This window comes from Amblyomma americanum, chromosome 5 (genome assembly GCF_052857255.1).
Source record: "Amblyomma americanum isolate KBUSLIRL-KWMA chromosome 5, ASM5285725v1, whole genome shotgun sequence".
NCBI classification, from domain to species: Eukaryota; Metazoa; Arthropoda; class Arachnida; order Ixodida; family Ixodidae; genus Amblyomma; species Amblyomma americanum.
The window spans coordinates 158,784,574-158,856,662 of record NC_135501.1 but is presented as its reverse complement, the minus strand read 5'-3'; the positions used below and the strand labels follow the sequence as shown (position 1 = coordinate 158,856,662).

At 48.9% G+C, this 72,089-nt stretch overlaps 1 protein-coding gene across 1 annotated transcript; it reads left to right on the top strand.

Moving 5' to 3' along the window:
* Nucleotides 1–27,061: 27,061 nt before the first annotated feature.
* LOC144132849 (uncharacterized) lies at nt 27,062–50,279 on the top strand. The gene is made up of 5 exons (XM_077665551.1): nt 27,062–27,319; nt 45,031–45,138; nt 45,239–45,256; nt 47,422–47,523; nt 49,792–50,279. Exons 1-5 carry the CDS (start codon nt 27,244–27,246, stop codon nt 50,028–50,030), a joined length of 543 nt encoding a protein of 180 aa, XP_077521677.1. The 5' UTR covers nt 27,062–27,243; the 3' UTR covers nt 50,031–50,279.
* Nucleotides 50,280–72,089: the final 21,810 nt, after the last annotated feature.

Below are 72,089 nucleotides of genomic sequence, written 5' to 3'. Positions count from 1 at the left end.
GCCTTGTTGCTACAGGCCAAAGAGATGCCGATGGAAAGCAATTTACTTGTGCGCTCAAGTATATTTTTATTTATCGTTCCGCGCTGAAAATCACTTAGCCGAATAAATTTGAAAACGTATTTCCGCCAGCATTCTCATCCGGCGCCATCTGTGTTAGATATGAAAATATGGGCCAGGCACACGTGCACACTAAGCCTTCAGGCGTACACGTTTATCACTAAGCATTCACCAGCGGTGGTGGTTATAGGTGCGCCTAATAGTTTGGGGTGTAAAAATAAAATGACTTGCTTACGTTGTAACATTTCGTAGCGTTTAGACGTGCAGCTGACTGACTGAAAACAGCAGCCATCACTTCAACTTCTCCTCGGCGCGGCGCATAGAACGGTCCCCAATTTGGAGGATTCACATAGCTGACTGCTACCCGCCGGAGTGCAGACTGCTGATCGCAAACTACAAGAATCTTGCTGGCTGGCTGCGCACCTCGCACTCATGGTCCGCCAGCCGCTGATGACAAGTACGTGGCTTTTTATGGGTGTTCCTAAGAAGTTGAAAGCAAAAGTGACCCGAAGTTTACCCATTTGGTAATGTGGATTCCCGAGATAGCTAAGACGATGCAAAACTTTGAGGCTATGGTATAAGGATGTGAGATGTTGATGTGAGATGTCTGTTGCGTTACGTATAAGGATAAGATTTAATGAATGCACTTCGGTGAGAGTGCTGGAGTGACCGGCTGCAGTAATTAGTCGCGCGGTGTGGGCGTGAGTGTAGGATGAGACGGGGGGAAGTTCGTAGAGGTGCAGGGTATACGGTCGTCCTGCACGGTCACTCATCCATGCATATAAGGTTTGCGGCGTGCGGGGAGAGTGGGGACGACGACACGATGTCGACACGAAATCGCGGCCGAATTCGGCAAAGAGGGGGATGTCGTCTCTTTCATTCTGACGCTGTTCTGCAGCAGCCCTCAAACCCCGTTAGAAGTTTCCAGGGATCTGTCGGGGCGTAATCTAGTCATTTCCTTCATCTCGTTTCCCTTTATGAGCAAATTAACAATGACCTGGCACCTGCTACATCTACACGGCGTCATTCAGCTCTCTAGATACAACATACACCTCTCACTGTTTTGTACAAAGCCTCCCGAGTTTTAGTTCACGATGCTGTCATGCTGTCCCGACAGCGCTGTGCTGAACTGCCCGAGGCAGCTAAGGACAAAGTGCTATCGTTTAATGGGAATGGTCCCCTTCATTCCACAAGGTAGTGGTTTTCAAGATCTCCTGTGTAGAACTTCGACGAGAAGGACTTTATTGAGCACACTCTCATAGTCAGAATTAGATTTCATCTAGTCTATTGTGCGCTATTGTGCGTTGTTGTGGGTTCCAGGGACGACTTGCTGGTAGTAATACCACTGCAGGAGGAGCCGGTACTGTGTGGAACTCTTTCTCGGTACTCGTTCTGAGAAGACCGCCTTGGACACCTCTTGTCGGTCTCTTTGACCACGCACATGAATCGGTGGCTCGTTGGAGTTGGTGATCTTCCCACAGGGCTATGCGCTTTGGCTTGGTGCAATCCTTTGAGAAGAAAGTATAAATATCACAAATACACACGAAGGTCTTAAAAACCATGAGGCAACCAGCGGTAGCATCTATTCAGAGAGCAAGTATTCGCGCTGCCTGGAGAGCTGTGCGCAATAGCATTCTGGCTATTATCCTTGAGGTAAATAATCTTTTCGGCAATGATTACGCTGTGAAGAAGTGCTGTGCATAAACTTTAGTCAAAATAATGACTCATTAGCTTCGAGCTAAGCTCTGTCAACATCGAAGACGAAGGGCGAATTTTTGTTCAGCTGCAAGTTTTTTCGCACACTGTACAGCGTTAATTTGTAGCCATATAACTACACTTGGAGGGTTAATAAAATTGGAGGTGACACTTAAGCTCCGACCTAAGGGTAGGACGCTATAGCTTTAATGGGTTAATATCCATATATGCGGTATTGGTCATTCTGTACTTTACATTCATAGATCCCCGGGAGTCCTCACACCACTCCTGGAACAGTGGTGCAGCGGCTAGGCGATCCGCCGCTGCTTTGCGATGGCAGGTGCTGCCATCTGTGCGGCTTGTGTGACCGAGGTTGCTCTTCCCGAGCAGACTCTCGCGACCAGTCATTACACTGACTGTCACCTGCTGCGGTGGTCTGTTTCCTCACAATCCGGTGGGCAGGTTGTGATGACGCTACAAGGTCACGTGATATAGGTGGCCCTCCTAGGTTGCTTCTCCGTGGATTGTTCCTTCACAACGTCTCCGACGATGCCGATGCCGGATTTTCGCGAGGACGAGAGCCTTAACTCTATCGCGGTAATCAGAAGTCACTTGTATGCAGCAAATTTTTTCTACTTTTAGCGATTTCCTTAACCATAGTATTAGAACACAACAAATGTTCTAGTGCAGCTTTGCATGACACATATTGTGACGTTCCTTGTGTGTGCTACGAGGGTCCGCGTTCGACGGCGCGGCGTAGATGGAGCCCCCAGTGGCGGCGAAAGCACAACCGGACCCCCTTTCATGTTTCTACTGTATATGGCTGCAAGCAACTTGAGTGAGATGGCTTTTGGGCCTGCCGCCGTGGACCGCACGGAGACGACCCAGATGACAGCGGCATCATCAATTACCGAGCCATACTCGTTGAGAGTGACGACCAGAACGAAGGGGTTTAAGCCCAACCGCACCCCCTTTCCATAGTGTCGGCACGAGACGAACGCCGCCGCCGCCGCCACCGCGGGGAGACGGGCGTTATCTTCCCCAATTGCCGTGGCCGTTCCAGGGGGGCCTCGTTTCGGCGGGCCTGGCCCCGTGGCAAGACGGCGGGCATCATCAATCAACCCTCCCGAGCACATCCCGGGACAAGGGACCACTTTCCCGGCCTTTTAGTGACCTCGCGTTCCGGCCTTGAGGGGCGAGTGTCATTTGATGGAGAACGGAGGCCGGTGACCCGCGGGAACAGTCAGCGGGCCAGAGCGCGCCTTACCACAGCCGACGCTATGCGCTACCTCGACGACAACCTTCTTTCCCTCGGACTCAACACGTGAGGGGGGCGAGACCATAAGTGCGGTGGTGTGTTTGTGAGCCCAAGTGAAAGCCCTAGCCCCCCCCCCCCACTCCGGCGTGGGCGTCCTCACCCTAGGGAGTGTGGGGATAAGAGGATATAAAAATCGACAAGGAGTACCGAAGAAGCACGCTCAGGACGACATCGTTCGCCAAGGCGGCCTTCAGCGCCGAAGCCAGACGGCGTGCAGCTTCTGCCAGCAACCGTGCGAGCTCAACTCCGGAGCCCCTCCATCGTCCCCATGAAGTCGTCGGCACGTAAGCTCGGACGCCCCAGCCTCTGATGTATAATCTTAATCATGCGTTATTGAATATATCTGTTTGTTTAAACTGAGCCATACGGTGTCTCTTTGCCTGTCCGTCCCGTGTGGACCTGCGCATTATGGGCGGTCATCACACTGGTGTCAGAAGTGGGGTCTCAAAAGCAAATGTCCTCTGAATGCTGCGACATTCATGATTTCAAAATTGTAACCTAAAGGGAATCACGGGACTGATTGTGGGACTTTTACCTCCATTTGAGAGGCTTCAGGCACCGGAGGGCTTGAGCGAAAAAAAAATGTCTGTATCTGAGGGAGCTCCCACTCCACAGCCGTCGCTCGGAGGAAGCATGCTGGCATTAGGAAGCGTCATTCCGACGTTTACGGGAGATAAGACAGGGGTTCCAATCTAAGATTTCTTTTCCATGCTAGAAGAGATTGGGAAAATGGGGGGATGGTCCGATGCTCAAATGCTGGGAATGGCGAGGTGTAAGATGGCAGGAGCTGCTCATGATTTTGCATGGCGAGACGAAAAAGTTAAATCCACAAAATCATTTGCGGAATTTAAGAAGCTCGCGTTTGAGCATTTAGACACTGAACCACGTCACGTGCGGGTACAGAGGTTCCGTGACGCCGGACAGATGGTAGGGGAGGAAGTGCGAACATTTGCGTCGCGGCTTCAGCGCCTAGCACGCGATACGTTAAGCAGGGAGGAGGAAGGAGACCAGCTAAAGAAGAAATACGCTGAGGATTTACTTAAAGAGGAAATGACCGCTTTGTTCGTGGCTGGTCTGCAAGACCCCGTGCGCCGGTTCGTGCTCTCGCGCAAGCCGAGCAATTTCGACCAAGCCGTGGCGGCCGCATTGGATGAGGAACGGAATGAGGCGTTAACGACAGCCGCAGCGAGAGTACGCGTCATAGAGAGAGCGGTGCTCAACCCTGAGGTTGCTCTCTTGACAGAGCGGTTAGATCGCTTAGAACAGCTGCTATCTCAGCAGGTGGAACGCCAGGTTGAAGCGCGCGCTCAACAGCGCCCATTCGCTGGAAACCGGAGACCGCCACAAAGCTACAGGCGCGGTATGCGAGATTTTGAAGAAATCGTATGCTTCGCTTGCCAGGGTCGCGGACACATCGCCAGGTTCTGCCAAAACGTGCGCCGTGGGGAGCCACAAAAAGAAGCAGGCGAGACACGCCCTAAGCAAGCCTACAGCGGGGCTCCACATACCGAGACAAAAAACTAGATAGTCCTCCCCATCCTGAGGAGCATGGGGAGGGAGCAGTGGATGATGAGGTGGTGGTGGTTTGTGTGGCCGACGAGGCATGCCCTGTTGTGCGTTGCAAGTTAAATGGTTGCTGCATGGAATTGTTGATAGATACGGGGTCAAAGGTGACATTGCTTAAGGAGAGCAGTTTTAACACGCTTCGAAGGAAGGGGGACCGAGAGGTGTTGGAAGCGTCTGGTGGTATGGCAACCAAATTTGTAGGCATAACGGGGGATCCTCTTGGCATAAGTGGACTCTACCGGTTACACTTCTCTCTCAGCGGAATTGCATTGGAGCACCCCTGCTACGTATGCCCGGACACGGTGTCTCTGCAAAACGGAGTGTCAGGTATATTAGGGCAGGATTTTTTTTAGAAAAGGGAAGGTAGTAGTCTCATTCTCTGAGGAAGAGGTTAATGCGGGCGGCTCAAAAGTTCCGTTTTTGAACAGGAGAGGGGCTGAGATTCGCATTACCGATATTGACACCCGTCAAACAGTGGGATCATTGGAGAAGGTATATTCGCGGGTTGCCGTCAGGCTGGTCGATGAGGCGGTCGTCCTTCCTTGGTCGGAGCACATTTTGTATGCGTTTGTGCCTTCAGATGTAGAGAGCGGCGCCGTGGGAGTGCTTGAGCCGGTCGACTCTCTCAGCAATGGCCTGAAGGCAGCCGCGTGCCTCGTGACAGTTAATGACGCCCACAGAGTGCCCCTACGGGTGGTTAACTGTAGCCAGCAGCCACTGAGCCTTCCCAAGAACAAAACATTGGCTTTCTTCACCTCTGCGATAGAGAAACGTGAGCCCACCGATACGGTACTCGCAGCTGTAGAGCATGCTAGTCCTTCGGATGCTCCAAAGGTGTCGTTCGATCTTTCTCACGTAAAATCCAGGGAGAGGGAGGCTCTGGCTGGTTTGCTGAACGACTACTCGGAGGTATTCGCCGCGTCCAACCTGGATTTGGGCTGCTGTGGCGTTATAAAGCACAGGGTAGAAACCGGCACTTCATCGCCCGTTTACCAGCGTGCGTACAGGATTCCTTACTCCCAACGTGAGGAGATGGAGCGGCAGGTGCAGGACCTGATTGATCGCGGCATTGTCGAACACTCAAAGTCACCCTGGGGAGCACCAGCACTATTGGTGGAAAAGCCAGATGGCTCGTATCGATTGGTAGTGGACTACCGCAAACTAAATGCCGTAACTCGCATCGATCCATACCCCATCCCCAATATACAGGAGACGCTTTCTCAGCTGGGCTCTGCCAGGTACTTCACGGTAGTGGACATGGTGGCGGGATTCTGGCAGATAGCAATGGATCCGGCAGATGCCGAGAAAACGGCATTCAACACGCCCTCAGGGCACTATGAATGGAAAAGAATGCCGATGGGTCTGGCCAACAGCCCTGCTGTCTGGCAGAGAACCGCTGATGTTATCCTGGCAGGTCTTCTGGGGAGGCTGTGCTTCGTGTATATGGATGACATAATCATATACAGTGACAGTTTTGAGAACCATTTGCGCGATATTGAGCAGGTTTTGGTGCGACTAAGAGGAGCGGGTCTCAAGCTGAAGCCCTCTAAGTGCCAATTCCTCAAAAACGAGGTCAAATACCTCGGGCACGTTGTTTCAGCTGACGGCGTGCGACCGGACCCTGAGAAACTAAGGTGTGTCTCGGATTTTCCATCCCCGACTAGCGTCCGCCAGGTCCGGCAGTTTCTCGGCCTGATCGGTTACAACAGAAGGCACATAGAGGAGTTCGCCAAGCTCGCTAAGCCGCTCACCGCCTTAACAGCCAAAAATGTCGCCTTTCGCTGGGACGAAAACGCGGAGGATGCTTTTGGGGCCCTGAAAAGGAAGCTAATGAGTGCACCGCTGTTGCGCCACCCAGATTTTAATTTGCCCTTCGTTATGGCCACAGATGCGTCAAAGTTCGCAGTTGGTGCCGTGCTATCTCAGGTTATCGAGGGCAAAGAACATCCCGTTGCTTTTGCTAGCCGACAGCTGAGCCCCACAGAGCAAAAGTACGGAGCTACGGAAAGGGAGTGCCTCGCCGTTGTCTGGGCAGTAAAGCACTTCAGATGCTACCTTTACGGCCGAAAATTCTAGCTAGTCACAGACTGCCATCCTCTGAAATGGGTGATTAGTGTCAGGGACCCTAGCTCGCGACTCGCTAGATGGAATCTACACCTGCAGGAATACTGCTTTGAAGTTGAGCACAAGTCAGGAAAGACACATCTGAATGCTGATGCACTCAGCCGCACAGCTGCCGTGGCAGCTATAGATGAGTTTGTCCCCGTAGTCGACCCCGCCGAATTACGCACAGAGCAGTGCAAAGATCCTGACCTGAAGCGAATAATCGAAAGCTTAGAGGGCGCACCGTCTCACCCCGAACAGCTAGGTTATTTCATTGGCAAAGACGGCACCCTGTGTCGGCGCACGAGGCCAACCAGGAAAGGGAGACCAGAGAAAACCGCTTGGGAGAGAGTCGTCATACCTCGGTCGTGGACAGAAAGGGTTCTTCGCGCGTTTCACGATGCGCCATGCGCCGGTCATTTTGGCGTAGCGAAGACACGCAGGCGTGTGGAGCGTTTGTACTTTTGGAGTGGCATGCGACAGGATGTTAGAGACTACTGTGCGAAGTGTCATTCCTTTCTCGAAAGAAAAACACCCAAGGGACGAAGACCAGCTCCAATTCAGCCGTTCCCTGAGGTTTCGGCTCCCTTCGAGCGGACAGGTATGGACATAATGGGCCCATTGCCCACGACCACTTCCGGAAACAAGTACATTTTAGTATTTGTCGATCACCTTTCAAAATACGCGGAAGCGGTAGCACTCCCAGATCAGAAGGCAGACACGGTTGCAAGAGCATTTGTCGAACAGATCGTGCTCCGACATGGACCCCGGAGGCAACTCTTGACAGATCGGGGAACGAACTTCGTGTCGCAGCTAATGAGGAGAGTTCGCGAGCTGCTTAAGATCGCTAAGAAGCAGACAACACCGTACCATCCGGCTTGCAACGGCGCGGTGGAGCGACTGAACCAAACCGTGGCCGGGTTCCTGTCGCATTTTGTTTCGCGCGACCAGCGGGACTGGGACTTGTGGCTCCCGTATGCAATGTTTGCCTACAATTCCGCAGCACACGAGAGCACGGGCGAATCGCCATTCTTTCTTCTCTACGGCCGAGACCCGGACCAGCCTAGTGAAGTGCCAGAGGGCCCCCGTCGGGTCCCATACGCTTCACTGGACGACTATAAGGTTGAGCTAGAATCGCGCTTGCAAGTGGCGAGGGACATCGCAAAGGAGGCCTTAAAGAAAGCGGCGAAGCGCAGGAAGGAGGTGCACGATCGCAGTGCTAGAGACGCGCCGTTTGATGTGGGGGACAGCGTGTACATTGAAAACTGCCAAAGGCAGATTGGGCTAGCTCGTAAGTTCCAGACGAAGTGGAGAGGACCGTGCGAGGTTGTCGAGAAGCTTTCCCGGTAAACTTCAGAGTCCGAGACGTGAACCGGCGCTTGATAAGGATACACGCAAATCGCCTCAAGTCGGCACCGGTTCAGTATTCACGAAATGAGGAAAGGGAAAGCGCGGATTTTGATGGGGACAGAAGTGAAGCCGAGCGCGCAGACAGTTCGCAAGAAACGCCCTCTCCTGCATTTGTTCGGCAGGCGCCAGAGGTGACGGCCGGAATGCCACCGAATTTACTTCATGCATTGCTAGAAGAAGAAGAAGCGCGCGAGGTTGCCGCGCAGATAACGCCAGGAGAGGCTCCTGCCACGAGCCCTCGCGAGTCCCAAAGCAGACAAAGGGTCACAGACTTACTTAGTATGACTCATGAAGGCCGATATCCGCTGCGAAATCGGAAAGCTAAGTCGGACTAATGGCGTAAACAGAGCGGAGTTGTGAACTGGTCAGAATTGTGTAATGCCGCAGCTCATAACATTGCTATATGCGTATGTGTTAAGTTATCGGAGTTGGTAGTTAAACCTTTCTGTCATTAACTAACACCTTCACAGGAGAGCATGCGGAGCGCATGCAGAACCTGCCCTACTTCCTTTCGTTATCTATATTTTAGTCTGTGCTGCGATCGTGCTAGAAGTGGGAGCTCCTTTGTAACTGTGGTAAATTTATTTCGTCCAGTTTGGAATAGAAAGTAGAGGCTTGGGTGCTGAGTTTCATGTTTATCTGTAAAAGAAGATCAGTGCTGCCCCTGGAGACGCCAGTTATGACAGCGGAGGCATATGGTGTTGTGCAGTGGTGTTGAGTGCAGCGAAAAGTGTTTTGTCGGACGCACTGTGCGAGGCGATTCAGAAAGACAAGGGGAGCTGCATGGACTCAAATGTTCGGAGAACATTCTTCTGGAGGGTGAGCGAGTGTGACGTTCCTTGTGTGTGCTACGAGGGTCCGCGTTCGACGGCGCGGCGTAGACGGAGCCCACAGTGGCGGCGAAAGCACAACCGGACCCCCTTTCATGTTTCTACTGTATATGGCTGCAAGCAACTTGAGTGAGATTGCTTTTGGGCCTGCCGCCGTGGACCGCACGGAGACGACGCAGATGACAGCGGCACCATCAATTACCGAGCCATACTCGTTGAGAGTGACGACCAGAACGAAGGGGTTTAAGCCCAACCGGACCCCCTTTCCATAGTGTCGGCACGAGACGAACGCCGCCGCCGCCGCCGCCGCGGGGAGGCGGGCGTTATCTTCCCCAATTGCCGTGGCCGTTCCAGGGTGGCCTCGTTTCGGCGGGCCTGGCCCCGTGGCAAGACGGCGGGCATCATCAAACAACCCTCCCGAGCACATCCCAGGACAAGGGACCACTTTCCCGGCCTTTTAGTGACCTCGCGTTCCGGCCTTGAGGGGCGAGTGTCATTTGATGGAGAACGGAGGCCGGTGACCCACGGGAACAGTCAGCGGGCCAGAGCGCGCCTTACCACAGCCGACGCTATGCGCTACCTCGACGACAACCTTCTTTCCCTCGGACTCAACACGTGAGGGGGGCGAGACCATAAGTGCGGTGGTGTGTTTGTGCGCCCAAGTGAAAGCCCTAGCCCCCCCCCCCACTCCGGCGTGGGCGTCCTCACCCTAGGGAGTGTGGGGATAAGAGGATATAAAAATCGACAAGGAGTACCGAAGAAGCACGCTCAGGACGACATCGTTCGCCAAGAGGGCCTTCAGCGCCGAAGCCCGACGGCGTGCAGCTTCTGCCAGCAACCGTGCGAGCTCAACTCCGGAGCCCCTCCATCGTCCCCATGAAGTCGTCGGCACGTAAGCTCGGACGCCCCAGCCTCTGATGTATAATCTTAATCATGTGTAATTATTGATTATATCTGTTTGTTTAAACTGAGCCATACGGTGTCTCTTTGCCTCTCCGTCCCGTGTGGACCTGCGCATTATGGGCGGTCATCACAATATTTTTAATTTTTAATTGTAAATGTTGAGTTTAACGTCTATAAGCGGCACCTCTGCTACGAGGGACACCGCGGTGAAGGGCTCCGAATTAAATTACACAAGTTGGGGTCCCTTAACGTGCGTTTACCTCACACAGCACATGATCGTTTTCACTTTGCGTCCATCGAACTACAACCGCAATGGCTGGGATCGAACCGACGGCCTTGAGATTAGCAGTCGAAATACAAAGCCGCTAATACACTGCGGCATGTGTTTTCAATACATTTTCTTTGTAGCAGTCTTCTCACATTCGAGTTTTCAGTGGATATACACACATTCAGTTCTGTCTCTGACTGCTGTTATTAGCCTGAGATCGATCGCAAATGTTTCACGCTGTTTTTATAATCGTAGCTCCTACGATGATTTCAGTGATAAACACAAATGGTACTGCTGTAATGCCACGCAGCGTCACCCGAGATGGAAAGCACGACATATGTGAAACACGTGCTCAATTCACTCAGTGTGAACGCATTGCTACGCATACTTGACTTTGCGCATAGATAGGCATTGCTCAGAACCTTCTCTATTCGGTTTTCGCAAGACGCTTTCGAAATTATTAAACATGTTCCGAACTACAGTAGGAGGCAACTAAAAAAAAAAGAGCAGTTGTTAACACTGGCCCACGGTCCGCAGAGTCTTGTATTACTCGCTAGATAATCACGACAGTAAAATAAATCAGCTTTTTATGTTTGACTTTATAAATGAGCCAATATCGAAATTTTAGAGCTTAGAAATTTTTTTTCTTTTGATGGCTTCTTGTTTAGATAACATGAATAGTTATAACAACGCACTACGTTTTTATCGTGCAGGAATTCTGGTAGACGGCCCTGAATGTGGGTGGAGCTTCACTGCAGACTTAAGATGTATAAGTTGTTTGAAGCTCAGTGGCGGTGCAAACAAAGCAATCTCAAAATTTTCGATGAACTATAAAAATGCGCAACTTTTTGTGTTTCGAAACTAAATAATAAGTAATTTAAAAGAATTTTCATTACTTCTAAAAAGTAATTGTAATGTAATGTCACTACTTCCAGAGAGCTGTAATTCTTAATGTAATATCATTTCTTTTGCGAGGTTTCTGAGAAGTAATTAGTAATGTAATTTAATTACTCGTTCAACAGTAATCTTGCCGTGTATGCTCTTGATATCACCTGTCTGCAGTTCTTCTGTTTTCACCATAACCACTCGAGTTGGGCTGGCAAAATCGTAAATCGTGAATCCTCAGTGCATTAATCAGTAAATATTATTCTGCCGAAACACTGCGGAAGAACTGCTAGCGCTCATTATCGAGCTTACCACACATCTGTAGTCACCGGTGAATATTTTGCGAACACTATAGTAGCTTAGACTTGACACTGTTATAGTTATTCATTCTAGTCACGTCCTGGAGTTTCGGATTCGGTGGCTCCTATACTAACTTGATGGCCGCGAGAACTGTTCCATCCAGTTCTATTGTAGCTAGAGTCCCATAAAACCTTGCACATTGCACATTGTCATGGCTGCGGGGTTATTTTTTGCTTATTCGAGAACGTATAGTGTCTGACCAATGTGCTCATCGTGTTTATCTCCTGTCTCTACAAGAAATGAATAATGAAGCATCAAAGTGGCCCACGTTAACATTTATGGAACAATCTCCTTGGCACGTGCCAGCCGTCCCATAAAATTATGAGAATTGTTGAAGTAGAGCGCTTTGCGACGCACGAAAAAAAATTACATATCCTAGCCACGGTAGTACACCTGGGGGCTAAGGTCGACGCGAGTGTCTTTAAGAACTGCAATTATTCTTTTTTTGAGTCATCAGTTTGAGCAATCACGAATGAAAACTGGTGGAATTAGCGGAATATTAAAACCGTCTTAATGACGATATCAACGCAACTAATTCGCAAAAATGAAATATTTTTGATAAATCGTAGTCGCAAGACGTCATGTCAGTATCACAATCTCAACAATACAGTCTCACCCGCCGCGGTGGCTCAGGAGCTAGGGCGCTCGACTACTGATCCGGAGTACCCGGGTTCGAACCCAACCGCAGCGGCTGCGTTTTTATGGAGGAAAAACGCTAAGGCGACCGTGTGCTGTGCGATGTCAGTCCACGTTAAAAATGGCCAGGTGGTCGAAATTATTCCGGAGCCCTCCACTACGGCACCTCTTTCTTCCTTTCTTCGTTCACTCCCTCCTTTATTCCTTCCCCTACGGCGCGCTTCAGGTGTCCAACGATATATGAGACAGATACTGCGCTATTTCCTTTCCCCCAAAACCTATTATTATTATTATTATTATTATTATTATTATTATTATTATTATTATTATTATTATTATTATTATTATTATTATTATTATTATTATTATTATTGCGAAGCAATACTACTTTAGGTCGCACTTCAGCCCGTTCCGTGGCGAGGCGGTGGTAGTCACCATTGACCTTTAGCGTGACCTCGCTGCGTGACGTCACGCCACGTGACCTAGAGTGACGTCACACCAGCTGTGTAAAAACGGGGCCCCATCTCACGCCGTCGCGAGGCGAGGCAGTAGCCACCAACGGCGGTCTAACTCCCGCTCCTCTCACCAGGGGCGCTACGGTCAGAGTGACGTCACACCAGCTGTATAAAACAGCTCCGCTCCTCTCGCCAAGGCAGTCATACAACCAGATGTTACGATGGTGCCTACGAACAAGGCAGCTCGGCAGAATGCAAAGAGGAAGCATCAGCGAGCTACGGAGACGGAAGAAGAACGAGAAGCTTCGCAATCACCAGGCTTAACCAAGCTAAGCCACAGCCGTTTATTATTATTATTATTATTATTATTATTATTATTATTATTATTATCATTATTATTATTATTATTATTATTATTATTATTATTATTATTATTATTATTATTATTATTATTATTATTATTATTATTATGCTGTCTCATGTCGGAGTTATGGACAATGCACACCTTGCTCACATTTTGTCTTTGACGAGGGCGTGCCAACCGCAGTGAGGGCGAATCCTGTTGTGAGAGGAATTTTGAGGATGTAATCGAAAACAGTAGTCATAAATGTAATAGAAAACCGGTGTGACGTCACTGCGCTGCGCGGTGCTTGCACCAGAGCACAAAGCGCCAGCGGATAGCGTTTTATTAGATTTAGGAATGCCGTGTCATAGTTTTCGGGTTGTTCTATCTAGATCTTCTAGTAGGAACACGTGATTCAGCATAGTGCCAGAGGTGAATCATTGTTACTCCTGGTCACTTCCGAAAATGCCCTTAATGCTCTTAACCCATAATCGTACATTAGGTCCGCCAAAAACAGGGAGGAGAAACTCAATGGACTATTGTGAGATTTACTAGCCTTTTTTATTTCACATGTTTTTGCCGGTCAAGCCTTTAGCAGCCTCTTGCTGAGCGGCTTTGTGGCTTCAAGTGCCGTTTGCTTTTACTTCGATGACGTTCACGGCTGCTGTGAGCTCTAGCGAGAGCTCTACGGCCGCCGCTGATGTGTCCGCGGCTTTGGTGAACTCTTGGCGCAGTCATGCTTGCATGCCCGAGACAGCTGATGGTTCCCTGCATGCTAATCTCGATTCTCGTCTTCGCCCGTGCACTGTTGCGTGGAAAGATGTGTATTCCACACGGAATGCCAAACGTAGCTTTTCGCCAGTGGCACCGGAGGAGCACATAACTCATCACTCACATATCTACGAAGGAGAATTCGCTCGCACCAATGCGTCACCTGCGTCGGCAATTGGTTACCGCTGCGTTGTATTTTGGTTGCCGTTGTTGCAGCTCTATGGATCCGCAGAACGGCACGGGACCACCAGATTCCGCCCCCCCCCCCCTTTAGTACATATGCAGTCGACATGCTTGCCAGTGGGAGTGATAGCTCTTCTGGCTCAGTCCATAATCCGCTGTGCTGGGAGTCTTCAACCTTCTGCCCTACTAGGCAGTGGCGCTTTCGAGCCCTACTGCGGGTCCTAGTGACCACACGCTTATCGGACTACTGCTGCAGGCACTATTTCTGCACCATGTGGCTCTCTTTCCAGGAAGACCTCTTTTGGACGCCTTTGGTCGTCTTCTGTATTGATGTACACGAATTTCAGGCTCATTGAAGTCTGGTTGGAGGCGGCCATCTTTGCACAGATCTTTGCGTTTTTGCTTCGAGGAGTCCTTTTTGAAATAAAAAGAAATATAAGGGTCAGAAATACCCAAGAGGACTTTATAAACCTAGAAGTTACCTAGCAGTGCTAGCATGCAGTCTAATTTACAAATATTCGAGCTGCAGGATGCGCTGCTTGCCATAGCTTAAATAAGAATTTCGCGCTTGTCGTTGACGAAACGGGTCTTATTTTGGTGGCTATAATAACCAACTTCAATACGAAATGGTTACTCTCTATCATCCACAAAAGCGCAGACTAATGGATGTAAAGTAAAGCTGTGCAGCTTGCTCAGAAAATTGGCGATTGAAAGAAAAATCGAGGACGAGATTATCGTCAACTGCGAAGTTTATATGCGAGCTGTACACCTTTCCTTCGGAGCCTATCAGCTGCGCTTGGGTGGGCCCTAGTGATATATTACTCTATTATTGCCAGTTTAGTCAACATTGAAGAATTTTTAAGATCAAATCGGAGTAATCAGCATCGTCTTCAAAATACTTCATTTGTTTCTTACTATCTCAGTCTGGTACACGTTTTTTTAATATTTTTCTTTGGTTAACGCTTCTGGTATTTGTGCTATATAGTTTACAACGATTTTGGCGATCAGCGCGCCACCAAGGAGGATTTAAACGGCAACCAAAATTGGCACTGTGGTAGTATCATGTGATGCTACCCACATTGAAAGGCACGACATATGAAGATAATCATGCATGGTTGACTTAACGTGAACGCATTGCTACGCAAACCGTACATTGCGAATAGATAGCCATTGCTTAGCCCCTTTTTCGTGCTGATCTAGATAGGCGTTTTAGAAACTATGATGTATGACCTGGACGTGGAGAAAAAGTAATGTTCAAAATACTTTTTTATCGTTGGACACGCAATTGGCCACCGCATAACACGCAACAGTCTAGAGTGGTGTGTGAGACTTGGTTGTCCAAACCAGCATCGACAACGATGGGGACTGTTGTATTCGCTGCCTCATGTCTTTCCGAGACATTTCGGACTTTCTCTTTTCAGAGGAATAAGGCGATATGCGGCTAAGAGTGGTGTAATTTAAAAAATTAAATCTTCGCTTAAACTTCACAGTTTAAGCACCACCAGTAGGTACCGGTGTCACGTGCTGTACAAAGTGGTTATCTCTCTTTATATCTGCTCGCACACTGATCCCAATGCAGGCTTGTGAACCAGTGACCTCACTCGCTCTTTTCATCCAATGTAAGAATTCGTTTCATATGAATGCGACGGGCGTGATACGGACTCACATTTAGAGCAAACAGCAAGACATGGCCAATGGATGTTAATATACGTACGGAAACTACATATCGCTTATGTAGCTTCAGTATGATAGTGGATGGCGGTGGTAAATAATTAAAGTAACTGGGTGTTGCTTACCTTTTCTTATTCTCAAACCGGCCCCAAAGGACTTCAATCACGAGGACAACTCCAGCAACTCCTAGGATGCTCACAAAGCACGAAAAGAAAAGGCGAAATTCTTCAATCTGCTCCGCTCGTCGACTCATTGTCTGGCTAAAATCGTGCGTGCCATTGCGCAGCTTGCTGAAAGTGTCCTCCACGTCAAATGTAAGCAAGGACGATTCGAATGCCCTGCGCAGAAAGTTTGCGTAGGCTTTCGCAAAAGGGTAGTTCTTTCGAACGGGCGTTATGCCGAATAGAGGCCTCAATTTGTCCACCGACTCCACGACACCTGGCGCCTCGATGTTGACGAGCCATTCCTTAATACGGTCGATAAAGCAGATGTGTCCGTCTTTCTGGGCGCATTGGACACACTCCGCGACTGATTTCCTGTCCGACTCAAGTGCTTTTCTTTGCTTCCAGTATAAAGCGCTTAACTTTGCGTCAAGCGTCGAACCTGTGACGTTTAGCTTAAGACCGTCCTCTGTGACAGAGTTTGAAGCCAAACACAAAAAGATACTCTGCCGGTCGAGGGCTTCGTGAAGCTCATCGAGCGTGTCGATACTTTCTGGAGGGGATTGGATGCTGAGTCGTGATGTCAGCTCGCTCCTAATGTAGTTCGAGAGTGGTAGAATGGAGAGAAGCCAGAATCCACAAACCAGGTTTCTGCTGAGTAGCCAGCGCCTTGTGAGAGGTGTGGGCGAAGATGTGGCGAAGAACGAGGCAAGGAGAAACAATGACGAGTCCAGCGTACTGGAGATTGACGAGAACCGGAATTCCAAAAAATCTGCGAATCCAAGCACAAGCAGAGAGCAGGCAAAGACGATGAGCACTAGGGAGAACGCGCGTTTGGATTCTACCACTATGTTGAAGAGGGACACCGTTTGCCCTCGACCACGGGGCGAATAAAACGTTTCGTGCGTATAGAAGACTACAGGTGGAATGCTGAATCTCGTCAGGACGGAGGCCGTCGCGGCGCCGACTTGCAACACGATATCGGCGTCCCCTGTGGAGATATCCCTGACGATGCTTTCTAGATCACGGTACAAGGACACGGAGAAAGTAGCGTTATAAAACTGCAACAGACTCTGAATGGCTCGAGTTGCCTGATGCCTGCAGGGACGCGCTGATTTGTGAAAACTTGGGACTAAACAGACCGCACGAATCAGGCTACTTTTGAAGGATGCCTGAATCTCTTTCGTTGTTTTTAGCCTATGATACTGCGTCGTGCACTCATGTGAGTAAAAGGACGATGGAATCATGGTCCTGGAGGGTCGGAAAGGGTTAGGCGTCACGTCGTTGTTATTGTTGTCTGGCGGATCTATGCATTGGAATCTGCTGCTAGCAGAGGGCCACATTGAACGATTCATGCCCTTGCTATGGTGTCCACCGTCGCCGATCAGTATCCAGTCGACGAAGAAAAAGGAGCTTTCTTTCTTCAATATATCTTCGAGGCACGTCGGATTGTGGCTTCCAATTGCTGTTATTACCACGCTTGTCTTGATGCTGTCGAAGATGTTCTTTTCGATCATGTCATGGAATTTCCGATTTGGCAGCGCCCAGCGACTCGATGGCCATGGAAGCTGATGCGTCGAGTTATTTTCAGATGAGTCCCGGAAGTCGTTGCACGTCGCTATTGCCAAGTGATTATTTTTTCCTATGCGAGAACGCACCGTTTGATTGACGCGTTCACTGTAATATTCAGCTGCGTGTGGAACAAATTTGTATTGGAGTAACAGGGTTGCTAACACTAGCATTCGCGCAGCCGTCATTATGGTAAATGCGGACGGTCTCAGGAAGCGGACTAGTTCACTCAGATCGTTTTACGCTCACTATGCAGCAGTTACACTGTAATAGCGGTGGCGTTCCTGCGGCAGATAAGTGTGGGTTCGTAGGGAGGATTTTTTAACACTTGAATTGTTCGTTTTCTGTCATAGTACTGGTCGAACGTGGAAAGGAAGAGGTCGTGCAGAACGTTGACTGCCAGTGTCCGGACATATAAATGCGCTGAAAATAGCCTATTCCCGTAAGTAGGTTAAGACAAACCTCGAACAAGTGGAACACAGTAATGCGTTTGTAGACGTTCCACCCTCGTCAATGTTTTAAATTCCCTGCAAACCCTGGTTGCCGCCTTTGCATTTTGTGCACTTTAGAAGAATCGTACCGCACACGGAGAGTAGTGGCAGCCTTGACTCTCTCCAGTCTCTGAATAACCACTTGATGTCACGGGCTTCGACCGAGGCGTACGACGGAGCACTTGGGGTCGTCCTCCGACTGCACGCGCGGCTAGTCTAGCGTGCTGTTGCTTGCTGGTCCATGTGTCAAAGATAAACCTTCGCCCTAGCAACGGCATTTGCATCATCATAATGGCTCGAACCTGCCTATGTCCGCACGACAAAGTAGACTTTAGAAACGACTCTATTTTGAGTTCTTGCCTTTGACTGAGGCACTGGCAGTGGACCTTTGAAATCATTAGAGCAATTAGCCAGTGTCGGCAAGTGCAAAGTGGCAGTGGCTCGTGTTCTACACAAAAGGTGAGTGGAGGCGGTGTCGTTAGGCTTTTTTATTGAATGTTTTCCGTCTCCTTGGTGATGTGCTAGCCACCGTGTCAGCAGGGTGAACATACCTCTATAGTCAAGTGGGCAGTAAGAGCTCGAACAGTGATCGATTATAATGGCGCATAAAGAGTGTAATTGTTCCGGCGGGCGCCACTTTGTGCTAGGTACGTAGCGCGACGTGCCAACTGGAGGGAACCGATCGAATGGCGCCTTTTACTAATGAACTGTGGAACAACCGTATTCAGAATGTTTTATATCGGCCGCGCTACTGCTGCTTCCGTGAGATCGAAATCGCAGCTTATGTGCAGCTCCGATGAGTTGTTTACGTTGACGACGTATAAGCCTGGAAGCGAGGAGGTCGCATGAGGATGGTTCATTATTTACTAACAGAAACTAGGAACACACACAAACGCGCACAGCAAAACCTCGTTTAACTGACACCACGCGGTAGTCATTTCCACTCTTCCGCGACCACGAAGTGTCAGAAATAAATTTAGGAATGGGTCTGGAACCTTGTATTTGTATATGTATATGTTACGTAGGAAACCAAATATCTTTGGAGATAGTGCATCGTATTTCGGAAATACCGCACCTTACAATGTCGGTTTGATGGTGCTCAGTTTTCGCCGGCAGCAAGCGCTTTCGTTTTGAGCGGCATCGGCCATGAGACTGATGGCCATGCCTAACACTCATTAGTCCATACTGTGTTTCATTTCGTGGAAGCACGCTTAGCAACACCATGATGGCGCGGCGGAGCAAGGAGGGGGGGGGGGGAGGGGGCGTTCGCACAACCTTCTCTCTAATCCTTTTCTTCTACTTATCTCTCTCGTCTCCGTGCTTGCAAAGAGTGCAATGTCCTTCTTTGTTTAGCCTTCATTCGCTGATCACATCATCATCAGCCTAACTACGCCCACTGCAGTACAAAGGCCTCTCTCACATCTCTCCAGATAACCCTCTTAAGCATGCACTTAACATCGCATTGCTTGAGGCGTTCCTGAACACTTTTCTTCGCAGACTTTATTTCACGTTGCGATTCACAATGCGCTGATTGCTTGCGTTTGGTTATTGTAGAAAGCGTTGTCATGATTCTGGCGCCCTTCACGCCTTTGGCAAAAGCGGTACCCAATTCTCGGTTGACGGCGTTCTTTGATGTAACCTACAAAAAGCGGTAGCGTCGCCGGCACTCGGCGGCACGGTTAAACTGTTTGCCCACGACAAGGCCATTGCACAGTCTCGCAACCGGCTCTTGACCTTCATGGGTCGAGGGGCCCTTACGCGAATAAGATATCTTCGAGGTCACTTACGTCTGGTCTTTCTTCCTTCTCCAGCAGCATTGAACTCGCGAGCTCTCGAACCTATATGGTGGCATGGCCGGCACTTTCCGCTGATGTCCTCCAAGGCGAACGACTCTTTATGTTTTGTTGTTTCCTCGATATCTCTAGCGCCGATGGATGCAGTTAGCCAAGCGGACTAGCTCCGGGGCTGGCCTGGAATTGTAATCGCGTGGTCAGCTACGTAGCCTTAACTAGTGAGCAAACCAATACATTTTACAATGGTAAGAACCTAAGCGCTAACAAAATATGTCGTTTTCCTAGCTTACCAGCAGGACGAGAAATATTTTCTTGCGTGCTAAGCTAAGCTGTAGCTGGTTTAAATAAAGAGGTGGTGCATGTTCATAATAAATGCTGCAGAGCTGATAAGTACTTCTGACGCGAAAATACGATGGTGGTGACAAAAAAACCAGCCCTCTTGCAAGGCGCAGACAGGGAATAATTTATTCACGCACTTTTGTTTACATGGCATTAATTAGTGTGCGCTATAAAATAAATAAGGAAAATAGTTGCTTGCCCGCACCGTGCATGGTCGTTTGCATGAAAAATAAACAAATGCTATGTTGGGGTTTACAAAAAGGATAAAATAAAATGCTTGGCTAAATGAAAAAAAAAGGGATTTCTCCGAACAAAAATTTTGTACCAAAAAATCTTTGTGTTTCAACGCAGTTAAACCGAGTAGACGTGCGAAATGATGTGTTTAGCGTGATTGCCTCTCGGTTTTGTTTTGCTGAGTCATCGACCTGTCTGGCGACGATATTAGACTCAGGTTAAGCTGTTCTGATCTCTTCGCGCCGGATATGGAACTTGATGAAGACGATGATGTGCAATGCACAGCGAAATACTGAGTTGCAGTTGAACGCGAGGCGTGATCTGATTCTTCAACGGACTGTCAAAAAGGACATTGAGATTACGCCATATACTATAATATTTTTGCCTACAGTGGAAAATTCTAAGGTTGCATGTGATCTTTTAGTGCTCACACGACTGTTTAGCCTGTGGAAGAGCCGTATGACAGATCGCTCCGCTGAGTCTCGGTTCAGAGAGAAGTGCGCTATAATGCGGGAGGTATATGCTGCGCTTGATAGACCTCCTGCCTGGCTCCCTTACCTCGACGCATGCGTGTGCCTCCCAGATTTTTTGTGTGCTGGCATAGTGAACGCTGGATGTTGGTGTGACTGTGTATGACGAGCTGCGGGATGAGACATGGCTAAGTCCAGCTTGAAGCCTGTCAGGGAGGGTGCACTTCGATGCAATAAAGAAAAACTGCGGCGATAGCAAAGTGAAGCTGGTCTGTTCACACCACCGTGGTTCGAATCGGAGTAGCGGCAATTTTTTCTTTTTTTCTTTTTAGGGCGCTCGACTACTGATCCGGAGTTCCCGAGTTCGAACCCGACCGTGGCGGCTGCGTTTTTATGGAGGAAAAACGCTAAGGCGCCCGTGTGCTGTGCGATGTCAGTGCACGTTAAAGATCCCCAGGTGGTCGAAATTATTCCGCAGCCCTCCACTATGGTGCCTCTTCTTCCTTTCTTCTTTCACTCCCTTTTTTACCCTTCCGTTACGGCGCGGTTCAGGTGTCCAACGATATATGAGACAGATACTGCGCCATTTCCTTTCCCCCAAAAAACCAATTATTATTATTAATATTATTATTATTATTATTGTTATTATTATTATATTTTTTGAAGCAAAAGCTTCACGACGCGATGGCTGTTCAGCGGATTATTGGATTTTGGCAGGGGATAGAAGTATAGTACATCGCGTGAAGGGATAATATGATTTAAGATTGATTAGGATGCAGCGATGGCGTAGAGGTAGAACGTTCGCCTCGCGTGCAAGAGGACCGGGGCTCAAATCCTGGTGCCGCGCAAATCTCCACCGGGTTTAAAAAAAAAATCCGCGTGTCGATGGAAATAAAATTGCATAACCGGGCCTGGGGTGCGGCCTGATCTCGGTGACCAAAACCGACAACGCACTCTCTCAGCAGAACAGGACTTGGCCACCCTGGTGCAGTACTTGGCCACAACCTTCCATGAACAAACCAATTAACCCTCGGCCCTCAGTCCCCAGCGGCTGCGGAGCAACTGACCAAGGCGGCGGTCAGACCTGTGACGCAGCGGAGGGTGCTAAGAATCTCTGGCTCCGGACAGGCCGCCATTGGAATCTGAACCTGGCAACGTTTAACACTAGAACTTAATCTAGTGAGGCTAGCCTAGCAGTGCTGTTCGAGGAACTAGCGGGAATTAAATGGGATGTGATAGCGCTTAGCGAAGTTAGGAGGACAGGTGAGGTGTATACAGCACTAAAGGACGGGTATATACAGTGCTATCGCGGATTAGAGGATAGAAGTGAACTAGGTGTGGGATTCCTCATTAATCAAGATATAGCTGGCAACGTGGAGGAGCTCTACAGTATTAACGAGAGGGTAGCAGTTATTATAATCAGGCTCAATAGGAGGTACAAGCTGAAAGTGGTGCAGGTCTACGAGCCCACATCCAGCAATGATGACCAGACCATTGAAAGTCTCTATGAGGACGTGGAATCAACAGTAAATAAAGCAAAATCACGCTACACTGTACTGATGAGCGACTTCAATGCGAAGGTGGGCAAGAAGCAGGCTGGCGACCATGCGGTAGGCGACTATGGGATAGGTTCTAGAAATAGCAGGGGGGAATTACTAGTCGAATTCGCAGATAGAAATAATTTACGCATCATGAATACCTTCTTCCGCAAACGAGAGAACAGGAAGTGCACCTGGAAGAGCCCCGAATGGTGAGACTAAAAAAGAAATCGACCTCATACTATGCGCTCAACGTGGCATCATTCAGGATGTGGCCGTAGTCGGAAAGGCGTGCTGTGGCGACCACAGAATGGTAAGGTCTCGAATTAGCTTAGACTTGAGGAGGGAACGGAAGAAGCTAGTGAAGAGGAAGTCTATTAACGAGTTAGCTGTAAGAGGGAATGCACAGTAATTCAGGATATCGCTGCAGAACAGATATTTTGCTTTAACTGAGGAAGACGATCTTGATGTCCATACAATGAACGATAATCTGACAGCCATCATTACGGAGTGCGTGGTAGAAGTATGCGGTAGGACAGTGTGATGACCGCCCATAATGCGCAGGTCGACACGGGACGGAGAGGCAAAGAGACACCGTATGGCTCAGTTTAAACAAACAGATATATTCAAGAATTACACATGATTAAGATTATACATCAGAGGCTGGGGCGTCCGAGCTTACGTGCCGACGACTTCATGGGGACGATGGAGCGGCTCCGGAGTTGAGCTCGAACGGTTGCTGGCAGAAGCTGCACGCCGTCGGGCTTCGGCGCTGAAGGCCCCCTTGGCGAACGATGTCGTCCTGAGCGTCCTTCTTCCGTACTGCTTGTCGATTTTTATATCCTCTTCTCCCCACACTCCCTAGGGTGAGGACGCCCACGCCGGAGGGGAAGGAGGGGGGCTAGGGCTTTCACTTGGGCGCACAAACATACCACCGCACTTATGGTCTCGCCCCCCTCACGTGTTGAGTCCGAGGGAAAGAAGGTTGTCTTCGAGGTAGCGCATAGCGTCGGCTGTGGTAAGGCGCGCTCTGGCCCGCTGACAGTTCCCGCGGGTCACCGGCCTCCGTTCTCCATCCATCAACTGACACTCGCTCCTCAAGGTAAGGCGCGCTCTGGCCCGCTGACAGTTCCCTTGTCCTGGGATGTGCTCGGGAGGGCCGCCCCTGGAACCGCCACGGCAATTGGGGAGGATAAAGCCCGTTTCCCCGCGGCGGCGGCGGCGGGTCCGGTTGGGTCCGGTTGGGCTTAAACCCCTTCGTTCTGGTCGTCACTCTCAAAGAGCATGGCTGGGTAATTGATGATGCCGCTGTCATCTGGGTCTCCGTCTACGCCGCGCCGTCGAAAGCGGAACCTCGTAGCACACACAAGGAACGTCACAACAGTTCGACAGGATACCGGAAAGCTATCTCAGACGACGAAAGATCTGATAAAGAAACGCCAAAGCATGAGGGTGTCTACCCCTACCGACAGAATAGAACTGACAGAGCTATCGAAGTTAATAAATAAGCGCGAGGTAGCCGACATAAGGAAGTTTATTATGGAGAGAATCGAGCATGCTCTAAAGAACGGAGGTAGCCTCAAAGCGGTAAAGAGGAAACTAGGCATAGGTAAATCCAGATGTATGCGTTGAGAGACAAGGAGGACAATGTCATTAGCAATATGGACAAGATAGTTAAAGTAGCCGAAGAGTTGTACACAAATCTGTACAGTAGCCAATGTAATCAGAACATCAATGAGAGAGACAGTAGCGCACAGCAGTGCGTCATCCCGCCAGTAACGAAAAGAGGAAGTAAAGAAAGCCTTAGAAGCAATGAAAAGGGGAAAAGCAGCTGGGGAAGATCAGGTAAGAGCAGATCTGTTGAAGGATGGAGGGGACATCGTGCTTGAAAAACTAGCCACCCTGTATACGCAATGCCTTATGACCTCGACTGTACCAGAAGCTTGGAAGAATGCAAACATTGTCTTAATTTATAAGAAGGGAGACGCCAAGGACTTGAAAAATTACAGGCCGATCAGCTTACTATCCGTTGCCTACAAAGTATTTGCTAAGGTAATCGCTAATAGAGTCAGGGAAACATTAGACTTTAATCAACCAAATGACCAGGCAGGCTTTTGTAAAGGATATTCCACAATAGATCATATTCACACTATCAATCAGGTGATAGAGGAATGCGCAAAATATAACCAACCCCTATGTATAGCCTTCATTGATTACGAGAAAGCATTCGACTCAGTGGAAACCTCAGCAGTCATACAGGCATTGCAAAATCAGGCGGTAGAAGAACCTTATGTGAAAATACTGGAAGATATCTATAGCAACTGCACAGCTACCATGGTCCTCCATAAAGTCAGCAATAAAATTCTAATAAGGAAGGACGTCAGGCAAGGAGATGCGATATGGTCAATGCTATCACCGCCTGTTTACAGGAGGTATTCCGAGGCCTGAATTGGGAACAGTTGGGGATAAGAGTTAATGGAGAACACCTAAATAATCTACGATTGCCTGATGCCGTTGTCCTGCTGAGTCATTCATAACGTGAAATGCCAATTGTGATCGATGAGTTAGGCAGAGCAGAACGCTGGGTCTAACATTAACATGCAGAACACCAAAGTAATGTTGAACAGTCTAGCAAGGGAACAGCAATTCAAAATTGGCAGCGAGGGGCTGGAAGTGGTAAAGGAATACGTCTACTTAGGGCAGGTAGTGACAGCTGATCCGGATCATGAGAGGAGAATAACTAGAGGGATAAGAAAGGGGTGGAGCGCATATGGCAGGTTCTCTCAGATCATGAGTGGCAGTTTACCAATTTCCCTCAAAAGAAAAGTGTACAACAGCTGTATCTTACCGGCACTTATCTACGGGGCAGAAACGTGGAGGCTAACGAAAAGGGTTCAGCTTAAGTTGAGGAAAGAAAAATGATAGATGTAACGTTACGAGACCGGAAGCGGGCAGAATGGGTGAGGGTACAAACGCGGGTTAACGACATCCTAGTCGAAATCAAGCGGAAGAAATGGGCTTGGGCTGGACATGTGATGCGAAGGCAGGATTTAAGAGTAACGGAGTGGATTTCAAGAGAAAGTAAGCGTAGCAGGGGGCGACAGAAGGTTAGGTGGACGTATGAGATTGAGTAGTCTGTAAGCAAAGGGTGGATGCAGCTGGCAAAGGACATGGATAATTGGAGAGACATGGGAGAGGCCTTGGCCCTGCAGGTGGTGTAGTCAGGTTAATGATGATGATGAGGATTCGGCCTTGATACCGCTCTATTGGTCCCTCCTGCAAAATGAAATATTCCGCAGAGCTGTCGTCTCGCTTTCCTGGCGGCGGTCGGCCTACTTAGCAGGGAATTTATTTTCGTTCTTATAAAATTTTTATTTGTAGTATTCCCCTATAAATTTCATTAGGTTAGTTTAAGCCCGTTATACCTCGTGGCACGGGCCGAGACATTTTCCTTTTGAATTATTAGCATCGTCACTGTCGTTTTACGTAGGCCTATGGTAATATAAGTAATCCTTTCGTTCTATTCTATTGCATGGCTAACATTCGCCGCACCGAATTACGAAGGCCATAATAGAGAGGTATGGAGAGCCTTGTGTCATGTTTTTCTACCTTGTGGTGAGGGATAGTGGAATGCAGATGGAATAGAATCTTTTAAGGGTGATGGTATTGTCCCGGACACGCCTCTTTGCCTAATTGTGAAGGCTGTTGTAAATGAAAACAATCTCTATATAAAAAAGTATGTAGACGGAAGTACTACAGAGTTAATAAGGAATATACGTGCGACAACGGCGCAATATAACTGCATGCACCTTGAGTTTAATACTTGCGGGTGCTTGAATATCTTCTCCTGACTCTCTTAGTACTTCAACGACCGCTCAAATAGTACTCTTAGTTCATTCCTGGCTTCCTTTCAATCGCTCTCCACTAGGACCTTCACGCTATGTAACTGAATGCAAGATGAGGACCTGGGCCAGTGTACTGTTGCGAAATAAAGAGCACTTTGTAGAGCCGTTCTTTTCGTTTTAGAGACAGCAATGAACCCGAGTTTTCCCCATTCCAAAGGTGCTGAAATTGCTTTTGCAGCTGCACTTGCGTTTAAAGCTTTATGGTAAAAAACAAAAAGTCAGAAATCCAGAGACGAAGTTAACAAGCGCTGGTTTCAGCTTTATCCCAATATCCGCAAATTTTATCTCCAGCACGCTATAAGCCGCGAAGCACGCAGTTTATTTAATAGGTTTCGAGGTGGGCGGCCAGCTAAAGACGCAGAATCGCTTTTTTGTCCCATCAAGAACTAATTTCTGCACAGTAAGCTTGTCACTGCCAATCCGGCCTTTCCTGCACCCGAGCGAACGTACCAGGAAATAGTCCTTGGCTATCGTTTAATTATAAAAATAACGAAAACGCAAAAACCACTTTCCTCGCGCAGACTTCACGTGTCTGCGTCAACGCGACAATCCACTTGACAGCCCTCCAAGGGAACTGACAAACGGCCGCAGAAATACTTGCCGAGTGAGTCTACTGCACGCCGGCTTCTTTTGACACCGCTGCGTTTTGACGCCAACTTTATCCAATGCGCCGACGTCCGCGCAAAAAGAGACAGCCGCGTATGTATGCATAGCCTTGGAACGCCCAACGTCGGGCCATCGCCGGCCACTATTCCTGTGCGGCACAGCCAAGAAAACGGCTACATGCAGATTCACGCTCGCTGCAAACCGCCCCTAGCCGCGTATTACAGCTCTTCAAGACGCACCGTACATCCCTCTCCGTACATCTCCCACCCCCTCAACATCCCCCTGAATCTACGTTGTTCGCGCCGCGTTTAGGGGAGAGAGTGTGAGTTCGTGCAAGCCTTGACCGGATATCCTAGGCCGCGACGGCGACTTCACGCACGAAGACATAGCAGAAAGAGAGGGGGAGAGATTGAGTCAAGTTTGTTGCTCGCGTCATTCTTTTTGCTTCATGTCCGCTGGTTGTGTTCGTGCGTTTGTGAGGGAGCGCGAATTTCTCCGGTACGCTTCTAGGAAGCGCACTTGGGGCGGACGCGCGCGCACGAAAGGGCAAGCAGGGTATTGAAAGAGGCGCCCGGAAAGGGTAAGGGCAGTACTGGCAGTCATCGCGCATCCAGAAACGAACTCGCCTCGCTTATTCTTCGACTTCCAGTCTCCGCAGGAATAATTCTACGCGTCGGTGAGCGATGGACGTTTCGGCCAGGGTCCTGTTCATCGCCTTGTGCGCGTTGATTTTCGTTTCCGTCGCTGCGGCCAAGGAAGGTGAGTTTAGGAAGAAAAACCTCGGCGTTTTAATTTTTTTGCACTTCTGTGCTGTGTTGCAAAATTCACCGTGATTATAATCAACAGTGAAAGTAACTACGGTACACGGACTCGACTGCAGACATTTTTTTTTTCTTCTCATTGCTATGACTGCATAGTAGCAGCAGCATCCATTGACAGGTATAAGCTACGAGAGCCGCTATTTGGTCATGAAAAATTTCATAATTGTATAATAAGTCCTCCTCTAAGCGCGTTTTTCTTCTTCTTTTTAGGCTAACGAAATATAAGCACTGACTGCTTTAGATAGCACTGTAATTGTGTTGGTTGCGGAACCTACCACATCCGCTAAAGGAACACATAAAAAATCGTTCTTGGGAGATATGTGGAAAAAAAAATACTTATTTATGAAAACTGCAGCAATTTTCATGCAAGATAATTGTAGGTGTGGGATAGCTCTGCCAAAATATACAGATACAGGCTCGCGCAAAACAGGGCAAAATGGCTTCTAAGAACAACAAAGTCTAGATTTTTCTTTTGGCTACTAAGAACAACAAATTGTAGATTTTTCACCTTGGTTGCAGTACCGTAGCAGGAACAGAAGCACTAAGCAGGGCAAGGCTATGTAGAAAAACTTGCAAGGTGTCATATTGCTGCCCTACACTCTAGCATTCTCACATATCAGCACTGAGTGTATGCAGTTATTGTGCTTATGTCTGCAGCCGTAGTACCCTCCACGGCAATTAGCCTCAACATAAATCAAGAAGACTTCTTTAATGCAATGCCAACACCGTAGTTAGAAATAAAGAATACGTCAATATGCCTAAAACTATCTTCTTGGTTTTTGCTTTATGGCTGGAGTGCCGTTGCGAGTCAGTTACTTTTGTCGTTTTTTGTGGTTCCCTGTTGAAGTGAAACAGCCATCATGAAGGATTCGGCAGAGTTGGGTGATAAGCCTCAAGAAGACAGAATTCCCACACGTAGAAAACGATGGCAGAAAAGATAGAGCCGTATTATTAAGGAAGAACGTGTAAGCATGCTTTTGAAAGCACATACAGACAGTTAAGTTACTAAATGCCGCGAAACAGAGCGGTCTGAGTATCACCTTCTTGTATGTATTAACCGCTCAGGCAGCCACTCAAGCTAAAAATTCAAAATGCATGCTGATTCTGAAGGAAAACGAGCTGAGCTTTGGACTGTGGCTACATCTAATTTCTCTTTTATTCAGATCAGGATGATGCTTCGCGCTGTGCTATGTTGCTTACCGAGCCTTCTGATGGCTTCCGTAACAAACGCCTTCATGAGGCTCCAGAGCACATGATGGCTCGTCGTAGCAGGTCGGCTCTGTTAAGGCGCGACCGCTTCGTTGCTTACAAAAAACAAGATACGCTAATCTGTTTCTCATCTCGCGGTTTCTGCTAATGTCATTTAATATATAGACAATGATCAAAAAGTGCGACCTTTAGCTATGCCACATTTACTTTAATCGAAGTGGCAGCTGCATGCAGATACATTCCAGTACAGATGCGCTAAAGAGTCCAGAGAAGTTGAAAGTCTTTGTCTGCTCAAAGGGCGTTTGTACGAGGAAACGAGTCTAAAGGCTCGGTCTGCGTTGGCTGGTATAGTCCGAGCCAAAATACAGCAGAAAAGTCTTGCATTTTTTGATGATAAGTGAATAATAAATGATTTTGGTTACCAGTACTTCGAAGTAAAGGCCTTAAGGAGATGTACTCTCATGATAACCAATGAAGATGTACGCTTATACCTGCGGGCAGGGAGGCAAGTAGTGCTAGAGTCTGCGCCAGACTGTGTATTGGTTTTTGGTGAGGGACGTGTGCGGTGATGGCATGCGTAGCCTCGTGTGGCAGTAGTACTAAGTGACGTCATGAAAGGACCTCACATCCTCGTTCGCTACATCCGAGATACCCACTGTTCGGGCGACGAAACCTCGAGCGTGTTTGCAGGCCGCTTCGTTTCCCAGGATTGTCGGACTACGCAGGGACCGATATATTAGACCTATCTCCCTAGTATGGGTGTCAGGGTGGAATCCTAATTGAATTTTGAGAACGGTGGATGAAACTCGGCCCCTCGCGAAGTTACGCCTGGCCGATTTGGAGTCGCTGATGATTACGTCAGCGTCTGTGTTGCCAATGGCTATGACTTCTTCCTCCGCGGTTTTGGACTTCTGTAGCGAGAGCTACACGGGGCTACCAGTCGAGCATTTCGCGGTGGCCTGGAGTGGCCAGTTGTGCGCATGCGCCGCTACCGTGACAGCCGGACAGGAGCCGCAGGTGCGGCGCGTGCGCTTCGATGTCGCCGCGGCCGTGCGCCCGCTCCACCGTCGGAGCCGCGCGTGACGTCACGCGGATGAGCAGTTGTGCGCTTGCGCCGATGCCATAGTAACCAGAGAGACCGCGCGCTCCGTCACCCCCTCGCCGCTTGCCCCTCTATCACCCGAACCACGCGTCGCATGCGCAGCATTGCGTATAAAAGGCGGATATATTGTCACGCTGTTTGTGACAAGACAGGGACCCGGTAACAGAGAGGGCTCGGCAGCACGTCCTTCGGTGGGAGAGACGGCGAACTTCAACGTCCTTCAATCCGCGCGCCGCCAGCGTCAACGTCTTTTTGCCTCAGCGCCACCTGGCATTCCTCCCCTCTTAAAAAAAAAACGCGCGCAGAAGAGCGCGGAACACGAGCACACATAAGCACACAAGAAAGTCTCGAAGAATCTGGGGGATCAGCGTGCGAAATACGGCTTCATGCGTAAAACATGGACGATCTCTGGACGGGGTAGCCGACGGCTTCTCTGCTGCGAAAGTGCCGCGTCCCGTAGTACCTCGTAATGAACGTCGCTGACGCGCCTGCTCGTCTTCGTGGGCAAAATCCTCAGCGCCAACGGAAAGTTGGTCATCAGTTGCGCAATGGAGCATTGCGTCGAGCATCGTCTGAACCTCGCTGCCGTAGAGGAGGCGGAACGGTGTGAAATGGGTCGTGTATGATCATGTCCCAAGTACTGTGTTGCACATCGACGTGCATCGCCAGCATGTCCGCCATGGTCCTATTAAGCCGCCCTGACAGCCCATTTCCTTGCGGGTGGTAAGCAGTAGTTTTACGGTGGGTCGTACCGCTTAGCTGAAAAATTTCGTCCTACATCTGGGAAATAATGGCGGACCCCTGGCAGTAACGACGCAGGTCGGGGCACTGTGCCGAAGTATGATCTGGCTCATGAAGAAATCCGCAACCTCAGACGCTGTGCCACGACGTAAGGCTTTGGCCTCGGCGTATCGAGTGAGGTAGTCTGTGGCAATGATGATGTACCGGTTGCCACCCGAGGAAAAAGGGAAAGGGCCGAGAAGGTCCATGTCAACCTGATCGAATGGGGCACATGGTGGTGCAATAGGTTGGAGGAGCCCCGGAGGCTTGCCGGCCGGGGCCTTACGGCGCTGACATTTCCGACAGCTCTGCACATAGCGTTTAACAGTGGCACGTTTGTGCAGTAGAACAGCTAACGTATTCTGGAAAGCGTGCAAGAATATCCCAGATAGCCAGAGGTTGGCTGGTCGTGGCATGCAGAAAGTATTTCCTCTTGAAGTGTTGTCGACACGACGAGGAGGTACGCTCGCGAACTGGAACCAGGGTTCTTCTTATAGAGCACGCCTCGTTGCAGGGAAAACGACGACAGGTGTCGAGAAAAATATTTAGGAACGGTGGCTGGCTGACCTTGCAGATAATCGATGAGGGGTCGTAACCGCTGCAAGTTTGTCGAGGTCAGGCTTCACGCCGGCGGCACTGACGACATGGCCGAGAAATTTCAGCTCTTGGTAACCGAAGTGACATTTTTGGGGCTTTAATGTCAGGTTAGCTGAACGAAAGGCTTTGAGGACCGTCCGCAGGCGTCCAAGCTGTTGACTAAACGAGTCGGCGAAAACCACCATGTCGTCGAGTTATGCCCCTGTCACACGGCCAGTTTCAATGGCCATCGAGTCGAGGGCCTTCGAAATTCTCAATCGCCATCGAACTCGAAGGAATTGTGTCGCTGCTACACGGCAAATCTCAATGGCCATTGAAATGGTTCTCGTGTCTTACACCAAGCTTTTGTGGCGCCACAATCGCTACTTTGGGTTCTTCAAAAATAACAAAAATATTTGATAAATGTCTACAGAATGCTGAAATGCACGCATACGCGCATGTCGTTTAAAACACCTTTAAATGCACGTACGCGACGGACAGATGCAGACAGATGCAGACACTGCTTTAGCCACTTTAATACAAGACGAGCCAAAACCAAGCCAGTCCAACGGCGTCGTAGCGCTGCTTCGTCACGCTTAAGACCTGGGAAATCGCCTTGATATCTGAAAAACAAGAGCTACTTGTCTCTTGAAACTTTATGCGAGGATAAGAATGGGCAAATCGAAGGCGAATACAACAACTTAGAGCACGATATTGCTTTGAGGGATTAGCGACGAAGCTGTTATCGCTGTGAAGCGGGCGGGTCATGTTGTCAACGCAAAGTACGCAGCCACGCAATGACCGCAATGCAAAATTAATCAGCTTAATGCTCTCAAAACCAGTCTGATACAATTTTATAACTATTTTACAGACTGCTTGCATTAAAGTTTAGCCGAATAATGTTTGTTCATGCTTTTGTACCGTGAATGTATCGTGCACGAAAGTGCGCTTGGCGCCGCTCGAAACAACGCTAGCTACCTTGGGCAGCGCTCGAAATCGCGATGGAGTTCCGCGCTGCTCCGTTGACTCGAAAGACTATTGACTCGATGGCCATTGAAACTGCGCGTGTAGCAGCGCTCGATCGCCTTTGAGTCGATAGGTTATCGGTTCGAGGGCCTTTGAAATGCCCGTGTGACAGGGGTATTAGACTAGGCAGCACTGCCATTTAAGACCGGCAAGGACAGTGTCCATCATCCGCTGAAAAGTGGCAGGCGCAGAACAAAGACCGAAATGTATAGAACTTTAAATTCATAAAGGCCGTCGGGAGTGCCAAAGGCCGTCTTCTCACGATCCCGTTTATCGGCCTCAATTTGCCAGTAGCCACTTTTCAGGTCGATGGACGAAAAAATACCGAGTGCGCCGAAGGCGGTCGAGAAAGTCGTCAATACGTGGCAATGGGTGACCGCCCTTCTTCGTGACTGCGTTCAGCTTCCGGTAATCGATGCAAAAACGGAAAGTGGCGCCTTTCTTTTTAACAAGGACGACAAGCGAGGACCACGGGCTGTTGGAAGGCTGGATAACATCATCCTCGAGCATCTTCTTAACTGGAGCTTAATGACGTCGCGCTCTGTAGACGATACGCGATAGGGGTGTTGACGGATTGGGTGTACGTCATCGTACGTCACGATGTGGTGCTTGGCTATGGTAGTTTGACGCACTTTCGACGAGGAGGCGAAACACTCTCTGAAGTCGAGCAACAGTGCACACAGCTGTTCCCGTTGGCTGCTTGACAGCGCGGAGGTGACATCGAGGCTCTCGGGGGCAAAGGGAGGCTGCACTGGTTCTGAGGAGAAGCACTCGGAAACATTGAAGGTGCGTTCGACAAAGGCTACGGAAGTGCCGCGAAAAAAATGCCGATGCTCATGCGTAAAATTGGTAGCAAGTACCTGTGACTGGCCACTGTTAAGATGAAGCAGACTGCGGGCCACGCACACGCCTTGCGTCAGCAGTAATGAAAGGTTGGTTTCGGCGATGGCGTCACCGTCCTCAAATGATTCGCACTCAAGTGTAATGAAGGCGCTGGTTCGAGGCGGCAGGGTGGCAGTGTCTGTAGAAACTCGAAGCGTCTGGCTGGGTCGCGGTGCATTGCCGAGGGCGACAGCATTATCAGTTGAAAACGGGACCTTGTTATCGCGTAGGTCAATAATCGTCCAATATTCACGCAGAAAATCAACACCTAAGATGAGGTCGCGCGAACAGTTATTCAGAACAAGACAGCAGACGACAAATGTGGGCCCCCGGATTTGAACTCAGGCGGTGCACATGCGGAGAGGTGCAATCAGATGACCGCCCGCAGTGCGAACATGTGTGCCAGCCCATGGCGTGAGAACTTTTTTGAGAATGGTGGCGAGTTGGCTGCTTAGAATCGAACAACCAGCACCAGTATCTAATAACACTCGAACGTGGCGACCATCCAGTATCGCAGGTATGTCTAAGGAAAGCCGCTCGCGAGTTGGAGGCTCCGGGGGGGGGGGGGGGTGTCGGGCACAGGCGTCGTTATCTGCAGGCTTTGCCACCGGGAATTCGGCGCGGAGTCTGCTTTCTAATGGCGTCAGTGCGTTGGAGGGATCGGAGAGCGCGGGCGTCGTAATCGTCGAGGAGCCGTCCGGTGTCAGCGTCGATGTGTCGAAGCGAGTGGGTGCTGCGGACCTCGGAACCGGCGAAGCGTGGTTATGTCGAGGGAGCGGTCGTTGTGTCGCAGTGAACGGTGACCGCGGACTTCGGAACCGTCAAGGCGTCGGCATGTCGAGTCCGCGTCGATGGGGGTCGCACGCACAACGATGTCCAGCGGGCCCAACCCCTAAGGTCACTGGCTGCAGTTTTCCCGCCGTGGGCTGGGCGACCGGCCTTGCGCCGCCCGGGAAAAAAAAACTCGCGGTAGATGGTGAAGGACTACCGCTCGGCGATGGGGATCGAGCCTGCTGGCGACGAGACTGAAGCCAACGGTGGTCTTCAAGGAAATCCGCGACGGCCTGGGGTCGCTCGCCATAGCGGGGTCGAAGAGAATCCGCGGGGAACCCTACGAGGCCCAGACGGCGGCAGAGGCAGTGCCGAAAGAGGTGACCTGGTTCGCCGCAGTGAAACCATAGGGGACGTCGGTCGGATGTGCGCCACACGTCGGCTTTGCTCGCGGACGGTCGGGGAGCTTCCACGTGCTGCAGCACGGGTGCGGGCGGCCCCGGCACTTCAGAAGGAGCCGGAACGAAGGACACTGAAGCCGGAGCAGGGCACCGCAGGACTTCGGCGTATGTGAGACGACGGTCAGGCGAGACAGGAGGAGGCGATGGATGACCCTCATCGGCAGGATAGGACGGCCGGAGCGTTTGCTGCACTTCCTCGCGGGCAAAGGTCGCTATGGAGTTCGGAGCTGTGGGAGGGGCCCTGTATAGCTGGCGGAGTTCATCGCGCACAATCGAACGTATGAGATCGCGTAGCGGAGAGGCGTCGGTGCCGTGCAATGGTAGCTCGCCGGAAACTGATGCGGCGGACGCGGGTCGATCGTACGCGGACGCACTTTGCTGAAGAACGTTCTCAATTGTGGAAGACTCAGCGAGAATCTCGGCTGCAGCCTTCAGAGGGCTGCGGACAGGGCCAGCAAAAAGGCGCGCAATGTCCTCTACATACGCTGCAACGTTTTCATTTGGATGCTGAACGCCAGATTCCAGAGCGCGCTCTGCCTCTTCGCGACGATCCAAGCTGCCGTATGTTTCTAGGAGACGACGCTGGAAGTCACTCTAAGAGGACAACTGGTCTTCACGGTTTTCAAACCAGGTCCGAGCGCCGTCGTCTAGACTGAAGTAGACGTTCCGGAGCTGGGCGGCGTGATCCCAATGGTTGAACGCGGCAACTCGCTCGTAGTGCTGCAACCAGTCTACTACGTCCTCAAAGATGTCGCCGTGAAAATACTTCGGGATGCGGGGGTTCTGGAGCGTGAAGTAGGGGTTGGCCGCCCCAGGCATTGGGGTGGTCGCGCCAGGCATTGAGGCGGCACCAAGTTGCTCCGAGGACATACCCGATGGTTCCGGCGCTGGTGGTAAGCTTCGAATCCGGCGGCGAGCACGGTGAACGGGCGTCTTGACGGTTATAAGACTGGAGCTTCGGCTAACCGTTGGGATACGGGACATGAGATCGATCCCACTTCCACCAGATTTGTCACGGTGTTGGTGACATGACGACAGGGACCCGGCAACAGAGGCGGCTCGGCAGCACGTCCTTCGGTGGGAGAGAAGGCGAATTTCAACGTCCTTCAATCCACGCGCCACCAGCGTCAACGTATTTTTGCCTCAGCGCCACCTGGCAATATAATGGGCGCCTGTACCACACCGTTTGACATGGATGCAGAGGAGAGCACAGCCGCTGCTAATAGGCGGTTTAGACAAGAGAAGATTAACCCTTTCGCTCCTGAGGTTGTCGCCTGGCACTTGGCTCGAAATACCCTATAGACAAAATTGAGACTGCTGCATGCTACTTCTCAAATTATTGGGCAGTCCTCGTCTCTGTCAAGCAAAATGAATAAAAGATGTGTATACCCAATGTCTCTCAATGCTAAACATACTGTGGCCACAACAAGCTCAGCCAGGGAAACGTGGCTCTCGCTACGTATATCCTGGCATAGCTGAGCTAAGCCACACCCAATTTTTGTGTGCTGCGCATGACGACTATGCATTGCCTGGACATGTGGATCAAGATTTTCGCCCGCGAGCGTCCGACCCTTATTGCCTGCACCATTCTACGCCAACATGCGTAGAGTACTGCGCAGCGGGGCCCCATTTGGCGACGCAGTGCAATCAAGCTATAGATGGCCTTTTGCAGCATGCCCCTTGTGCAGTTCTACATGCAATGTTTTAGCAATCTTACGCACAACAAAAAATTGGCTGTTGTTTAGCTCTGGTTAACCCTAGTTGAATTGCGAAAGCTTCGTTTCCTCGGCACGTCGTCTACGCAGCGTCTCATTCCGACGCTCTCGAGAACTCAAACCGGGCTCTTCCGCAGTTGTAGAGTCACTTCGGGACGTGTCACGAGTTCTTCTAGCCGCATCTTTGCTACGACGCTTCTCGAGTCGTGCGGCGCGATCTTCTGGCGTCTCTTCAGCGCGTTCTCTTCCTTACTTCGTTCTGTCGTTGCGTTTCTTTCGGCGAAGCGCATATATACAGGCTGCCCAGGCTAACTTTAGCCAAGGGATAAAAAATACGATATTTGGGTAGGCCAGGGAAACCACTGACATACACCTACCAATCGGTTTGCGCATCATAGGCAATTTTTTGTTTTGCATTTAATTCGCAATTAAGATAATTTTTCTAAATGCATAAATATCGACTTTAGATGGTAAATGTGAATAGCAAAGTTGTAGAGCACCTTCAGAAACCCCCATTTCATTTATTTGCAATAACGAAAGCCTCACGTGTATCTTTTTTCTGAGCTCCAAAGAAAGCCCGCGAAATACAAAAAAATCACGTGACTAGCGCATCCGCGCGCCACGATTGTGCTGCTCTCAATCCTGGCTTCAATGAACGAAATCAGTTGCTGGCATGGCGCGACGGCCCCGTTGCTCCGGCAGGCCGATATGTCGACGGTGGTTGCACCGTCACGCTTGCAGAATGGCTCGCGCAGGCGTCGCAACCACCGTCGACATATCGGCCTGCCGGAGCAACGGGGCCGTCGCGCCATGCCAGCAACTGATTTCGTTCATTAATAATAATAATTGGTTTTTGGGGGAAAGGAAATGGCGCAGTATCTGTCTCATATCGTTGGACACCTGAACCGCGCCGTAAGGGAAGGGTAAAGGAGGGAGTGAAAGAAGAAAGGAAGAAAGAGGTGCCGTAGTAGAGGGCTCCAGAAATAATTTCTACCACCTGGGGATCTTTAACGAGCACTGACATCGCACAGCACACGGGCGCCTTAGCGTTTTTCCTCCATAAAAACGCAGCCGCCGCGGTCGGGTTTGAACCCGGGAACTCCGGATCAGTAGTCGAGCGCCCTAACCACAGAGCCACCGCGGCGGGTCCTTGGCCTGCCTCAAATATCTTATTTTTAACCCTTGGCTAAATGACCCGCCGCGGTGGCTCAGTGGTTAGGGCGCTCGACTACTGATCCGGAGTTCCCGGGCTCGAACCCGACCGCGGCGGCTGCGTCTTTATGGAGGAAAAACGCTAAGGCGCCCGTGTGCTTTGCGATGTCAGTGCACGTTAAAGATCACCAGGTGGTCGAAATTATTCCGGAGCCCTCCACTACGGCACCTTTCTTCTTTCACTCCCTCCCTTATCCCTTCCCTTACGGCGCGGTTCAGGTGTCCAACAATATATGAGACAGATACTGCGCCATTTCCTTTCCCCAGAAAACAATTATTATTATAATCACCCTGTATATATCTCCGCGAGGCGACACGTCCTCTCCCTCTACCTCGGCGGAGCACATCTGGTGGAGCGAGCGCCGATGGCAGCGGCGCCGACTGCGGCGCCATCTGTTGGAGTGCGGCTGCGGTGTTGCTAGGCAACGGCGGCTCATGGTCGTTCGTCGGCCATAGCGTTGGCCACGGCATACGGCTGAAGTGCGCGACGAGCCGAAATGGCTCGCTGGCTGGCGTAGTGTTGCTTTCGCAACAACAAAAAAAAACAATTAAGAGATGATGATTGGAAAAAAAAATTATTTACATATGTACACATGTCAAGGTTACCGGATACATTGACATTCAGAAGTAGACAAGACGCTAAGCATGTAAGGGGAGCCAATTAAAGAGGCATCATAAGCATCTTTAAGGAACTAACCGGAATTGCTTTCTGAGCGATTTAAGACGTGATAGCATACCTATTCACAGAAGAGTGAAACAGCATTAATCTGACAAGGAAAAATAAGGCCTTAGCGCCAGTTTGATCTTAAGACCAGAACAAGACGATCGTTGTTAACAGAAATGAATGGACATGACCACTGCCGGAGGAACTCTTCCTCTCCCAAGAAAAAGAGTTCCTCTGACAGGAAACTGATCAGGTCCCTTCGAAGACGGCCAAGTATTGGCCACACTGCGCGGCGTCGAAAGCCACAAGCGACCGCGGTGCATCGACTGCGCCATGAACTAAAACGACCTTCAACAACTAAGAGGCGAACAAAACGGCCGCTGGGAAGCGGTCGCGGGAGACAAAGCTCGAAATGCCTTGCCCACAGAATCCCGCATGAACCGCGCGCCAAAAGACACGCGCTACCACGCAGGTGACTGTAGCGTGGTGATTAGATTCCGGAAGCGAGAAATTCGGACAGGTACTGGAACGTACGCCCCCCCCCCCCCCCCCCCCGCTCTAGCCGACCACAAGTAGGCAGCACTGCCCAACCAAGTTTCCAAACAAAGTCGCGTAGATGGTCTGGGAGAGGTGTCGACGCTATGCGCGCCCATTGAATGCGGCGCATCGGTCAGTGGCGAGCCGCCGGCACAAAAGGCAACAGCGAGCCCATTATGTCCAGCACACGGTCTGCAACGATGTTGACATAAGGTGCAACTGCGCTTATATGACTGAAAAAGGCCACTGACGTAGCATAGAAAGCGGTAGGCTGCTCTGATTGAGGTCCATGATCAAAAGGGGCCGAGGGATTCATTCAAAAAGCGCAAAGAAGGACGCAAAAAGTACCGCGCCAGGGTTCGAGCCGGAGACGCGTCCCCAAGTAGGATACGCAAAATGCACTTCAAAGCTAACAGCGAGGACGTGATGGACAAAGTTGGAAAGGCAAGCAGCCTCTCTCCCGTGGTTGTCCAAGAACAGCACGAGCCACAAGCTCGGTTCCGCTTGACCAAAAAGAGAGAAAAAAAACTGTAGTCTGCACCCGCCTTATGACGCCCAGGGGCGGTTTAACAATGAGAAAAAGTGCCAGAAGGCACCCAGTACGACCGAGTGAACCAGGTAGCGCCTCTCAATCAGAGGCAGGTCAAATGTCTGCGCCCTCCGCACACGAGCTGTAATGCCCTCTACGACCGAAGACCACATACCATCCATAATCCATCACAGCCGTAGGTCACGCCCAAAATGCGCATCTGCGCTCACCACTGCAAAGTATTGCACATGTAATACGTCTCTGAGGAAACCCCACAAAAAAAGTAATGACTCTTCTAATAATTAAGAGCAGCCCCCGACAAGGAGGCGTACTCACGGAAAACGTTTAAAGCTTCGAGCAGGCTGCGTTCGTCAGTTAAATAGAGCGTGTTGTCATCTGCATAAGCAGTGACAAGAGGTACAGATCGACAGAACCGATAAATCTGTGAAAGCTATTCGAGTTGTCAATTTAGCCACTGTAGGCTCCATTAGCGAGAACGCCACGCTGCGCACGTTTTGCTAACACCTTGCGCGTACGAGCCCTGCAGAATTTTCTGTACACTTTTAGACACGAGGAAATCACGTAGTCTTTTCGTTTCCGCAATAACCCTTTAGTATATTATTGTAAACAATAATGTTAAAGGCAAGCAAACAGCGGCTTTGGCGCTGTAACTTTCATGTTTGTTGCTGTGGCGAATGGCAATTGAAAATTAATTTTTTTCGGAAAGCAAATGGCACAGTATCTGTCTCACATATCGGCGGACACCTGAACCGCGCCGTAAAGGAAGGGATAAAGGAGGCACTGAGAGAAGAAAGGAAGAAAGAGATGCCGTAGTGGAGGGCTCCGGAATAATTTCGACAACCTGGGCATCTTTAACGTGCGCTGATATCGCAGAGCACACAGGCGATTTGCGTTTCGCCTCCATCGAAACGCGGCCGCCACGATCGGGTTCGAACCCGGGAACTCCGGATCAGTAGCCGAGCGCCCTGACCACTGAGCCACCGGCGGATCCTATGCCACTTGCCACATTTTCTTTCTTTGCCTTACCCGCCGTGGTGGCTCAGTGATTGGGCGCTCGGCTACTGATCCAGAGTACCCGGGTTCGGACCCGACCGCGGCAGCCGCGTTTCGATGGAGGTGGTGGTAGTGGTTTTTGTTAAAATAATAGCAAAAAGAAAGGAAAAGATTTTTGCTAGCCCCGGCATCTGCCATCGATACTGAAGCACATGAGCTGGGGCAGCGGCAATAAACGATAGCAGGCAGAATGGAGAAATGAAGTACATGAAAGAGGTGAGGGGACAGGAAGAGAGGATAGGGGGAGAAGTAATATATACAAACTATTTACTCAATAAGGAAAGTGTCCAGGTTGTGCGCGTGATTAGTTCGTGTTGGAGGAATTAAAACGCGCACAGCACTGTGTTGACTACAGCTGGAGTGGGGCGTCCAGTTATTAATCGTTCAAGGTAGAACTCGTGGAGCGTTCGGTCACTGCGTGCAACTTCCTGACGGAGAACAGACGGGACGTCAAGCCCGTGTGTTCGAGGAATGCACAGAGGCTCACCAAGGTTGGCTCAGGAGTTCGCGCACTGCCCTGCGGCCACAATAGCGTCTTGAGGGAGTCCGGTAGTATGCCCAGCGCTCTATAGGCCGCGAGCATATCGCGACGAGCATCGGCTAACGCGGCACAGTGAAGGAGTAAGGTGTTCTAGTATTTCCACTGCACCGCACCCGTCACACACATCACTCGTCGCGATTCCGTGACGCTCCCGAGGTTCCCAGGGCCACACGCAGCCAATGCGCGCGCGGGAGGATCATTGCACGTTGCGACCGTGTAAGTGCGCGACATCCGGTAATACTCTCGATGCACTCACCTCCTGCGATGCGTGGGTCGGGGTGCTGCTTTCGAAGATGATGATGATGATAATGGCCTCTGGTTGAATGGCACGCACCCACGGTGGGGGATTGGCCAGGGTACATTGTTGATACAAATACACAGATGGGTAAGGACTTTCGGAGATGGTCGTGGATGGCCGCACGCACGTCTTCCAGCGCGAGGGGCAGATCCGGCGAAACGCAAAAGGCGCCCGTGTGCTGTGGGATGTCAGTGCACGTTAAAGATCCCCAGGTGGTCGAAATTATTCCGGAGCCCTCCAATACGGCGCCTCTATCTTCCTTTCTTCTTTCACTCCCTCCTTTATCCCTTCCATTACGGCGCGGTTCAGGTGTCCAACGATATATGAGACAGATACTGTGCCAATTCCTTTCCCCCAAAGCCAATTATTATTATTCTTTTTTCCAAACGGCATAAAAAGGAAGGTGGGGAGGGCCGACGAGCACGCTAACCAATCCACCACGCCAGCTTGATGGTTAGGAATGAACAAAGGCGCGTCTAGTGAATACGGTGGTCTTAGAAGGGCACTTTAGAGACATGTACTGTGCTGTGTATTAGTAATCATGAGCATGAACATTACAGAAGTCAGTAAGTTTCCGCTACTTTCCCTCTTCGCTTGGCGCGCACATAGCGCCATCAGGCGGCGCCCACTAAAACCACTTTCTCCTCCTCCTCCTGCTCGCAATGTACGCCACTGCTCCGACAGAGAGCGCTAGGGTTCCTCAATGCCAGCTCCGCCGTTGATAGCGCGCGACGGCAGCGCCTCCTAAAGTCCCTCAATAAATTATAGAGGGACCTTAGCGCCTCCCGCTCCTCTCGCTCGGGCGCAGTGGGGCATTGCGGGGACGCAGGAATCACGCGGTGAGCGGTCAGCACAACGCAGCGCACATCCAAGGCGTGTTCACAACGAAGCTCGCGGCTTGCTGCCCGTTCGTTCGGCGTGGAAGCTATGCTGGCGTTCGTGGCACCGGATTTGTCGAGAACGATGTGCCGACGAACTACGACTGCAATTTGAGTCTCGCGCGTTTCGGCAAGGCGCCTGGCAGCGCTTCTGCCTGGCAGGAGTTTGCCGCTCCGCGCGTCTGTTTCACCGTAGGTAGCATCAGCAGCATAAAGTTCACGCGGCGTCGAAGGCGTTGGCCGTGAGTGAAAAATCCCGGAAGGATTAATAAATAAAAAACGAGTGGCAAGTTGGTCTAGGTAGGGAATCCATAATACACTACGTTATCGCATCATACCCTCAAGGCGGAGATTAAGCGCCCTCTACAATTTTTGAACATACCCTGTGATACTTTATCTGTTTATGCAGTTTTTTATGTAAGATTTTACACAATTTTTAGAAATGGGCTTTATGAATTCGAAGAGCTCTTGCTTCGCCATATTATCAGCAGTGGTGTACATTAGAATACTGAGATCCTAACTGGATGGTTAAGTAATATTGAATAGTTAGCTTTTTGTACGATTACTGTTAAGCTTCTTAATTAATGAGAGGCGTATAGACCATCTTAAGTAATGCCTATAACAGTTTTCAGAATTTCGAAAACGCGGTCATGTTTGGCGCTGTGGACCAACAAATTTTAGCCAGATCGCACAAGAATAAAGGCACTTTCAAGACGCTTGCAGCAAAGCAACCTCTCCAGTGCGCGTAACTCATCTCAATAGCCAAAATTTGTTGGGCCACACCACGGAGGATAATCACGTTTTCGAGATTCTAGAAACTGACATGGAGATTAGTTAAAGCGGGATGCACGCCTCTCACTAATTAAGGATCGAGTCTAACAGTAACAGTTAAAGTTAACTATTCAATATTAGTTAACAAGCCTGCTAGTCAGCACTTAGCTGTATTCTGGTGCACTACGCCGCTAACGGTGCTATGCCGAAAGAATCGCTGTTCTAACTCATAAAGCCTATTTTTAAAAATTGTGTGAAATCTTAGATGAAATACCCTGTATGCGTGGGGTATAGTTTAGCGCGAATGTGCAACGATTCATGCTTATCACCCTGGTTCGGAGTAGACTGCCGGATCAACCAACAATCTTGGGCAAAAATTTCCAATGTTAAAAGACTAAGGTACTGGTACAAAAAGATTGAAGGTAATGATCCATTCTTTCGATATATAGCAAAATTTTTCTTTTGTAATGTTTTCATCGCTAGCATCGAGCAGTTGACTTCCCCAGAAAAACAATGGGGAACGCTTTTCACGATAGTAAAAACGTTAATAGCAAAAAAATTGAATCTTGACGACGGCAGATCTGCGGATTTAGTGACTGATACAGTGAAATCTTGTGATAATTAAAAAGCATTGCGCTCATAAACTCTTTCCCGTTGAATAACGCTATGGTCCACAATTGTTGGATATGAGTTACCAAGCTCACATTCCTAGTGATCTACAGTATACCCTCCATGGAAGCAACGAAAATCGAGCGGTGACTCACAGCAGGGTACACCGCAAAAGAAGTATCGGAGGTCATGCCTTTGATCGCCTAACAAAAGCACGTCGAGCTGCTGTTTTACAAGGAAGACGCGCTCAGCAATTGGCTGCCGTCAACATACAGCGAACGCAGACACTAAGATGTTATATAGGTGAAAAAGAAATCATAAAAAACGTCACTGTCCCAGCCCTGCCGGTGCCGAGGATGATGAGAGCTTCACAGCCAGCCGGCTCCACGACAGGGACTCGTGGGTCGTATGTTTATAATACCTGCCTTAATTCATTCATTTGATTCGTCGGGAACGTCCTTCTGAAAGCATGATTTTCGTGGCACCTCTTTTCGTTTCTCAAGAACGCCGTATGTAGTCCCAGAAGGGTACGTACGGGCCGAAGACGTCGTTAAACAGTCTAAAGGAGCGTGGAAATGCACGAAAAACGTATAAGGTGAACTAAACATCTGTTTTTTATACAGTAGGGCCAGTTATATAAGTATTAACTCGATTGACTATTAATTCTGTTGTTCTGCGTTGGTTAATGTACGCAAAAGGCGTCATCGTATAGGCGCTTCGTGCCACAACAGAAAGGTCCCTCGCTCTAGCAGAGGGCAGTGACAATGTACATCCAGGTACCATCGTGAATCACATGATCTAGAGCGCACTTTATTTAAGAATGGAGGGCTGTGGTACGTCTCTGGGGGTCACGTGCTAGCCTCGACCCCTCCCTTTACAATATTTCAAAAGTTCACAGACTGTCTATAGGACTGCTTACAACAGAGGTATAAAAGTGGCAAGTTGTTGGAAAGCAAAACATAAGGAGACACACACGAAAGAAGACAACTATCAATGTAACAAAAGGAAGCTTGAGTGAATTCTTTTCCTTTATGATAGTGTTGATTAGGTTGCGAGATTAGTTGCGCAATTTTTTATAACGTTATTTATCACCTCAGGGCATAAGGGGAGCTGGGAAGGTAGAAAGAGAAAGAAAAGAGTGGGTGGGTGTTAAATAAAGGAGAAAAAGTGGGTAGATTTAATGAAGCCGAGAAGGCAGCGGTGATGTGGTCCCTGCGTCCAAGCAATGTCCGGCTGGAGACCCGCTGCTGCCAGGCGGCGAATTCTGGTTGGCTTCAGTGCCGGGCAAACCCTCACAAGTGGTGAATGTCAGCCTCAGTATCTTGCGAGTTGCAGCCAGGACACCCTAGGTGGGGATATAAGTGGCGAAATTGAGGCCACGTCTGAGTTACGGGAGGAGTGAGGGCAACCTTGACCCGGATCCTCCGGAGCACAACCTCTTCTGTAAGGGTAATACCGGGGGGGGGGGGGGGGGGGGGGATTATCGCACACGGAGGGACGAGAGCACGTGTGCGGCGCCGGAGGTGTTCCTTTCTGAGGGAATGAGGGTAGGATCATCCCTACTGAGGAAGTGAGGCATTGATGTGGTAGGGTTGCCAAGCGGGTTGCAGAATCTGCAGAGCTTTGTGAATTCAGCATGTCACGTGGAACCCACTCAATTGCGAATGAGTTGAGGGATGCGAGTCGCCAGGCGATGTATATTCTGGCAGATTTCTCGGCTACACGAAGGACACACGGTTTTGGCATCAGTGACTGTTGCCTTTTTTTTCTCGTATGTAGTTGGTTACTAGTCAAATAAGGTGTTGCCCTTCTGATTTATGTCCTTTTCGTTTATTCATTTTTGTGCATCAGTACAACGCGTCTATATCTGTACGGAACGCCCGTAGACGGTCAATGGATGCAATTTTTGGTGACGAGCTTTGAGCTTGACTGTGGCTGGAATGCGTGGGAATTGTGTGTTTTTGTTTCTATCTCATCCTTTGAATGCTCGATCCGATACGCTTTCCTTCTGCAGAAACTAAAGTCCACGCCAAACCGGCCTGCAAAGATGTGGCCTTTGGCTGTCCCGTGGGGTACGAGTGCCGGACACCCGAGAAAGGATGCAAGAGCCACTGCGACTGCTGTGAGTGTATTGTATTCAATAGCTCATGCTTTGCCTGAGCTGTCATGTTTGCTGTAAGGTTTTCATAGCAAACCTTTGTTTCCCTCTCTCTTTTTTACAGTTGACCCCGTAGCCAACAGTGAGTACAACCTCTTCTTCCTGCCTGTTTTCTCGATTCCCCTCCAACCGCCCCTTAGCGCCATGAAAATGTGTGACGTGGTCATTTAGGCATACAAAGTTATTCAGGAAAGAGCTTATGCAATTGTCAAAATGATTTTTTGACGTAAAAATATGGCTTTTTCAGCATATATAGTATTACCAGTTTTGGAGGACACCAGAAAACCAGTGAATCCTCTTAAGTAGCAAGCTGGTTAGCTGATATTTAATAGTTAACCTTATAACTAATTAAGTCATACCCAGCAATTGTGGACAAAAGCATTTTCAAGTGTAACCATTTTTGACCGCAATATTTTCATTTAATGTAAGATTTCACTATAACAATCAATATATCCGCAGATCGCCGCCGCGGTGGCTTAGTGGTTATGGCGCCCGGCTGCTGACTCGTAAAACGCGGGTTCGATCCCGCCCGGGGCGGTCGAATTTTGATGGAGGCGAAATTCTAAAGGCCCGTGTACTTTGCGACGTCAGTGCACGTTAAAGAACCCCAGGTGGTCGAAATTTCCGGAGCCCTTCACCACGGCGTGCCTCATAGCTTGAGTCGTTTTGGGACGATAAACCCCCTTAAACCAAACCAATCAGATCACCCGACGGCAGACTTGTAGTTTTTTCTATTCACGTTTTCCTAACGTCAAGAGCGTTCCCCATATCAGAATAATGGGCGGCAGCTGCGTTTTTATGGAAGAAAAACGCTAAGGCGCCCGTGTGCTGTGCAATGTCAGTGCACGGTAAAGATCCCCAGGTGGTCGAAATTATTCCAGAGCCCTCCACTACGGCACCTCTTTCTTCCTTTCTTCTTTCACTCTCTCCATTATCCCTTCCCTTACGGCGCGGTTCAGGTGTCCAACGATATATGAGACAGATACTGCGCCTTTTCCTTCCCCAAAAACCAATTATTATTATTATTATTATTATTATTATTAATATTATTATTATTATTATTATTATTATTATTATTATTATTATTATTATTATTATTATTATTATTATTATTGGCCATTACCTTCAATATTTCCATAACAGTATCTTACATGTAAATTTCCCATTTTCAAAATTATTGCCCGAGAAAGCTGGACATGTAGGAGCCTAGTTGCAATTAAAGATTTGTAGCTGTTTGTTAGTAATAGCCATATCAGTTTTTGGAATTTTGAAAACGCTATTATCCTTGGCTCTGTGGCTCGACTAAATTCGGCTTTTTTTATTTGTTGCGTGCGCTGGAAAGGTTGCTGGAAAGGCTGCTAAAAACTGATATGGCTGTTACTAACGACCGGTTTCAATTCTCTATTTTAAACCAGCTGCCTCACTGTGGTAGTTAAAAAGTTAATTATCAGAAAATAGTTAATCAGCTTAACACTTAAGACAACACACCGGCCTATCCAGTGTCCGCAAACACTGGTAATACTCTGCCGCAATAGGCATATTTTTACCCGAATAGCCTATTTTTTAAAATGACAAAATCTTCCCTGAAACAGCCTGTATATTGAAAATCGCTATGATAGTTCACCGGCTGCGGCTTTCAGTTTCCGAGCACTATTTCATGAGTGGGATCTCATCCGCGGCTGCCGAAATTCGACAGAGATATTCAAGGATGCCCCGAGTACTCAGATTTCGATTCCCTGTTGGTGAAGTGCAGGTGGTGGAACTAACCTAAAGCCCTCCACTGCACTAGGACCATTGGCGCTGGCTATACTTAGCACACAGACGCTGAGAACAATTACTGAGGACGAAAGGTTGGACAGGGCAAACTTTGTGGTACCTGGAAATCTGTGCGCGCTTTCTAGTAGTCATATAACAATGTTTAAAAAATTCAGTGCATCCACTTCGAAAATGGCGACTGTGCTGGGCGTGCATCAACATATTCTGTACGGGTTATGTTATACGGGAGTCGTTAATTCTTTTTTCCCTGTGGCCCACTTAAAATCCTCGCTTTGGTCAAGAGATTTATTCATTTTTCTGTTTATTGGTGGGGGCCCTAAGACAAGGGTCGAATAAGACATGAGGGAAGATAGGCCAGTGTTACCGTTCATACCTGCAATGGTTTTCGTTTCTTCTTCTCGCCGCTTGCTTTTCTCCCCATCTTTTCTTTTTTTTTACGTGAATTTTTTTTTTTTTTGCTATCTTCCTCAGAGTCCTTACCCCAGGGTTGCCCCATCCGCGTCAGGCCATGCGAGGAAGGACGATTCTGCGTTCCGGACACGACGGGCGAGTGCTACTCGTGCAACTGCGACAGTGAGTACGCATTAGAGTTGCCGTACACGACTTGCCTCCGCGCATCCGTCATACGCGGAAAACGTTGCTGCATAATGTCCCGGGCTCGCGACTGACGCCAGCTTCGCAGAAGTCCGTACCCTTGTCAGACAAATTGGGTAATGGCTTTGAAGGCGCAGCGCCATCGCAAAGAAGGCGGTCCTCGATGTCTGGCCTTTTCTTTCTCCTGTCTATTAGCTGTCCACGAGCACGCTGGAGACACCGATAATGTCACATTCGTGATGTCGACGGTACTCACAGTGTGGCCGTAGGATGGTGACTACTGAATCGTGATCAAGGGGAGTGGACTGGCCATTTCGGGCCGTGTTTCTTTATTTTCTTCTCTTCTAGTGTACACGCTTATGTGGGACAAAGGTCGAGGTCATCCGTGCCTACACCGTTCCGAGTAGAAAGACAACGCTGTACCGTTGCCATGCCACTTCCAGTTGGAAAACGGCATAGCAATGGTACAGCGTTGCCAGCAGAAACGGTCCAATGATGGAGTTCTCTCTAAACAGCTACCAGTTTATAGGACTTAGTTGCAAAAAAAATGATGTGCTATGATCAAAAAGAAACCTCCGAAAATGTTCTAAGAGGACCTTGATGTGGGCTAGTTGGTTCATACTGCTACGACACAGACTGACAAAGCGCAACGGAACTAGGACGAGTAGAAGAAACACGAAACACAGGAAGCGCCTGTCCTTTGTTTCGTGTTTCTTCTACTCGTCCTAGTTCCGTTGCGCTTTGTCAGTCTGTGTCGTAGCACTCCGAAAATGCCCGCCTTCATCCCAGCCCTCAAGGTGCGGGACGGGGTTCCGCACAGTGTGAGATAGTACTTGCGTATCTCCTATCCTCACAACCAATTATTATTACCGTAATTTTTGTTATACAGTTCATGGTCAGTGCCATGGCACAAATTGGGCTCCGAGAAAACTTTTTTTTCAGGATTGTACTCGCTCGGAACGTAGTGCGCAGGCCCAGGTGTGCAATGCGCGCATTACAATGCACATGCACCCGCTGATTAGCACTGAGCTGTCGAGGCTAAAAACTTCTGGTTTCTACGTCGAAAGGGTACTCATTTTTCACTGTATCTAGGCTCTTAGAGTGCTCACGGGCGCAGACAGCAGACATTTGTAACTCGACTTTATTGAAGTCGTTGAAGACGACTTGACAATGGATCACTTTCTAGGGTTCTATTGCGCGCAGACACAATTCTGACTAGGTTCACGTGGTTCTAAATCTAGATAGGAACTGGAACGAGTAAACATGCGTGGAACCGGTCAGCAACGCGATTTTAACCGTACCAAAGCAAAACTATTGCAAAACTTGGTGATACAATCGTGTTGGGCATGTAATGCTGAATTGCGTTGTGCTGAAAAATAAATTGCTGTGAAGTTCGCACCTATATATAGCCCGCAGGGCGCTAAATTTTATGTTCATAATCTTTAACGATTGCGCATGTATGGCCCACTAACTGTACATCAGAAATGTCGTTACTGCTATGTCCTAACTGTGACGTAAAACTTGTGCACGAGCAATTTGCCTATCACTTTCATTTAATATTTGCACACTTATGTGATGTGTCTCTAATTGTTGCATATATTTCTAAATAGTGCCCCTGTGCTAGCCTTTCTTAATACATCTCTGATTTCTCTTTCTCCTGCCTAGCTCCTACCCTATCCTTTTTATTTCCGGCGAATGCACATCAAGTGGCCGACTAATATGTGGCAGTCTGCATGGCCAGCACCCATCTGTTGACTTCCTTTTTGTTGTTTAAAGGATACGTATCCCTGCAACTACTGCTGCTATAGCCCACTATACTGCTACTGCTACAACTATTACTACAACTCCTATATGTATCAGCTGCAGTCAAGAGGAGATGGACTTGACTCCTGCACTTGATGCGGACCATTGATTAGGGGAGGCCTAATTCAGTAGCATAGCAGATTGCAAGGCAAGATAAGTGTTACCGGCCAGAAGTTTCGGGGAGAGCGTAGACTCAGATGGGAAGATATCGTGAAGAAAAATAGTTGCGTATGCAGGCGTGAACGGTATTTTGTAAGGATAACGGGAGGTGCAATTGTGCTGGATTAGGTGAAATCTGACCGATGATGACGGCAAAGATAAAGTTAACAACTCCGGCTGCTTGTGCGGCAAGCACATAAGGATTACTCATTCCTTTCAAGTGGCCCTCGCGCTGTGTGATGCTATTATACACTAATCCTCTCTCTACGCGCGTGCGCGCCGCAGCGCCATGCGGCCAGGCCACGGGCCGCTTCTCCTGCCAGCCCAAGGAGAACCAGGCCTGCACCAGGCGCCTGGCCCGCGGCAGCTGCCCCGTCTGCCAGTGCGAGGAGTGCCCTCCCAGGGTGTGCCCACGTGACTGCTACGTCATCCAGCTGGACGCCGGCTGCAAGGAGGTGTGCATCTGCACCGGCAAGGACGGAGTGCCTTTCGCCCTGCTCAACAGCGCCACCTACTCGTACTGAAGAGGGAAAGAGACTGTTGGCGATATACCATTTAAATTAGGATGCAAGATCCCAATGCTGGCCTCTCTCTCGTCTTACAAGAGGATTTGTTTTAATATTTTCAGCAGACTGTACTAAATTTATTTGAGCCGTCCCTTCGTCGATATAAATTGTTAAAATAAATCAGGCATATGATGTGGCCGATGCGCACGTGCGGGTAGCATTATAATAATGACATTTTTAAAATAAAACTTTTTCTGCCCATGGTAACACACGGTGTGCTGTCCTAAAATGTGCTGCGTGTTTCCTGCATTACTTTTTCTACTTAGACCCACTTTGGACGACGAGATAGACTACATTTTTTTTATCGATGTCAAATCCCAGAATCAGCGCCCGCAGTCCAATGGTGAAAACTGTAAAAGACTCTTTAGACTAATGCATCTCAAGCGCAGGGGCGAATGCCCCTCAGCGAGGCCTTCCATCCAATGGCGTTGACCGCTTCTCATAACATCGCGGTTAATCACCTATCTTGAAATCGCAGACGACTGGCAGGTTTCTCCGTGAAATGGGATTAGCCACGACGTCATCTCGAGCTTCCTCCCACTGGCTGCAACTTTGGCGGGCTCCTCAGAACTTAGCCGAGCTTAACCGAGTTGCTACCGAGTAACTCGGTTATGCTCGGGTAAGTGTCCACACTTTCCGCACACACTTTCTGCAAGCACTTTCCATGGACGCCACGCATGAGCCAAGCAATGGTTACGTTAGCCAAGCAATGGTTAGGATGGCTGGAGCAAAGCAGCTGCAGCCTGCCGTCCAAGACACCTCAGGTTCTGGCCAACGCTGCTGAGAGGGCGATGAGCGCCTCCTGGTCTTCCAGGGTAGCGGTGGCCAGCAGCACCTCCCACGGCTCCAAGGCCTTATTGGGCAGCTTTAGGTGGTGAGACTTATCCGTGCATGTCCATGTGATATGAAGAAAGGTAGACGTGGCGCTTCACCATGGACATGCATTCATATATCTGGTGTTTCAGAGAAGACTTTAAGTAGTTTTCAAAAATTGGAATTTTTAGGTTAAAATTTTGCTTTTCCGGCATAGTATTGCCAGGGTTGGTGGACACCAGAAAACTGGTGAATCATCTTAGCTGTTAATCTGGTTAACTAATTTCCAATGATTAATTTTCAATTATTAGAGTTGGGCATCTGGTTGCAATTATAGATTTGTAGCCGGTCTTTAATAATAGCCATATACAAGTTTTTAGAATTTCGAAAACGCGATTACCCTTGGCGCTGTGGCTCGAGAAAATTTGGCTATTTCGACTAGTTACTGCACTGGAGAAGCTTCTTTGCCTGCATCCTTTCCGAATGCGCATATATATCTTGGCCCGATGTAGCCAAAATTTGTTGGACCACACTACGATGGATAGCATGGCATGGAAAGTGCAACGCCACCAGTGACAGTGGGATTGACAGGATTATTGCTCAAAGAAAATTTCCTGAAGAAAATTTTTACCTTGGTTTTAATGTGAATTTCAGTCATTGCTGTGACGGCGAGAAATACCGATGCATTCGGGTTATTTGGTCATTCTGATACTGTTGAAGAGGTACCGTGCGTCTGAGTGCAACTGCGAAATCCATACCTCCCTTTTCAAAAATCCCATTTCTGAAAATTACCCCGTTTTTCCTGTAACACCCCGTGTACCCGTTGCCGCCCCACATACCCTTAAGGCGAAGCTTAAGGGTCCCCTCCAATTTTTTTATAGCATAGAGCTGACTGTAATAACTACCTTAACCACGTATGCGACTGCTGTATTGGTAGAAAACATCAAGCAGGCTGCTTTTCATTTCTGCTTTTAGTCGAACGCGACAAACAGAATAGATGTATTCGATTTGACCACCTTTCCATTCGTAAATTGGTTTCTGGTTTTGGGGGAAAGGAAATGGAGTTCTCTGTCTAAAATCTCGGCGGACGCCTGAACTGCGCCATAAGGGAAGGGATAAGGGAGGGACTAAGAATTTGAACTGAATTGAATTGAATTTGAACATTTATTTATTCCACACAAAAAGTGAAAAGAGAGGGTGGAGAAACAGCTGTTTTAACACAGCTTGACAGCGCTCCATCCCCAAAGGCAAAGACAACAGTAACAGCTTGCATATATCCCGTTACAAGATTACAGAAAAAAAAGAATAAATACTGCGTACAAGACTACAGATTTCAAAGCCTAGAAGTTTACAAAGGCACCAGGCAAAGGACAAATATTTTTTTTTCCTTTTTTATTACAGGAAAAAAAAGAAATATAAAAATGAAATATTCGGACAAATATACATGGAAGAGAGACACACATACGCAACGCATCTGTCTAATGCGAAAACACTAATAATTTCAATGAAATGAAAAACTTATCCACATTGATTATTTCTCTTGACATCACAAATGTTCACTATGACATGATAATATCAGTGAAATGCGGTTGTTTTTAAGCCTTTCCACATCCACGCCTTCCGAGTGGAAGCGGTTAAGAATGCTTGGCAGCGTGTGCGCAATTCTTTGTTGGCCATAGCATGTACGCGAAAAAGGAATGTTCCAGGGTACCCGATGACGGTAGGGATAGACGCTGTGTGTGCTCTCTAAGTTTGCCTGTGTTAGGAATGTCTCAAGTTTCCCCTTAATTGCTCGCTTGTAGCATCTAATCAACTCGAAGCTATATATGTCAGTAGCTTTTAATATATTGTTTTTGAGGAAAAGTGGTTGAGTGTGTTCCAAGTAAGGAACATTCTCAATTGCTCGTATTGCTTTCTTCTGCAATATAATTAAGCTATGTATATTATTTAATGTCGTGTTTCCCCAAATCAGTGAGCAATAATCAAGCTGCGAATGAATTAATGAATTATAAAGAAGTTTTTTTACGCCAGTTGGAAACGAGTGACGGTACCTATTTAAAATACCGGTAGCTTTTTCCACTTTCCCGCAAAGAATCTTGACATGTGAGAAGAAAGGAAGAAAAAGGCGCCGTAGTGGAGGGCTCTGGAATAATTTCGACCACCTGGGCATCTTTATCGTGCGCTGGCATCGCACAGTACACACTAAGCCACCGCGGCGGGTTGTAATGACTTGAAGGAAGGTTGGTTCTGGATTAATATCTGCTACGGGTCCCATTTGGACCCAAGCTATTAAATTTATTTTTGGAAATATGGCGGGGTGCTTGAAGCACTCCGGCACGGGTCGGCCTGGTATTGCAATGCCTCCGGGATCGGCCCGGGGCATATTAGCGCGCGCGTCTTTCCTTATCTTTCCTCTCCTATCTTTCGACTTTCCTACTTTCAGCTCGTGGCAGCGGTTGTGGCTCAGCTTGAGCGAGTGGGCAGGCCCGTGCATATTTCTTTTTATTCTTTCTGTAAGCAATAGCAGCAGCAGCAGTCCTTCGCGCCTGCGCAGTAGCACCACCTTGCAGCGACGTCGCACAAATGTTGCGTTGCGGGAGGACAACGGATGCAACTGATGCGTTGCGTCGTGCTCTGAACGCTGCATCTGTGCCGGAAGCAAGAGCCGCAAACGTGAGACTGGGTACAACGATCGATGTCTTCGGATGCCTTCGACATGATCCTCAAGACCGTACCAACATGATGTTACGTGGCGGCCAGCCGAAAAAGGGGACGCGATGAACGATTGCAAAGAGATGATTTATAAATTCAGGGGGGCACTTTGTTGATCTAAAGTGCAGTGAGGCCAAAGCCTTTAGAGGCGCTGTTGCCGCTTGTGGCACAGATGTGTGGTTAAGATGTTAATTAAGTACACAATTGTTTGTGAATCCTAAATGCTGCAGACACTAGAGGGCATTCGGGAGGCATACGTATGACTCGACGCCTTTCTGAAAAGACTCCCCTGCGTTCTAGAAAGGAGAACTACATGCGTTGGCAGGAAGTAGCGTAGTAGTTAGCACGCTTGGCTACGGAACGGAAGGATGGTGGTTCGAATCCCATCTTGCACGAAGATTGTTGTCGAGTTAAAAACGTAACGGACGGACGGACGGATGCAAGCATGAGTCATTAAAGGCTTTCGCTTTGATAGCCATCGGCCTAGAGCGACGAACGGAACGAGCGCTTGCGCAAGACCGATGGCCATTAAAGTCATCTCTTTGCCGTCGTTCATCGCGTCCCAATCTTCGACCGGCCGCAAAGTAACAATATCTCTCCCTCCATAAAGCACTTCACTTAACTTCAGTTCACATCAGTACATTAAAGACTCTCGATAGAAGGCATTACATAAGGGTTCTGGCACACAGAAATGAACAACAGAATAAGTACAAATAACTCTTAAGTATGTTCCACAAAGAAGAGATTTTTGTTGTGCAAGTACACACGCAACTTTGTGAAGGAGCATAGATGGGCGGATGACAACAACAAGTTCTGTGGGTAAGACTGTTCCAGTCGTTGGCAGTCCGGGGGAACAATGACGAAGAGAATGTAGTTGTGCGGGCGCGAGGTCGTGATACTTGCTGCTGATGACCGGTGCAAAAGGAGAAGGAAGCGCTCGTTTGAACGCTGCAGTCACAAAAACACAATTCTTTCGAATCACACGTGGCAGCAGAATTCAGACATATCATAGAAATTCGAAAATCACAATGTGAATTAGCCAAGGTATACTTACCTTTAGCGCATACATGGAAGGACACAGAAAGAAAGACAAACATGGGCGCTAATTTGCAACTGATACATTGAGGGAACAACCAGGCTATATGTAGGTATATCCACAAGCCTGCGCTGGCGCAGCCCAACAAGTGACCTAGAAACTAGCCGGCAGAAAGTTATCGCACTAGACGCGATAGAAAATTCACCTCATCATTGTACAACACGTTTGAAGTGTCTCAAACGTCGGTCGTTAACGTTAATTGAGTTAGCAAACACAGATTATCCGGATTCATCATCATCAGCAGTAGCAGCCACAGCAGCATCTTAACGACGCCAACTGTAGGACAGATACCTGTCCCACATCTCTCCAATTAATCCTGTCCGGTAACATCCACGGCCACGTCATCCCAGCAAACATCCTATCATCTTATCTGCATTACCACGGGCCTAATCTCCGTCGTTTTCTTCTCTGCTTCTTGCAGCGGGAGTGCCAAAGTAGCTCGCACATCAGCGTAGCGAGGGAAACGGCACAGCCCGCTCAATAGGCGCCGAAAAAGATGTCCACACTTTTCGGCCCTTCATCTTGAGCCCTGCCTTCCGTCGGCCGATACTGACGGTTCCGGTGTGGCGTTACGAGCCCAGCTTCCGCTATGGCGGAGAGAATCCATGCGGGGTGGTGCCTGCATGAAGCACATGCGAGAAGCTTTAGATGCTGCTAATGACTTGGGGGAGAATGGGGCAAAACGCGACACAAATTTGAAAAATCGTCGCTGTTAATTTTTATTCACAGGTATCGAAAAATAAAAGCTGCTGAATTAATGCCCTGGCATCATGGTTACAAAATATGAAAAGCCCATCCGAATGGGGGCAAAATAAAGCGTAAAGAAGTTTAAAACCTCATAATGTCGTATTTTCCCTGATCCCGTAGGGAAGAATGAGACACCCCTTACAAAAATTTCTTCATATAGACTATAGACTGTTCACAGACTTCTGTCTACCAATTTTGTACACTCTCTATAGACAAACCGTAGAGAACTGTCTATAGGCTATACAAATCTTATGTAAAGTCTAAAGACAGTCTAGATAGATGGGCGTACACATTTAGAAGACTTCTGTCTATAGACAGTTTATAGATCATGAATATACAAAAATATCTCATCTCATATTCATCTCATAGCAGTACGTCGCCGTACTTGGTTAAAGCCGAATATCTGTTCTGCAGCAAAATCCCGATTGCTGCTACTTTCCTTCTTACCATCAACTCGCGAGTGCGCTTCTTCCTTACTAACCTCCTTCGTTCCCTGTGGAAACCTGGCCCAATTCGACACCTCAGCTTTCATGATCCTTTCACTATTTCTTTCTGCCAAGCTATACCAATAACTTCTACCCAATACTCCTACACTCTATCTATCCCATTGCAACTCAATGCGTGGTCTCCTGCGTGCTTCTTCCCTGGCCTGTCATTGAAGTCGTCTAAAGGTACAGCGAACTTCGTATGCTATTTACTTCACGCATAGCCAATACTACATCTGCATGGAACCTTTCGTCTATCTCGTGATGACAACTCCATGCAGGTGCGTAGGCCTCTACCACGTTCAGCCTGCGCTTCTTATTACGCTTAATTACGGTAACTACCACCCTTTCGTTCATACAGCAGAATTCTTGCATGTTACAAATAAAAAAATATAGATCAGAAATCCTCTACCTACTTCTCTTATAACCTCTTAACCTTGACAGCATAAAACGGGGCCGCCCTTTAGCACTGTTCATGCTTCATCTGTCCTCCTGACCTCATTAAGTCCTATGACATCCCATTCGATATCCGCTAGTTCCACGAACAGCTTTTCTAAGCTAGGTTCTAGCATTTAAATTTGCCACGTTTTGTTTCTAATCGAGGCGTATCGGGAATCTCGGAATCAGCACTCTCGCAGTGTACACGTCGAACCACTCCTGGGTCAGCTGCTCCGCCGTCGCCAAGCATTGTTGGCCAATGGTAAATTTGCAGGAAGAGCTGGCGTCCGAGCACTACATCACTGATGAAATCCTGTGCTGGTGAGAGAGTGCATATTCGGTTATGGTCGCTTGAATCAGGCACCATCCTAGGGCAGATTATTTTATTCCATCGGCTCTCGGATTTATTTTATCCGGTGGAGAATTGCGGTGGAAAAACTGCGGCCCTCTTGCATGCTAGGCGGATGCTGTATACCTCTTTGCCATCACTGCCTGACGTACGGTGTAACAGGACTTAACAACAAAGCTTTACGGCACAATACCACTGCCACTCTGTTTTGTAGTGTTTGTGTTCCAAGATCGCAAACTTTTACCAGCGCTGCGACAGGGGACAGGGAACACGGAGAGACAGAAGTACAAGCGCTTCTCCATCTTCTTCTCTTCTTGTTCTTCTTCTCTTCGTGTTTTTCTTCTCTTAATGTTGTTCTTGTTCGCGTCTCTTCTTGTTCCCCGACCCCAGTCGCAGCGCTTGTAAATGTTTCGAACATGAACCAACTAGCTTATATTTGCGGGTTCCAAGCTGTCCTGGTAGTTACGAAACCAAAGTCACTGCTAAGGGCTGGACTGTCCCCCAAGGTCTTCGTCATTTTTAATAGTATTAGCTATTACTAGATCTCATCCCCGAGAGGTGGCATACGTCGCCTGAACTTAACAAGACCACCCCTGCCCCCCCCCCCCCACTTCGCCCACCCCACTCATCTGAAGGCTCCCAAATTCATCCCTTGTATATATATTGCTTTCAAAAACCGGATGCGAGCTGAGTTGCTGCGAGCACTTAGGAGCAGATGCAATCAACGGGGCGGAGCTGCTCTAGATGGTTCTGTTGACCCAGATTGTGGCAAAGTCTTGCCAACAGTAAAGAGTAATGCGTGTAATGTGCGATGTCAGTGCACGTTAAACATACCCAGGTGGTCAAAATTTCCGGAGACCTTCACTACGGCGTCCCTCATAGCCTTAGTCGCTTTGGGACGTAAAACCCCCATAAACTAAACTAAACTAGCCAAGAGCAATGTTTCACCTGCTATGGTCTAGTACAGGGCACGGTTGCTTCTTGCATATGTGCTCACTGCTTCCCGAAATCCGGAAGGGAGCTGAACATCTTTCTTATTCCTCTAAAATAGTGGGAGAAGCGAAGACGGGCACATCAGAAAAAGAAATGATGACTGTTTCGCATCGCTAAGCTCGGAATATTGTGCGGAAGTGGGTTTTTGCAAGTGGACACTACCGCCAAGCACCTGAAAGAGGCATTGGACTGTCCACTCACACAGGAAGCCAGCTATGCGCCTTTTCTTCCCTCAAAAGCAACGCAGTCTACAGCCTTGTGAGGGCCAACACCAATGAACCCAATGAACGCCGCCGGCCTATTGCTCCAGTGCCGCGTTTTTGCCAAAACGTCAAAGCAAAGGCAAGCAGCGCACACCTCTCTGTCACTACCGCCACGAACCTCAAAGCACGATTGAGGGTTCCACTGACCCAAGGAGCCAGTTATGTGCCTTTCCATTCCTTTAGGAACTTTTGCACAGAGACGGATTTTCATGAAGACGACGACGAGCGATGCACAGCGCAAGATTGTGGCAACCTCTGCCTCTCGATTCTTGGCCGATCCCCCAGTGTGGGCATGTGCCATCTTATGAAAGGCTAACAACAGCAACAGTTTAACACGAGGCGTGATCGGCTGCGGCAATAGCGTAGTGCACTCGTGTACTGGCCAGCGAAGCTGATCTCTTCGCGCTCCAAAGGTTCGAAACACAGTGGCGGCAACATTTAATTCATCTCTGCAGCTATCTCAGTGGTTTCAGACACACCCATAATCTAGCCTAAGTACACCGCATTGCTTCGAGAACTATATTAGGAAAAAAATTTTAGAGTACACTTAAGCTCCGCCTTAAAGGCATGACGCGATAGTGCAGTGGGTTAGGCTTTCCATTATCAGTAGTCTGACACTTTTGAACGCATTTTTATTTCTTCTATTGTTAACTGATCACTGATCTATTGTTAACTGTTAACTAATTAACTGATCAATTACACGCTATAGAATTTCTTAATTAGCATCATCAAGCAGTGGTTTTTCATTCAGAGAATTTGTCACCTCATACCCCATTTTCCAATTTTTTCATTTCTTTAATTAACCAATAAATTACAATGATTTTAATAACTCGTCCCCCCGGTCACATACCAACATCAATCACTGGAACCACAAGTTACCATGACGCGGTTTCTACGCAGCCCACGATTATTTCCCACATGCTGTGGCGACTGCTGCTACGCCGACGGCTTCTCGATCGAAAGAGCTGTATACGGTGTCGCGTAATATTTCTACTCCGTGCCGCTTAGGCTATTATATCGCTCCATGCATTGCTACAAGAAAGGTCCTAATATTCTCTTCTGCTTAGCGGAGGCACTTGCTTTGCCCATGGGGCCTTCTCACCGGAGGACACAAGCCAGAACTCACGATCTCACCTTTCCAGGTTAGTTTTGAGGATGATCGACATGCGATCCACAAGGCCACTCCAGTCTCCGGGCACCAGGTTCCACATCGCTGCGGCTGCTATTTCGTCCTCGGAGCAGATCGAAAGCGCCACGTAAGTTCCGTTTCGTGATGATTCGTAGCATCCGCAGTTGTAGGCGGCTCGAATAACTAACTCGTTTCCCGCTGCGCAATTTTCGTGCTCGCAGGGAGCCGCGAGAGGGCCTTTCCAGTACCCAGTGATGCATAGCTTCACTCTCCCCTCATCGAGTTTGCTCCTCAGCTCCACCAAGTTGCGGACTCCGCTACAAAAAACATTAACACTCTGTATGGCGATGAGGCTGGTCTGGATGTAGTTTCCGAGAAAGAACATGACCATCGGCCACGAAGCTAGCAGAATAGCGTGGTAGACCGACTCGTATCTGGCGGAGTAAGCGGGGCTACGGCCCAGTAGTGTGCTTACTAGAAACAGCACCACACGGGACATCAAAACCGGATGCCTCGCCAAGTCGTCTTTTCCGGACACATAGGATGAGAATGACGAACGCGCCGAGGAAGGCAAGAACCATCGCAAGCCAGAGGAAGGATGTCCAGGAGTCGATGAAGTACACGCGCACGGCAGTTTCACGCAAGCTGAAGATGCACAGCTGGGCCGGTGAGTGCTGGGCTCCAACGAAGTACGTGGACGTGTAGTTAAAAAGAGTAGGGCAAGGCAACGGCATGACATCAGCGGTCTTGTTTAATATAGCCATATAAGGAACTCGTTCGGGGCGCACAACTACTGAGACGTTCCTTGCTGCGTATGCGTCCAGAACAGCAAAATTTTCAGGACGAATACCAGATGCTCTATTCGTTTGGACACCGAGCTCGAGTTTCGTATATGTGCTGAAATAAATAGGACTAGGCATCACAAAAACCACTTGTGTATTTGTCCTTTGAGCGAATCCGATAAACTCCTCTTCTATATAGAGCTCAAGAGGCGATACTATCTTCCTAATATGGCAATTATTGAATCGATCCACGGGAACGTTAAATCCATCCCTACTGGCGATACTAACCTGACATAGGTACGGTCGCAGTTTTCGGAGTGTCTGAACCGGTGTCTTGGAAGGTATGAACAACTGCACGTGAAAACAAGCCGCAGCGCCCAAAAGCCTTTGCTGAACATCGGCTGTGTGGTTCCAGTACCACGGTGCAAACACCAGCTTTTCCTCTGGAGCGAACTCTTTTTTTCCTTGGAATGTCGGGGACTTGCAGTTCCCAAATTCCTTCTCAATATCCGCTGAAGTTCCCCTGATAAACCTTGTTGGACCAGCAAGAACTCGAAACTCGGAAAGAGAATTCATATCAGATGGTATATACAGCGGTAAAATAAGGATACGCACAGCAGAAGAACCGTTGGAAGCAGCAAGACCTGATAGCATAATTTCGCCGAAAAGAGCCACTACACTCGAGAGGCTAATAATGGTGCTGAGATATATGTAAAGCTTCTGGCCCATCATGCTCCTTTCGAACCTCAACTCGAGAACTATTATTTAACACATCCTGCTAATGTAATGTTTTTAAGTTTTGTCAATTACTCAAGTTCTAAACTCACTCTGGTAAGTAAAATAAAATGGCTAATAAACGGCTTCCCTACGAGATGCTTCCTCAGGCACCTACAAATGTCAGGCGCTTATAATTTAGCTATCGCATTAGGTATAGTTTAATTTCACCTTCTCCTTTTCAGAGTCAGTGATTAGCAAATTATCAGGACAAAAGTGTTGCGGTCGCTAAAAAACATCACAATTTACCACAGGGATCAAAATCATAAAGACTAATGTAGTTGTCCTCTCCAAAGTCATTCCAATATACGCTAAAGACCGCAAAGAATGAAAAATACAGATGCGAATTTCTCTTGCCCTACTAGAGCGTCAGCAAAGTTATTCTCCTTGAACACATTGATAAGCTGAAGTTTTCTGTCGAAGTAGAGACCTCGGCATTCTGCTCCTTCAAAAGCAATCTTCGGAAGCAGGTGAATGTCCGCCAGCGCGAACCACTTTACTCAAAGCGGTATCGATCTCGAGTTCTACAGCATCCTGCAACTGTAAAAATAAATGGACGACCACAATGCATTCGCTAACATTCCCCAGCTTGCTTAGTAATTACGTGAAATGGAGTGCCCAATGTTATATATTGCAAAAGCTTGTGGATGCACTTAAAGGTAGACAGCTTCTTGAACCGTACATTACCGCAGCATTTGAGGCTCCCGTCTTACTATGTTTACTGTGACCACAGAAAGAACGCTACCGCAAAAGAACGGATCATAACTGTATGGCCCTTAACGCGCTTCTATCGTCCACTACATTTTGGGTTATGTTAATGCGAAATCGAAATTTCAACTTCTATTGTCGATTGAGAGCAAAACACTTCGTGAATATGAGAGAATTTGTGGAAATGACCGGTTCATAATGGCAGCGATCCTGCACAAGACGGCAAACACAGCTATCAAACAGCTTCATTCAACCTGAGCGAGACTGTTTATATTCTCTTTAAGGTATTGATTTCAAGTCTGCCAGATTGTCCAGCTATAAGACAACTCTATTAGCCGCTCCCAATAGAGCCACTCAGTGCCAACAGTGTGACTGAGAAACTGGGATGACAAGGCACGCACCAAGGAACTCGGCCGGAAAGACGCATTAAAGGATATGTAAAAGAAAGCACTTCAAATCAGTGTCCAAAACCCCAGCTTCTAAGGAGAGAAGAGGCCTGTGGATGTAAACAGTGGTCTGATTATCGAAGTGCCCTTCAGCAAAAAGCCATATAGACGACATTTTATAAAAACCGGCGTACAGAAAACTTTTTCATGGCTTCAAGCGGTAATGACATGATCATTTTTTTGTCATACCGCGTACGGCTTCCGCCTCCTCCGGCGAACAAATGGAAAGTTGGTCAACTTCAACTTTCGGGCGGGCGAGCGGGTCCGGCCGGCGACCGGATTTAAGCTATTGGCTGCTTTTTCAGTGACGTCAGTGACGTCTCGAGCCCCTCCGCCTCGGTTTTGCCGGATCAGTATACCGAGCGCCACTGATCCTGAGTTCCCGGGTTCGAACCCGACCGCGGCGCCTGCGTTTTTATGGAGGCAAAACGCTAAGGCGCCGGTGTGCTGTGCGATGTCAGTGCACGTTTAAGATCCACAGGTGGTCGAAATTATTCCGGAGCCCTCAGTGGCAGCAGCTTATGGGGTACAAACTGTCCACAGAACAAGTTGGGCATAACGTGTCTTGATGAAAAAATTCTATATATTAAGAAAATCGATCCCGTTGCTTTTTTCCTCTTTTTGCTTTGACAAACTCTTTGCAATGTGAAGTTGAAGTGGGGTCTTGGTTTCCATTGTAATCAGAAAAATTCGGTGATCTTGAAGCGCCTCATGAACCGTGGCATTGTTTGTTGTTGATTTTGCTCGCGGTCCCTTTCGATCAGGAGATCAGCAGTACGAAAGTAGATGTGTGCACAATGCTATTGTTGCAGAGCATCTCGTGAAATCTGCTTTACTGGTGTTAAGTGGTTATTCACCAGCACTCCCTGGGACAGCCGCACCAGTTTGTTTAACAACACAATTTCGAAGCCTTGAGAAGGAGATGTCAAGAACGCACATGCACCCTGCTACCTTTGTTTGCCTGTGACTGCTTGCTACGGACATGATTACTTGTCTGCTGAGTGACGGCGATGGAGAGCACAACCAGCTGTGTGTCGACAGTTAAGAACGCTTCCCAGATTTCCTTAATCCTCCTTACATTTGACACTAACAAAAATTTATTTGCTGACATATAGACGCATATTTGCACCTTCTTCAGTGATCGGCTAGGTTTTATGGCCCACTTATCCTTTCACGTTTGTGTGGTCTCGACAGTACCATTCCTGCAAAGATTCAAAGCTGCAATAACAAGACTTATTTCAGTTCTTTGAAATGTGCGAAGCATTGTTGCATGGTGGTTGGTTCTGCAATACCGACATTGCGCTGTTTCTGAGAGTCCTGTAGTATCAATGGAACCTTTGACCTGTGAACGCAAAGACCACATTTAATTTGTACCTATTCCTTTACTTGAATTAAAAAGCTGTTCCTGCTTGCATTAGCAGATTACCCGCTTTGCACTGGCGCCTAGTTATGTTCTTGCCCGCTGCGCATGCCTGAATCAGGAGTGTTGCATTTTTCTTTTCTTCTGTGGTGTACTCTGCATAAAAAGTGCTAACCTAGCATTGCGGGCAGCGGGCAGGCATATGTGAGGTTATAATATAAGCATACGATTATGTTGTTTTAATTTTAAGCAGGTTATTTCATTTTGTGCAATGAGCAATCAAAGCCAGGATGTGAGTCGCCGAGCCCCGACAGTGATTTTTACACTAGAAAGAGAAGCTCTTTGGCAACCAGAAATTGTGTGAGCTGCTTAGAAGTCAGTGTGCCTGGCAGTCCACAGGTTAGCATAACAGTCTGTGCAGACAGTGGGGCAAGCATTGTGATGGCAATTCCAGCCTGGAAAAAAGGTATATGATTCAGGCAGCGTTCAATTTATCTTCTCAAATCTAAAGCTTTAAGTCTTTCCCCTCTGCACATTAATGGGACAAGATGCACATTAATGGGACAAGAACACATGCGAACAAGGGCCGTACGCATTTTCACTCTGTCCACTCTGATCAGCAAGTTTCTATGTTAGCAAAGCGTAAGTGCATTGCAAAAAGTTTTTTTTCTCAGAAACACTGCTAATAGTTTGAGTCCATATTAACGAGGACTGCACTAATGAGGAATGGCTGTATATGTGAAAGTATGGTTAATTTTTTAGTTCTTATGATGACACAAGCAATTAATCTGTGTTATTTTGAATACGGGACTAAAGAAGTAAATTTACCTTGCAAATTATGAAGATGATTAGAAAGATATGTTGTATGGCACTGCAGTTTGTTGATTGAAGAATAGCGATTGGCTTTACCTGACACCACTTAAAACAGCAGACTGCAAAGTGAGCCCTCCCCGCCGTGGTGGCTCAGTGGTTAGGGCGCTCGACTACTGATCCGGAGTTCCCGGGTTCGAACCCGACCGCGGCCGCTGCGTTCTTATGGAGGAAAAACGCTAAGGCGCCCGTGTGCTGTGCGATGTCAGTACACGTTAAAGATCCCCAGGTGGTCGAAATTATTCCGGAGCCCTCTACTACGGCACCTATTCTTCCTTTCTTCTTTCACTCCCTCCTTTCACTCCCTCATCATAGCTTGGCCCCTCTGTTTATTACCCCTCATTGCCCAGCACCTATAGCCCTGTTTATGCCATTGCGATGTGCTGCAAATCACCAAACTCATTTTGTACTCTTGCCCTGCTAGATTGTTTTGGCCCATTAAGTTGTTTCATCCAAATTGGCAAGCTTTTAGAAAACATTCCTGCAATAGCCAACTTGCTCTTGTTCTTCACGACATGCACCTTGACTGCAATATCCCCCCAGATGCTTTTTTTCTTGGCTTTGAAAAAGCATGTGATTCGTTTATTTATATATGGATTTTTTGTCGTGCTTTACCTTGTATCCAATAGCTCTAAACTGGATCCAAGCGAGCCGTCGGCAGATTTCCCTTGCCAATTCTTAAGCATCCTGCCTTTTCCTGCAGTCTTGGATGTCCCCCAAGGCATTGCCCTTGAGCCTAAGGTTTTTACTACCCACATTATGGCTTTCTCTTCAGTGTTTTGTTACATGCCTTCACTGAAGCAAAGAGACACCAGAAAAGACAAAAGTAATCACTGCTTTTCTGTTTTTTTTTTCGGAATTCTTCGGCCCAACTTGAAATTGGTATTTTCCAAGTTTCTGAAGCCAATCCAGGCCTCAATTATTTTCTTTCTTTGAAAACCAGACTGGCAGTGAAATAGGTATATTTTGCTGAAAATGTTTATAGTTGGCAACTATTAGCACACTATAAAATTCAACACAGGTTGAGTGGTATAAACATCAGTTAACAGTAAGCAATGCTCACTTTTCTTAGCTAATTTGGAACTGGGCACCTTTACATTCAATCAGTCTACGTTTTACTATAAGTGAAACTAGCTCTTAAACATTGCTGTAAAGTTGTATCAGAGAACATACGCTTATATGCCTGTCACACACTTAAATATCTCATTTTTTATTTCATTTTTTTGTGCAACATCATAGATCTCATAATGGAAATCCAAGCTTACAAATTCTGCTTGCGATGTTGGTGTTTGCTTGAGATAACCAGATTATAGGGTCATTGTATCCTGTTTCCCTGACTGTACAAAGTATTCTTTCCCAGCCTAAGCTAGGAGCCATTGCAATGTAAACCCTACAAATTGGTTCTTGCATTTCCTCTACCTGTAATCCACTTTACTGGCTCCTACATCTCATTATGTTTATAGTAATAGAAAGACATGTGTAGACTTTTATGCAATAAAAAGTTACCCACTTTGTTTTCCACTCACAGCGACATTTGAGATTGCTATGCAGTTGCACAGAGTATATGCAAGCTTATTTTGCACATGGCAACAATGACATGGCCTTCAGCAGAACTTCCCATACTTGTTTTCAATGCTGTAGTCTGGGTTGTGCAACGGCAATATCAGCTCATGAAGGAATGCTAAAGGACTATCTGATGTCCCGCTGTCCCTGTGGAGAACAAAGCCTTGCACTACAGCGAAGTGATGTATGCCTAAGCCCATTTGCAGCCACACAGTGCTATTTCTATTTTGGCTTTAATAATGGACTGAAAAACAACAAAAATATATAACAATTGTTGCATTGTCACTCTTCTATAAAACGTTGAACTCCTTTAATTAGAACTGATTTTACCTGTTCCAAACAGCTGGAAAAGTCGTAATTTCTCATGTGCGTTTGCATTTGTGTTTGACAGCAGTGTGCTAAAATGTGAATTTTTAACACACACACACACACACACACACACACACACACACACACACACACACACACACACACGCACACACACACACACACGCACGCGCACACACACGCACACACACACACACACACACACACACACACACACACACACACACACACACACACACACACACACACACACACACACCTTATATATTGCCACCTAGTGTTGCCAGGTGGCGCAAGCTGTCCGCGAAGACGATGAGGTTGCGATCGTGCTATCGTGGATCGGCCGCCATTACCGTCTCCTCTTGCCGACTCCAGCTGTTGAAGCGTCTCTCCGTGAGAACTCCGTGACAATTTGGTGGAGGTGCTGGGTACGAGTATCCCATGCAAGAAACCCCTCCAGGGAGCCGTGCCGCCAGCCCTGCGCCGATTGACACCCCGGTACACCGCTTCAGCCGGAGGCTGCAGGGACTTTCACCGGAGCTTGGACCACTCGCGACAGTCATGATGCCAGCCACCGGTATTCTCACGCAAGCTGCCGGTGCTACACCTGCCCACTATACCTTGCAGACCCCGCGGGTTCCCAAGGCCTTCCACGGGGACCTTTTCGAAGACGTGGAGGACTGGTTCCTTCACTTCGAGCGTGTGGCTGCTTATAACCAGTGGGACGACGCCGCGAAACTAAGAAACGTCTACTTTAGCCTAGAGGATGGCGCCCGCACGTGGTTTGAGAACCGTGAGGAAGTTCTAACTTCCTGGCGAGAGTTTCGCCGTCGTCTGCTGGAGGCCTACACCAGCGCGGATCGCCGCGAAAGAGCGGAGCGGGCAATCCAGTCCCGCGTCCAGCTACCGAACGAAAGCGTACAAATGTACGTCGAGGACATGACGCGGCTCTTCAGGAGAGCTGATCCTGCCATGCCTGAAGAGAAGAAACTTCGGCACTTAATGAGAGGCGTCAAAGAGCAGCTGTTCGCAGGCCTCGTGCGCAGCCCACCATCTACAGTTGCTGCATTTCTTTCGGAAGCCACAACGATGGAGAAGGTCCTGCAACAGCGTTGCGCCAGTTACGACCGGCCCGTGCATGCTGCTGCAGTCACATCATCGTTTGCCACCATCGGACAGCATCCTGATGATTTGCGGGAACTTATTCGCACAATCGTGCGTGAGGAGCTTCACAAATTTTGTAGCCCGTCGCAGCCTGCGCTCGGTTCCATCTCCGCTCTTGTACGAGAGGAGGTGCAACAGGCGTTCCGGGGACCTGTTCCTGTGGTCGACGTACCACCTCTGCCTGGGGACTACCACCGTCCGACGTACGCCGAAGTTGCAAGGCGTCCGGCTCCCGCTTCGCCGCCACCAATTCACGCCACGCCTCAAGCCCCGCGGCCCGCTGTGCAACCGGTGCAGTACTTCGAGGATCGTCGAGCACCCCTCCGAAAGGCCGACGTTTGGCGTACACCTAACCGACGACCGCTCTGTTTTCACTGCGGAGAGCCAGGTCATCTTTATCGAAATTGTTATTACCGACGCATCGGCATCCAAGGCTTCCGCACCGACTCACCGAGACCCCGTCAAGGTGAACGACCCCCTGAAATTGAAGAATTCCTTGCGGACCAGCGCAATCCATCCCGAGCGCAGCGGCAGTCGCGCTCACCCTCACCGAGGCGCTCTTCCCCGACACCTCCCGGCTTCTCGCGAGCGGCACCGGGCCGATCGCCAAGTCCTCGTCGGGAAAACTGAAACCCGCGACCTTCGGGGGCGAGGTCGCTGGGGGGCGCTGTGCTGAAGACCTCCCGTCGTCGCCGCTACAATCCGACAAAAACCCGCCGACGCCATCACCAGAGTTAAAAAACCGCGTTTCTTTAGAAATACCCGTTCTTATCGATGGTCGCAGAGTAAGCGCATTAGTTGATACCGGGGCCGATTATTCGATCTTAAGTGGACAACTGGCGACCATTCTGAAAAAAGTGATTACCCCTTGGCCTGGCGCGCACCTTCGAACTGCCGGCGGTCATCTGGTTACGCCCAAGGGTATGTGCACTGCTCGCGTTCAGATCAGCAAGTCCACGTTCGTCGTCAGCTGCATCGTCCTGGGCGAGTGTTCTCGGGACCTAATCCTCGGCATCGACTTTCTGCGGGAGTATGGAGCAATTATCGATCTGCGCAACCGAATCGTCATGTTTTCCACAGAGCAAGCCGCCGAACTCGACAACTCCTGCCAACGCAGTGCCGCACTTCGCGTTTTCGCCGACAGCGTCACACTTCCGCCCCGTAGCAGTGTTTTGATTGAAGTCGCCTGTGCTGAGTTGCACGACGCTGAAGCAGTCGCCGAGGCTAATCATTCGCTCCTCCTGACTCAAGGCATCTGCGCCGCTCGAAGCTTACTAACAATTCGCGCTGGCCGGTCTGCGATCCTTGTTACAAATTTTTCTCCAGAGCACCGGCACCTTTTCTCTGGAACTGCGATCGCTACCGCTGAAGCGGTTGTGGATGTTCCGGTCTGCTTTGCGTTCGCGGCAGCGGCCCCTGACGACCAATCATCGCGCGCTACTGACGACCAATCTGTTCCGAATGTCGACATCAACTGCAACCTCCCCGAAGGAAAGCGCCTGGCCTTAGAGCACTTGCTATTGGAGTATAAACAGTGTTTCGCTTCTTCGTCGAAAGTTCGTCAAACGCCCCTAACGCAACACCGGATCATTACGTATGACGACGCTCGCCCTATCCGCCAGCAGCCTTATCGTGTTTCCGCCAAAGAACGGGAAGTAATCCAAAAGCAAGTTCAGGAGATGATTGACGACGGTGTAGTTCAACCTTCCCAAAGCCCGTGGTCTTCGCCTGTTGTCCTTGTTAAAAAGAAGGATGGAACACTTCGATTCTGCGTGGACTACCGTAAATTAAACAATGTGACTAAAAAGGACGTCTACCCGTTGCCCCGCATTGATGACTCCCTGGACAGATTACGGCGTGCTAAGTACTTTTCATCCATTGACCTGAAGAGCGGTTATTGGCAAATTGAAGTGGACGAACGGGACCGCGAAAAAACTGCCTTCGTTACACCAGATGGCCTCTATGAATTCAAAGTGCTGCCTTTTGGCTTGTGCTCTGCGCCAGCGACGTTTCAACGGATGATGGACACTGTCCTCACCGGCCTCAAGTGGCAAAGTTGTCTTGTATACCTGGACGACGTTGTCGTTTTTTCAGAAACTTTTGAACAGCATCTCGTGCGCCTGCGAACTGTCCTCAGAGCCCTCCATTCCGCCGACCTTACGCTGAAGCCCCAGAAGTGCCACTTCGGTTACACAGAGCTCAGGTTCCTCGGTCACGTTGTGAGCGCCGACGGAGTTCGACCCGACCCCGACAAGACAGCCGCCGTCGCCAATTTTCCTACTCCGACTGACAAGAAAGCTGTCCAGCGTTTTCTGGGTCTCTGTGCATATTACCGACGGTTTATTGCGGACTTCGCAAAGATTGCAGAGCCGTTGACGCGCCTCACCAGGAGCAACACCTCCTTCGTTTGGACAATAGACCAAGAGACGGCTTTCTCTTCGCTCCGCCAACGCCTTCAGACATCTCCCGTTCTTGCACACTTCGACGAAGAGGCCGACACCGAGATCCACACCGACGCCAGCAATATCGGTCTTGGAGCTGTCCTTGTCCAACACCAAGAGGGCATTGAGAGAGTTATAGCCTATGCTAGCCGTACTCTCTCCCGCGCCGAACGCAATTACTCTACGTCAGAGAAGGAATGCCTTGCTGTCGTATGGGCCACCATGAAATTTCGCCCTTACCTTTACGGCCGCGCATTCAAAGTCGTAACCGACCACCACTGCCTATGCTGGCTGGCTAATTTGCGAGACCCGTCTGGACGATTGGCCCGCTGGAGTTTACGGCTCCAAGAATTCGACATTACCATCGTATATAAGTCGGGCCGTAAACACGAAGACGCCGACACGCTGTCGCGTGCACCACTCGACTCTTCCGGTCCCGAAATCGACGACGACAGCGGTTTCCTCGGTATACTTAATGCATCGGACATAATAGCCCGGCAGCGGGCTGACACGGACCTCCGACCGCTGATTGACAACCTTGAAGGTCACGCCATGCCTCTACCACGACACTTCGCTCGACGTCTCGGCTCTTTCTGTTTGCGCGAAGGTATCTTATACAAGAAGAACTCGAGAGGCCAAGAAAGAGCTTACCTTCTGGTACTTCCGGCCGATCTTCGCGCCGACATTTTATTGGCATGCCACGACGAGCCCACTTCAGGCCATCTGGGTTTTTCCCGGACGCTCGCCAGGATACGCAACATGTACTACTGGCCCGGACTCTCGGACGATGTCCAAAGGTACGTAAAAAGCTGCCGTGAATGCCAGCGCCGGAAGACGCCACCGCTTAAGCCGGCGGGTTTTCTCAAGCCCGTTACTACACCCCGCTCTCCGTTCGATCAAATAGGAATGGACCTTCTCGGTCCTTTTCCGTTGTCACTCTCAGGAAACAAGTGGATCATAGTCGCTACTGACTATTTGACTCGCTACGCCGAGACCAAGGCGATACCCTGTGCCACAGCTTCAGAGGTCGCCGACTTTTTCATGCAAAACATCGTCTTGCGGCACGGAGCCCCTTCGTGCGTTATTACCGACAGAGGCACAGCGTTTACAGCGCAGCTAATCGACCATATATTTACGTTGAGCTGCACTAGCCATCGCAAGACCACAGCTTATCATCCGCAGAGCAATGGGCTAACCGAACGCTTAAACAAGACCATTGCGGACATGCTGTCAATGTACGTAGACGTTCAGCACAAAACTTGGGATGAGGTGCTACCGTACGTCACATTTGCGTACAACACGGCCCTCCAGGAGACTACACGCTTTACTCCCTTTCGTCTTGTATATGGACGTGAAGTCCAGAGCATGCTTGACGCGATGCTACCATGCCTCGATGACGACCAACTCGCACCCGATGTTCATGAAATTGCCCAACGCGCTGAAGAAGCCCGTCAGCTTGCCCGCGTACACATCGGCCAGCAGCAGGGCACTGATGCGCGCCGTTACAACCTTCGACACCGACAGGTCGACTACAATCCCGGTGAACAAGTTTGGGTGTGGACACCTGTCCGCCGCCAGGGCTTGTCCGAGAAACTACTCTGCCGGTACTTTGGCCCCTATAAAGTGCTACGGCGTATCAGTGATGTTACCTATGAAGTGGTTCCCGACGGTGCCGCGCAACCGAGACGTCGACAGCCCAACAGCTCTGACATTGTGCACGTTGTGCGGCTTAAGCCGTACTATGCCCGATAACGGCTTAGCGGCCCTCCGTTATGACTCTGTGTGTGCTCCGTTTTCCTCGAACCTTAGCGCGCCTACGCTGCTGGCGGCCCCACTGCGATGCCCTTCTTTTTCGGAGGGGGGAATAATGCCACCTAGTGTTGCCAGGTGGCGCAAGCTGTCCGCGAAGACGATGAGGTTGCGATCGTGCTATCGTGGATCGGCCGCCATTACCGTATCCTCTTGCCGACTCCAGCTGTTGAAGCGTCTCTCCGTGAGAACTCCGTGACAATATTGAATAGGTAAGGATGTATGTTTGGGGGGGTTGTTTACGTATTAAAGTGACAACAACTGTGCAAATGCTTAGGAAAGGCTGCAAGTGCAACTATTTTTTTCTCTGTCAGGGGCAAGGGCCTTGTCAAGCTGCTTGTAGCAGCTTTTTTGCTCTTGTCCCAGCATTCCTTTGTTACACGCGGAAGAATGCTGAATAAAGATTTGATTTGATTTGATTTGAAAACACTGCAGTGGGCAATTTTGAATAACTGACTAAAAGTTTTAAGTATATATTCTTAACTATTTGAAAAATGTGATTATCCCGGTTATAATTACGGTCGTTTGATAGCAGCCTGTACTCTGGCCTGACCCTATCGAGAATTCTCAATAAGAATCGCGTCGTTGTTCTGAAATCCTTAGGGTAGCCTAACTTTCAGAGGGGGCAGCCTTCTTTCATTTTGGCAAATCGTCGACCGTTGTGAAAACATTGCGATCGAACGAGGAGGAGTTCGCGTTCGCGATTTGACGCGTTTTTCGGTCTCTTGGATATAAATGGTCCACATGT

Excerpts from the sequence above, each read along its gene's own strand:
- LOC144132849 (XM_077665551.1), top strand. The coding sequence starts at position 27,244 with ATGGACGTTTCGGCCAGGGTCCTGTTCATCGCCTTGTGCGCGTTGATT. Across the intron at positions 27,320-45,030 it reads CGTCGCTGCGGCCAAGGAAG|AAACTAAAGTCCACGCCAAA; the intron begins GTGAGTTTAGGA and ends TTCCTTCTGCAG. Across the intron at positions 47,524-49,791 it reads CTACTCGTGCAACTGCGACA|CGCCATGCGGCCAGGCCACG; the intron begins GTGAGTACGCAT and ends TGCGCGCCGCAG.